Raw genomic sequence first — 68,505 nt, 5'->3', positions numbered from 1 at the left:
TCTCTGATCCGGAAGACACTTAACAATGGCCCTGGTACGAGTGGAGGTAGTGGATGTTACACACCATCTCCTGTTCCTGAACCAATTGTCGAGTGGAATGCAGATTTTGAGGGGTCAACCAGGCAAAAGGCCTCCAAGTTTCTTCCTCGTCGATCCTTTCAGACACCCCAATGCTGGAGAATGGATAATGACATGTCCATTCCACATCCTCGCCTTGATCGGCGGTTCAGTGTTTGTGACCGTGTAATTTTTGGCCACAGGGCTAGTGACTTCGATCCTAATGCTAGATGGGGTCATCGACCCAGTGATTGTTCATCTAGTCAGAGGCCAAGTGACTATTCTTCTGGCTACAGGCCGAGTGACTATTCTTCTGGCTACAGGCCGAGTGATTATTCCGCCGGGTGCAGGCCCAGTGACTATTCCTCTGGCCGCAGGCCGAGTGACTATTCTTGGGGTCAGAGGCCTAGTGACTTTTCTAGGTGGGGTTCATCTGATGATGATTATGGCGCTGGCGATTCACCTAGTACTGTGCTGTTTTCACCAATGTCGTGCAGTGGATATGCACCAACGGAAGATGGATATGGAATGCCAGCGCATTCAAGGTACTGTTTAGTTTCAAGCAAGCAGATGGTGGGGCTTTTTCTTACTGTCTGGGTGCGCAGTGAGTTAAGGGAATCCGTTCGTAACTTGAAGGTATCCTGTGTGGGTAGAGGATTGATGGGCTATCTCGGGAATAAGGTACTCTTTCAAACTTGATGATTCTAAATGTTTAGTTTCATTTTGACTAGAATCAATAAACTAAGGAAGAAGGAAATTTTTTCATGCTTGGTTTTGCAGGGATCCATTTCAGTCAGCATGTTGTTGCATCAGACAAGCTTTTGTTTTGTATGCAGTCATTTGACCTCAGGGCAGAAGGAGGGTGATGAATTGCGACGCAATTCTGATGTGATGGAGATCCTTAAGAAGACTAGGTTTCCACGGGTTCAAGGCATAGGAGATGAGAAGTCTCCAGAAACAATTCTCGGACATGAGTGAGTCGCTTTTCAAAATAGCCCACAAATGGCTTGCACATCACCTCTCTCCCTTATTCTCCTCCCCCAAGTAAAAATGGAATGGTGATACTCGAATTAGTCTTAGGAAAAGAGTAACTCAACGTGGTTAGTGGCGAATATAAATGATTCCATTGTTCCTGCTGCAAAAATGAATCATAACTGGATTCTCCCTTCTTGTCATATTCATTGCTTGGTTTTGTATCTTTCCTCATTTGCCTTGTACTGTAGTAGTTAATATACCTTTTTATCAATTTACCCATGTCATCTGTTGTCTATATTCTGATCCTTTTGCTTTTGATCCAGTCGGGTTGTCTGGCTTGGGGATCTCAATTACCGAGTGGCCCTTTCATATCGGACTGTTAAAGCTCTTGTAGAAATGCAAAACTGGAGAGCATTGTTAGAAAATGACCAGGTATTGTACTTATATCTTCATTTACTGAACTATCATCAACTTTACATTTTTTTGTAATTAGATTATTATCAGCTAAATGTTTGGTGATTATCTTGGCAGTTGCGGATAGAACAGAGACGTGGTCGTGTGTTTGACGGCTGGAAAGAAGGGAAGATATATTTTCCACCAACATACAAGTATTCACATAATTCAGACAGATATGCAGGAGATGACTTGCACCCGAAGGAGAAAAGACGAACACCAGCGTGGTATGAACCTATTCTTATTTGTTAAGAAAATTGAGCATAGGTCCTATTTGATTACAATTACAACAGATTAAAAGAGGACAAATTTTAAGCGTTCTTTACTCAGAGTTCCTGCTGATGGTAAAGAGGGAGTCACTATATTTCAACCTTATTAAGCAAAAGAACTGATCTATGCACTTTCTCGTCTGAAGGTGTGATCGCATTCTATGGTATGGAAGGGGTCTTCAGCAATTATCATATGTCCGTGGTGAATCCAGATTTTCAGATCATAGACCAGTGTCAAGCGTATTTTGGGCTGAAGTTGAGTCAGTACCTAATAGATTAAGGAAAAGCATGAGTTGTTCAAGCTCCAAGATACAGGTGGAGGAATTGTTGCCATACTCGCATGGCTACACGGAACTCTGCTTTTTTTAATGACAGAGGAGATTGTAAATAGTAGGATTTGGTACTCTCTCTCTCTCTCTCTATGGATGAGTGCGTTTTTTTTGTCTGCATTACCGGTTCTTTCCCTGCAACCGTCCTTTTCATTGCTTCTCATTTTCACACTAGTCCTCATTGAAGTAGCTAAAACAAGTGGCAAAATGATCAGATTAGCAGCCATTTCCAAAATTCCAATGTGCCTAAGCTTCCAGAAGGAAAAACCTGTCTTTTTGGCAAGCATCTGTTAACAGCAAACTATCCTCTAACATGTTATTTACTCTGAACTCTGTTGCTAAAATGATACATCCACTTGGCAAGTTTACTTTTATGGTGATTTGCTCCTGATTGTCTTCTGAGAGTTCTTCTAACCAAACATATCAATTTGGCCTCCATTTGCAGGCGGGAATTGCTTTCAACATACTCAAAACCTGAAGGGTGATGGGGACCTTCCTTCCCACTAACCAAAAAAGGTAACACATGCTCTTTCTTTATTACACTTTTCTTGGTTTTGCTGCAGTTTTTGATCCTATTCTATAATTTTTCTTCATTGTTTCTTTCATCAGGTGTAGATACGTTGATTCTAACTGCATACAACCCGAGCTTGATGTTCCTCTAACCACCATTTGTTCAAAGCAAATAACATTAAACCATATTGAAGCACAGTTTCAATTAACAGATTGATAAAATCCCACTTCGGAGGTGTCTTGAAATCTCCAGAGCAGCATCTGTTATCCTGCCTTTTGATCAGGTATCAATCACTTTTAGTTTTATGATCAGGTATCTATTATCCCGTGTTATAATCATGCAAGAACTAACCAATCCTCCATTCTTTCAGAGATCGACAATTGAAGACTGCCTGCCAAGTGGGAAAATGATGATTGCTATTTTCATTGAAGATTCTTTATTTGTTGGGTTAGAGATTCGATGTCTGCAAGAGAATGATGCATGGTCAAAATAATCATTTGGGCTTTTTTTGCCTTTTTGTTTTAAATGAAGAGAGGAAGTAAAGATCTGACGTATACTCATTGCTAACGTGATAGAAGAGAAAAGGACTAATGAGTTTCTTGTAGGCATTTTGGTCACTGTTGATGCCAATGATTTTACTGAAAAGTGGTTTTCTTGGTTATCTCCTCCTGCCTTGTTCTCTATTGTCTACTTTTCTTTACCCTGCAAAAGCTAACCAGAAGCCACAAAAGTAGAAGACAAGTTTACAGATATGGCAGGTGAATTGGTAGAGAGAAGGCATGATTCAGAACTTCTCTCCCTTCAAAGTCATGGAGTAATAAAGAGATGCCATTCACATTTGTCTTTACTGTTTATGCCTGTGTGAATTATTCTTCTTCGCATGACACTTGGCCTCTTGGAAGTCCCCAAATTATTGGGTTGTGTTTCCTTTCCTGAACTTTCCGCGAGACCTATGAACCTAGAAGAACATGAGAATATTACAAGCCTTCTTTTTTTGGTAATAATCTAGCTAGCCTTCACGAACTCACACATTTAAATCGAAGCAAAATGCAGCATGGCTGCAATCCCTGAACAAACATCTAGAGGATCCTTTTATCTTCATTTTTTCCTTTTCTAACTCATATTGCAATTGATGACTAGCATTCTCGCTAGTTCTAAGTATTTTCTTGATGATTTTTAGAAGAATTCGAGCAGGGGCATATACTAAAAGCTGACTAATTTAACATTTCTCTCTATTTGACCCTTTTTCGGGTGAAATTGGGAATGTGTTTGTCCTTGTCAATGAACCAGGCCCACAGGGTTTATTTAGATCACAAACTAAGCTTAGCAGAAAATCCCATGCTTATAGTGGAACATGATTTAGTCCCCCATGCTTCCATGCACGCACGCTGAAATTAAAATGTCAGAAGCGCCGCAGCCATTGGAAGGCTTAACCTGCAAAACAAGAGGAATAATCAAATAATTGGAAGAAACAAGAGGAATATTCACAGATTTGTAATCGATTATAATTTACCTCGGTAGCATTCAAACTGGAAAAGATTGGAAGAAACAAGAGGAATAATCAAATAATTGGAAGAAACAAGAGGAATATTCACAGATTTGTAATCGATTATAATTTACCTCGGTAGCATTCAAACTGGAAAAGATTATACCTTTCAAAATGGTCCCGTTTTGATGCCCCCTTGACCAAAAAGATTTGCGAAAACGAATGAAAGAAACCAAAACATGAAGAAACCTGCTCAGACACCCTATGGTGTCTATTCTTTGTGGTGGGACACTGTGGACATTAAAGACTCTGCGCATGTTACAGGAAAAACTGTTTTGAGTTGCTGATGATCTAAATCTTTCGTGTAATTCTGCTATTTGAAAAAATTGTAAAATGACTATTAACAAAATGACACATTAAAATCTTCCAACTTAATTTGTTACAGGCTCATGGACTTAACGTCTTCCGTGGAGTTTATAAATCACAAAGGAAATGCAGAATGAAAAGATAGAATTGAGGATGGATTCAGGAGGGCCAAAGCCAAAATGCATATGCCAGTACATATCTAGATTCTTGACCTGTTCTGGTCCCAAACTCAGTTGGAAGGAAGAAGTTGACCTCCAAATGTATGCCATTAAATCAGCTTCTGTCCTTGTTATGAAAAGGAGGGATCCGACATTAGTGGCCTTCAAAGATGATGGTTCATTTCTTTATAAAGAACATGATGGTTTCCTTCTCGATCGCACTATTGTCTGATTTGTCTTCATGACATTACAAAGTGAAGAAGATTGAATCCTCTTTAAACTGAAAAAAGATGGCCGTTGAATCATGCATCCGCATAAATCTGCAAAATCTGCATGTTGTCCTTTTCCTTTTTGTACAAACTGTATACCACGCACACTCGAGGATTAATATAGAGGCAGTGAGATCATGATCAAAGAACAACTTTTGACAGTAGCCGAGTAGCTAGCAGCAAACTGCGACATAGAAAAAGAAATACTAGCAGATTTTTATCGTAAGCTTTAGAGTATGGTCATGCATGCTAGGACCCATGGATCGGTATAGTTTGGAAGGAGGAAAGGCAGAGGATGTAGGAAGTTTTACGTAAATTGGTGACCCAATCGTCCATTCAACCTTTGCAGATTGTTGAGTTTCCTGCTCGGGAGCCTTCTAAGCTGAACACTTTCGTGAAATGTTTCAGCCATTATTCCCTCCTCCTAAGCCCATGCAGCTATACGTGATACTCAAACAGCGTTTATAAAGTTTACGAATCGTTAGCCAGATCATCGACTGCTTGATGATGAACAGCACAATATCATTTTTTTTAATTGTTATTTATTATTCACTAAACAAAATTACTTCAACAACAGAAAAATATTTTATCTGGGGCTGAACTTTTCCAGACTAAAACCTAAAACTTAGAAAAGAGTTATGTAGGTTGATGGTACAGATGCATGTATTCTCCATTTACAGCTAATGAAGCATAATTAAGGTTGAAAAAACTATACATAGAGCAATTCGTAAAAGTACAACAGACTCTAAGTAAACTTTTGGTATCCTATTCAGTCTTGTTCGTCAATCAACAGCGTCTACACTATTCTATTCTAGAGATGAGGGGAACCCAACTGGGTTGTATCAGGGGCTAAAAAGAATAGAGGTCTATCTTGACGACGAAACGGGTGCTCTGAAACACTCTTTGAATTTTTTTTTAATTGTAGGATGTGAGATTTAAACCTCTTCAAAGAGGGTATTGATTGTGATTCTCTGATGCAATTTTTGGTACTCTTCATATGCATCAAAGTTTTGTTCCCCTAAACACTTTTACCATAATTGTACTAATTCTCTCCCTGTATTAAAATTTCAACCCTGCCACTGCAACTTTTGGTCATATGTATCTGTAAGTTCAATAATTTATATAACATCACTGATCACTCCACCTTTTCATATTATTTTTCTTCCAATACTTCAATTAATAAAAGAATAATCCAAAAAAAAAATTCTCTCCCTAATGAGAATGTGAACCTCCAAACGCCATTAAAACAGCTTCAGTTCTGTTCTTGTCATAAAAAGCAGAGATCCAACATAAGTGGCCTTAAAACATACTGATGGTTTATTCTTTAGAAGGACAAATATGGTATCCCACTTCCCCTATTGTCTGATTTGCATTCATGAAATTACAAGGCGAGGAAGGTACATGAGAAAAAAAAAAAAAAGAGTTAGTTAGATCATGGCATTCCCATAAATCTGCAAAAACTGCACACATATCGTCCTTTATTCCTTTGATATACAGTCTGCTTCGCATATCAAAAGAAGAAGCAGTGAGATCATCAAGGAGACAGCTTTTGCCAGTATTACAATTACCAGCAAACAGTGGCATAGAATGGGGAAAAAAAAAGAAGAGAAAATAGTAGCCCAGGCAATAATTCATCAAAATTAATAAGCTAGAATAAATATACACTTAATCTGCCAATGCATCTAAATGTCCCAAAAGATTGATTTTGCCAACTGTTTCTGCTGTAAACGCTGGTTGTACCACTGATTTACTATTCCTGGTTCCTTTGCGTCTCGGCAGCAGGAGGCTTTAGATTTCTCGTCTAGATCAATCTGTTTATTTCGGCACTCATCGGAGCAATATGCTTGAAGGTAACTGCATCAGGCACATATGTTTTGGTCAGCTGTTAGCACATGAATTTAGCACTTTTGACCATATATTATATGATTTAGCAATCTGAAATTACCAGCAACTAGGTACCATATAACCAACCAGAAAAAAGGGCGACTCAATACGTACCCATACATGTAAGCGTCATGTTTGCCTGCAATAATGTCCTTCTTGCAGTCAGGCCAAGCGCAGATCTCTGTATAGTTTTTGCCTGAATTGCAGTCGGACAAAGTATTTTCTTCTCGAATTGGTGAGCCGAAGATAAATACAACCTTTTCAGATTGTTCAGGTCTTGCTGAAGGCCGTTTGACTTTGGCGTCTATAATAGCAGCCACCTTATTTGGTATCTTCTTGTTCGTTAAATTATGTCCTACGTTTGAGCTCTTTTCTTGAACCCGTTCAGCCATTGCATGCTTCTTTACAGCTACGTGGGACTGAACGGGCTTAAAGTTTTCAAATAAACCAAATCCTTGCGTGCTTGATTTGACGATGCTTTGTTTTCTCATCGAAATTTATGCAGGAGCTAAGTTTTTTTCTGTATAAATTTGTCAGCAAAGTTTTTACGCACAATCTTCTTGAAGAATATGCTATTGGTTTCTTCTATTCTAGGATTAAAATCTATTGGACAACGCACTACTTAGGATGGATTGGGTGGTTCGTGGGAGGGAGTGTAAATGACTAGGGTGGGCTAAGCACTACCCAAACATGTTAATGTTTATTTATTCATCAAATCCTAAATCCTAGTTGAACAAGGGGTGTTTCCATATTCGCTATGTATTAGGATTCTTGAAATTCTATATTAACCAGACTTAGGAATATTTTGCGAAATTCTATTATTTAACTGGTTTACCTTTTGCTGTAGGATTTCCACATTGCATATACTTTTAACACAGCAGTAAAATTACATGTAAAAAAATGACTTTCATTACCAAAATTATTTTAAATATTATTTTGCTGGCATCATAAATAATTTTTTAATTATTTTTTTATATTCTCAACTACCTTTTATCTCACATATATTACAATACAAAAAAATGAGGGAGTAATCATTTTAAATAATATTTTTATTAATATTCTGTCCAAACACAATCACCAATATCTTGAAATTTTAACACATCAATTACTTTATTCAAAAACATGCAAACCAGACTCAATAGAGATCAAATTACGGTCATTTTTGCTGTTATAATTTTATATTTTAAGTGAATAAAAATGTTACAGGAAGCTGTCATGAAATTTGAGAGATTATACTAGACTTGGAAAAAAGGGGGAAAAATATTTCCTCATCATCCATTTGATACCAGTAAAAAAGTTGGGCTTGGGAGTAGGGAGCTAGGAGAAACCGGGCCACCGACCAAATTCCGGCCTCTTTGCATCAGAGCAGGAGACAAGTCCAATGATATGGCTGTTGGGTCACAGGCTGAGAGACAAATCTTTTCCGGATAGAACCAAAATCAGATGATTAGCTGTTTTTTGGGCTGTTTTTGTAAAAATTTTACTGTAGTAGAGTTTTTAGATTATATTTTAAAATATTTTCAGAAAATATTTTGGGATATTTAAGAGTAGAAGAGTTTCTAGAATATATTTTGAGATATTTTTTAAAATTTAAAAAAAATTTAAACTAATTTTTAGATTACCTTTTAGAGTACTTTTTAAAAATTTTTATTGTATTTGAAAAACACTCCCATCCAAACAGAGTCAAGGCTCAATTGATAATTCAAAACTGTTTTCTCAATAAAAATTGTATATTTAAATTTTACTATCGAAGTGAAAATTGTATTGATAGATAATTTGTAAGAATTCTATAAACGATTTATAATCTCGATAGCATGTCCTGTCCAGTGATCGAAACAGAATTCATCCGAATTTTATATTTTATATATTTTTAAAAAAGTTGAATAGGGACAAAACATTTGAAAAAGTGAGGAAACACTAGAAATTTGGCTCCTCACCACATATGGTGGAATTGTGGTTGAGCTCCTGGTTTATCTTTTTAGCTGTTGTGTTTCTCACTTCTCAGGTGACAAAAGTGTGTCCAATGTAAATCAATCACAAAAATAGAACCTATACACAATTTCAATATTCATGATGCTAAACAATAGTTTGAGTACCTTCTTGAAGTATGCAACCAATTGGGGGTGCAGTATTGTTGCTTTGCTCATCTGAAATATAGGGAACACATGAGATTAACTTCTTTTAAATCTTGAGTCATTGTATGCAATATTTAAGTGTAGAGGTCCCTTCAAGTGTAATGAAATTATTAAGTCCAACATAACAACATCCCTTCTCTTGGATGATTTCAATCATGAATGAAAGTATTTGATCGTTTTTTATATATATAAAAAAAATCATATATTCAACAGATTATTTTAATTTATGTTGGACCATAGGATAAATTTGAGTCTCGATCATACAAATTCACCATTGAAAGTATATTTTCTTTTGAGAAATTTAAACAAAGTATGTAGATTGATTTAATCTTTTAAATTGTAGAGAAATCAAATGGTGGAAATGGAGTGATGACAGGTTTTGTGAGCACAAACAAACGACTACCAATATATAATTCAAATAATTATTTTCTTATTTTTAATAAATTCTCGTATTGCTCGTTTGTTTTTAGGTTGTAATTGGATGGCATTATCTGATTTTCGTTCAATCCGGAAAAGATTAGACTTGTGTTTGGATTAGAGATCCCAATAGTATTCTAACTAAAAAAAGAGAAAAAAAAATGTAGTGTTCATGTGACAACACGCCTCGTAATTTGTTGCTATTGAAGACGCGAATATGAATATACATAGTACGAAAGGAACAGTACTTGTCTGCTCGATCGCCGCAGATTTCCATATCCAGCTACGTCTACATCTGTAAAATTGTTCCTATTCAATTGAAGATATCCATGGCCTGTTCACCTGATATCACACCTGGTTTGTTCTACACGTAACCTTCAACTCACTCAAGTATTCAAAACACTTGTCAACTTGCATGTCAAACCATGCAAATTCAAAAGCCACCATGCAATGTTTCCTTGCACTATAAATTCACCTGAATTTTTTATGGAAAGTACCATCTTGTAAATCCTTTCTGTTCATCAACAATGGCTAGTAAAACCAAGTTTTTCCTGCTGCTTTTCCTAACTTCTTCTCTGCTTTTTCTTGCCTCCCACTGTTACCAATATGATGAAAATCCACAGATAGATCCCAGGAAGCAATTCGAGTGGTGCCAGAGAGAATGTGATCTCTATAAAGAAAAGGGTCAGAAGGAGCTGAAGATATATTGCCAAGATCAGTATAGAGAGAGGTATGAAGAGCAAAAGGAACAGCAAGAACCCAGGGAGCAAAGGGAGGAAGCGGCATCATTGGTGCTGTGGAAAATTACATCTATCTTGATCAGGATCCCGAGCAAAAGTATAGGCAGTGTCAACAAAATTGTAAGTTTAGAAAGGGAAGGGGAGGAGATGGAGCGTTGTAAACAAGAGTACAGCGAGAAACGAGGGAGAGAAGGTCGTGGACATGGAGGGGAATCAGGGGAGGAAGAAAGTCAACAGGGGAGGAGGGGAAGAACAGCAGGGAGAAAATAATCCATATTTCTTTGGGGGGCAGAGGTTTAAGTCAAAGTATGGGGCTGAAGCAGGGGAGTTTAAGGTTCTTGAGAGGTTTTCGAAAAGGTCCGAGCTTCTCAAAGGAATTGAGAATTATCGTTTAGCTATCCTTGAGGCTGATCCCAATACTTTCCTTCTTCCTCATCACTCCGATGCTGAAGCCGTTCTTTTTGTCACTAGAGGTGAGCTAAATTTTGCATTCAAATACTCGGGGTTAAAAAAAACTCAATTTTTTCAATTTGAAGTTTGTCAAGGCAAATTCTTTCTTCCTGACTTTACAGGAGAAGGAACTATTAGCTTTGTGCATGAAGAAAGGAGGGAATCTTTCAATTTGGAGAGGGGAGATGCAATCAGGGTTCCAGCTGGATCAACTGTGTACTTGATAAATCGACACAACAGTTTTCAATTTTTGGCCTGACCAACTGATTTCTCAAACTTTTTTGTTTGATGGATTCTAATGTGGCAAAAAGACCCCAGCGGACAGGCTAGAAAGGGTCTTTGGACAGCAGAGGAAGGGAATAGTAATCAGAGCAAGAGCCGGGCAAATTAGAGCATTGAGCCAACATGCTGAAGGTTCCACTAGGCGGTTTAAAGGCCAATCCAGGGGTCCCTTCAATTTACTCAATCAGCGACCTTCTTTCTGCAACAACCATGGACAATTTTTTGAGGCTACTCCACATGACAATGAGCAATTGAAGGACATGGATGTCTCAGTTGCTGTCATGAACATTAATCAAGTAAGCATCCACTGTGTTAATCTGTTCTCTGAGTGGGCTTTGTAAGTTGTAACTAAATAAAACAAAAAAGGGAGGCAAAAAGTGTTGTTACCGGTCCCTTTTTCCTTAGTAGTAGCTCACGGCAAGCTAATCGAGAATGGATCTTTGAGCCCTTTCTCCATCCATTTTCTCTTTTGTGTGACGACACTTTTTAACTACAATGAATCTGAGTATGTATTCTATTTTCCGATGTTGTATCTTTTGGGACTTGGGAGCATGATTTCAGCCCAATAATCAGTTCAGTGTGATTTTGCAACCATAAAAGCAAAATTAAGATGAAAACGTTCATATTTCACCATTTAATCGGGATCAAGGATGCATGTGAACCTATCCCGGCCCTCTGAATTTCAAGAACCATTTTTACTCCTAGCTATTTGCTCGTAAAATCTTGCAAAGATCCTTCACTCGTAGGCCTTATTAATGTCTTTCTGTAAATTTTTTCCACTCTTAATTATGATGGAACTGTTGAAGTAATTACCTAATCTCTAATTAGGAAACAAATATTTTTCTCTGTCTTCAAGTTCATTAACCTCCATGCAACTATGTGATGTTTAGGTTCAGATAACGTAATTTGATCTGCAATTTCTATTCAGTCCACTTTCTTCTTGTAATTTGGTTCTAATAGTGGCGATTAATTTTTGAGTTGAATTTTAAAGGAGAAGGAAGCAAATTTTCTTAAAATGGACGAAAATCAAAGATGTACCTCATCAAGTGAAATAAATGCTAGAGACAGAAAATCCGCTGTTAGGTAAGTTGCTGGCTCAAGAGTAAATACTATGAAAACAAAAATAAATGCGCAAACAGAATAAAAGATTAATTACCACCAGGGGAGGACATAATTAATGCATTCATATTTTCCAGGCTAAATCAGAATTAAAATCACAAAACCATGAAAGAGAAAAAAAAAAATTGTCATTACAATTATCATCCTATATAAAAGCTCTACTACATTTGATACTCCCCATTTCTTTGCACCAGCCGCGAAGTTTTAAAATGGCCAAGGCTGCATTTGTTCTCGTTTTCCTTGTGGCTACTTTAGGTCAGTCTACTTCTTTCTTCACTTCCTTTCTTTTCGTGTTGTTTTATTACCTTATTTTCTTCGAAGAAGAACTGCTAAAATTTTCTCTAACAACAAATAAGAAGGTTGTTCAAGTAAAAGGTGTTTAGCATAAAAAAATTTAGACAACATGAAGAGATCAGACAAGATCATCTCAAATCTTTTCTCCCTTTGATTTTATAGACAACCGAACCAGAGACAAAAAAAAAACACACACACACACACAAATTTCATCCAATCTCATTTTCTTTTTCTCACGAAATTCGAGTTCAAGAAAACCATCTTGGTATTATTTCTATTGCTCAATTTAACTTCATCAAGCTGCATGCAGTTTAATGATCATGTTCAGAACTTGGATAAGAACTAGTGCAGGTAAATTCTTGGATGAAAAAGTGGAAGCTTGCTACTTGGAAACCATAGGAGGAGGTTGCCCTGATGTAAACGCATGCATGGAAACCTGTAGGCCGTGCTACCGAGGCATCGGCGTTGTTCTCCCCTATTGTGTAGCTCCTGGCGGAGGAATTAACTACTGGAGGTGCCGCTGCGATTTCCGAAAGGGAGCACCTTGTCCACCTCCAGGGCCACCAACTTGTCCGGCACCGCCACCACCCCCCGCCCGTGAATCCCACCACCGCAAGATTGGCGGTCAAGTACTGGACCGACAAAACCGGCCGATTTTCAACCATCATGACCAAAATGTTACTGAAAATGTGATATATCACCAATGTTGAGAAAATAATTAAGGATGGTGAATCTATACTTGGTTCCATCCACATGAAGTTGATGAATGGATTATATAATTTTCCTATATTTATTTCTGAGTTGTTGTTTGGTATTATTAAGGAAATTGTTAAGTACCCTTTTGTTATAATACTTTGCAAATTGGAGATATTTTCTTTGGTTAAATTGGAAAACATCAATTTACAAAACTAAAATCGTTGGTTGAATAAGTGTTATAGTACCAGAAACAATGCTAGCATCAATGAACAACTAATAAATCACGAAAATATCAACTTAATTTGTTTGTGTTAAAAATTAATGTGATGATTTTTATTTTGGCTTTTGCTGTCCATATCATCATCCTTTTAGATTTACGAAAGGGAAAGGGGATATCTTGTGCCCAAAATGGAGTCTTTGACCCTTGTCAATTTTTTTTTTTTCAGAGAATTTGTTTTCAATCTTGTTCTTCTAGACATATTTTGTAACCACACCAAGTAACAAATAGTTAAAATAAGAAAAAAAAAACTTTTGTAAGTTTCAACTCTTTCAATAAAATTATTTTTTTCCTAAGCCCCTTTAGACCTCAAAAAATCCATACCATTTCTTGTTTTTGAGACTCACTTTCATAGTAAACTTTCATTCTCCATTTTTGTTGATATACTTATCTCCCACAAGACAATTTTTCTGTTTGTACCTTTTTGTTTAAATTTTTTTTTATTTTTGACCTTTGTTGGCTAATCTTGTCATAGTGGACTGATCCACTCATTTGGCCCAAAACATTGTCCACTGAAATCCACTCATTAGGCCCATGTAGCCAGGTCTTCAGGAAGGAGACGACTTTCGTGTATATAACAGTTCGATAGCACGAGATTTACCTACTCAGACGAGTATAATTTGAAAGTCGTGTCAGCATCATAAGAGCTCCGGATCCAAGTCGGACTCTCCGGGGTCCTAGTCCAAATCAGGCCGGGTCTTCTTGTTCCCCAAGACGCCTTCTCTAATCTAAACCTTTCACTCTCCTCAAGCAAACTTCAGTCCAAGAAAAATCAAAAAGCCCCCTCGGAGGAAATTGAAAGAAAAGACATCCAGAAAAACCAAATCAAATAGATCCGGTACATATAAAAGGATAATTTAATCTTACAAAATAGCAGTAGAGAAAGATGGAGTGCGTATTTGGACTAGTTGGGAAGGGTTTTGCTCTGGTGGTCTCGGATACATCGGCAGTTCACAGCATCTTAGTTCACAAATCTGATGAAGATAAAATCATGAAGCTTGATGATTATAAGCTCATGGGAGCTAGCGGCGAAGCCGGTGACAGGTATTAATTTGTTTGCCTATTTGAATTTGGACGCTTTTACTGGGATAAAGTTAAGGTTTCATTCTTTTAAATAAACTAGGGATCATTCAGGATATTTATTTTATGCTGTTGGGTTCTGGGTTTTTTGTTTTTTTGTTGAATTTGGAATGTGGGTTTTGATTTTAATTCCTTGGTAATTGTTGACAATTTCATTTTTGTACTGGGGTTTATATTTAGAATTTTCTTGTGAAATTGGGATTTTTTAGGGTTCATAATGATATGGGGGTGTGGGTTTTTGCCATTTTTTCCTTTGCTATTATGGATTTTGAGTTTTATTGCTATGTTATTTCTTTGCCTGTTAAATTTTATTGAAATCAGTAGATATTTCTGAAATTGGAACTTCATTCGTTGTTTGATGATATGGCTGACTGCAGTGGTTTTTATTAGTTTGACAGTTCAATAGTACCACATGTTTTGATATATTTTTTGCTTAAGATATTGTAAAATTGTATTTTATATGGTTTTATATAGTTGGTAAAAATTTGAGGTTAACGACTGGTATTTAATGTGTTATATGGCAATTGTTCTATTATTCTTGTGACGAAGTTGTGTGATTTTTGTGTTCTGTGCATTTGTTTGATGATTTCCAGGGTCCAGTTTACTGAATACATACAGAAGAATGTGGCATTGTACCAGTACCGTAATGGCATTCCTTTAACCACGGCAGCTGCTGCTAATTTCACAAGGGGAGAGCTTGCTACTGCCTTGCGCAAGGTAAGAATTTTCCAGGTTTTATACACTCTGCTTGGCTTAAGAGGCTTTGGAATATTGCGAAATATGAAAATTTGAAGTGACAGTTCTTTTGAGGAAATATTAGGTTTTATTGTACAAGAAGATAAAATGGAAAATCAGGTTTAAAATTGGATTGTTAGTGTAATTCAAGTCAATGTTACGACCTTCCTGACCTCCCATGGGGAGTGATGCTATCACATATGACTGTAGTTTTAGATAGGCTTTCATCCAGGATACTATTAGTCCTCTGGGGGACTTCTAACTGGTTTTGCGGAAACTCAAGAATATAGTATAACTTTCTGGAGCTAGAATGCAGTGTAACAGAATTAGTAACGCTGCTCTACTACATCATGTGATGTCTTGAAGATTGTTGGACCCATCCAATATGGTATGTCATATGTTTGCCTGAGATGAGTTGGCTAGAGTTCTAATCTATTTGTTCGCATTGATTAGAGGATCCGCAATTTACTTACATCTAATCTCTAATAGATAATAAGATTGGTAAGATCCTTTTCAGGGTACATCTCTTTGCTCAAGGTAATTTTCTGGCATTGTTTATTTGGCAATGCTTAATTCTGTCCGGTTCGATGTCAAGTGAGTGCTTTCATTTTGTTTCCATTGGCAAGGCACAAAGAGAATAAGATGGTATGTTTGTGACACTCATGCTGAAGTTAGATTTAGGCATAGATAATGGCATATCAAGATGATAGTCACAAACATAGTGAACAGTATTCAATTACTCATTTACAGTAGCATGAGTGAATTCTTATTGGACTGAGTTTTATTGAAAGAGTGACATGTTGAGCGTTTTTGTTTTGTGTGGTCATTTGACACGTAGTGTTGATGGATGCTGACGAGTGAGGAAGATAGGATGGTGAACTTGCTATGTAATGCTAAGGAAGGTGGGGAAGGTATTATGTTGTCAGACAACACTTCCAGCTTGAATGTGCTTAAGTTTTCATTGAAGGGAATGAAGTTCAGTTTTCAGACCCCTTCCCTAAGTGCGATAGAGTTCTCTCTGACATGCTAATTACAAGTCAAAAAGTCAATCCCTGTTGTAGGGATATATGTCATGGTCCCAGCACTATGAGTTGACTTCTTTTATTTGCCTTGATTTGTCTTGCCAAAATAGATTTACCATGTTGTACTTGGACACTGAGTCTCATACTTATATGTCAAAGTCTTGCCCAGGTTTGGGACAAATCAGGGTCTACTGTACACACTATTATCTTGTATATATACTTTGCATTCCTAACCAAGCATTAATATGTTTTCAGATGGACATTAGGGTAAAGTACAATATGACTTGACTCACTGTCTGCAAAAGGTTATAGGCTGGTATTATTTCCTTCACAAAAAGAGTATGTTATGGCCAAAGAAGTCAAGAGATGTGCTTCTTTTGGTTTTCTTATGTTTGTTTTGCTATTATTTCTTGCGTGGGAGCCTGGAATCTATGGTAGTGTTTGTGTTAGAGACGCAAATGTGACAAGCAATGACACAATTAAGCTGTTCTTAGGTTCCCAAACTTGCTTGAACTTCCAGTTTTGTGAAGTTGACTAAAGTCCTAAATTATCAGCATGAATATTTTTTGGAGAAAAGTTTATTCTTGTTCATGCATGGTTGTGTGTGTGTGGGTGTCTTATCTTTTCATAAATCATAAGTACACATGCAAGGATAGGTGGAAGTGGTCTGTCTTAAGGTCAGTCAGCTTAAAAGTGCTGAAATTTTGTACTTTGTCCAGTTGAAGAGTAAACAATGTAAGAAAGATCATACCATACTGTCTCCTATATACAAAAATGGAACATAAAATGATATTGGGTATTTCAACTGCATCCAAAAAGAAAGAAACTCATTCTCAGCAGGAGAAGCGTTCCTCTGGCATAAGTTTCAGTTTTCCATCTAGTCAGTGGGTCAAGTTCCAGTTTACCATCTTGTTAGTGGGTGCATCCTTTTTATCTTTATTTTTTCTTTGTCCTTTTTCCCTGCCAGTTTACTGGAGACTCTGGCCTTTTGGGACAAGTGAAAGAAAGGGAAAGAAAATTTTAGTTTCCAATTGTATTATGTGTTAGAAATTAAGTATTGCTTATGTGTCTTTGCTGAGATCTGGTATTTGTTTCTTCAGAACCCTTACACTGTCAATATCCTTCTGGCTGGTTATGACAAGGAGACTGGTCCATCCTTGTACTACATTGACTATATTGCTAGTCTTCACAAGGTTGACAAGGCAGCATTTGGTTATGGGTCCTATTTTTCACTTGCCATGATGGATAGGCACTACCACAGGGATATGACATTGGAGGAAGCCGTTGAATTGGTTGACAAGTGCATAATAGAGATTCGGTCAAGACTGGTTGTGGCCCCACCAAACTTCGTAATTAAGATTGTCGACGAGGGAGGAGCAAGGGAGTTACATAGGCGTTACTCTATCGGGGATGCCCCTCTAGCTGCTGAATGAGCTTTTCTTTAGAGGCATTATTGTGACTCGCTTTACTTCAACTTCAAAATCTTATGTGTTCTGTTGAAGACTAACAGATGATTGTCAAGATTATGAAATTCTGGGATTCTTTTTCTTCAATTAGTGATACTTCAGACTTATGTATGTCTATTTGGTAATTCTACATTTCAAAGTTGGAACCTCCGTAAGATATGTTTGGAAGATGAATTTTTTCATCAAATGGCCTTAATCTTTCCAAGTCTACATATCCTTGTTAAGTTTTTGTTCCACTTTCTGGGGAATAGCACACTTGTTGAATATACATCTTTGGCTGTCGTAGGTTCATGGAAAGTGTCTAGCGGGTAGAAGGGACGGGTTGTAGGGTTTTTTTTTTTTTTTTTTCGTTTTTTTTGTTTTGGGGTGCTGAAGTTGGTGATCCAAACAGAGTTGTTCTTCCATTTCCACGCACAGGTTATCTCCATTACGTAGCATGTTCTCCAGGTCTTCTGCAATACTTTTTGAGAGGCCTTTCCATGTTGTGGTACCTCTTATGTCACTCTCTTGTTTAGGATACTGGAGGAAGGCTCTTAAGCTGTGTGATCGAGTAAATGTGGCTCAGTCTATCTGTTTTTTGTTGTATATGAAAACATGCCTGTCAATTTCTTCCCTTTCGACTATAAGGTTTTCCAAATTTCAAGTTCGAAAAAAGAGAAGATAGATTGGTCTTAGAGGTGGAAAATTTTAGCCTTGCTTAAACTTTCTAGGATAGGCTTGAAAGTTTTACAAATTTTTTAGTTTGTTTCATAATTGCCCTCCCTCAAGTTTAGAGAGCACCTTTTTTCCTTTTCACGTTGTCCCCCCTGATATTTGAAAGAAGTTCTCATCACTCATTTCATTATTATCATTTCTGAACACTAATTTCATTCAAACTCTCTCTTATGATACACCTTTTTCACTGCTATAAAATATGAAATTGATAAGATTAAAGCAAAAGAAAAAAAGAAAAACCAAGTACACCATACATAATCCTAAAGATTAAAGCCAAAAAAAAAAGAAGAAGTGCATCATACATAATCATTGTTTGGATTGTAAGTTTTCAAAGAAAAATTGCTATGTTTTTCGTGGATTTATTTTTCAATCATTTTTTTACTTTATATATATTAAATCGATATAGTAATTTTTTTATAAAAAGTTCAGATAAATACAATCCAAACAAGGCTAATTTCTCTTCGTATAGTAACGGCCTTGTATAATCTTTGCGTCCATTAGCCGCAGATCCCGACTCCATTGCTGCTTTTGCATGACCATGACCTTCATTACTATGGGAAACCGTAACATTGTACGAGTTCTCAAGTGGAGACCCGTAAAGTCAACCGTATGAGTTCTTGAATTGGAGAACTGTTTTGCAGATTATTTAAAATAATTATTGTAATATTTTTTATATGAAATATAATGAATATAAAATAAAAAATTATTAAGAAGATAAAAAGATACGTTAAACATGTGTTGTGATATAGATAAATAATAATTTTTTTGACAAATAAGTCCTGTCCAAGCACACCCGTACAACCCCTTTTGATTGAACTCTTAGCTGACAGAAAATGCAGGGTCACTTTATAGGCTGGTCACGAAGACCCATATAATCTCGTTTCTCAATGGATAATCATTAAAGCTCCTTCGTAAACTCCTTTGGCCATGCATCTTAAGGTTACACCCTGCGCATTTTAAGGTTACATTTCTCACTGAAGAAAAGGTACACTTGATGCATTTTGGGCTATAAGAGGACAAAAAATTGGATGAGGTTGAAGTTATTTCTTTCTTCTTTTTTGTGTTGGTTAGTTGATTGTGATTGTGCATTTCATTTTTACATTTTGTTTTTTGTTTTGGTACTGATCAATTGAGTAGTTTTCAACACGGAAATACCGATTTTATGTGATGATATGGCATTCAAGTTCTACTTTTTCTGACATTTTCTTACGAAAGCAAGAAATTTGTTAGATAAACCTAAGTTCCGAGAATACCTTCAAAAGCCGGTAACTTTTGAAGGCTCTCAGGAGACTTATCTATTCAAACCCCAACCCCCCAGTACCGATGTGGGATAGAAACCCCGACAAGGGCCAGCATTCAAGTTCTACTCAGCCAGATTAGATTGTAGAATACACAGGACCTCTTGCTTATGTTTAACATTTGTCAATTTCTTGTCGCTCTCAACATCATCATGTCTCGTATTCCATTTTGTCATGTAAACACAGTCTCTTTTTATTTTATTTTATGTAAGTGAAAAGTCTGGAATTCAAAATTTCTCACTTACAATTCTTCTCATCTTACCTTAACATTCAATCCATTCTGTAAATACTCAATAGTGATATAATGCGTCTAATGGCATATGTCTACTTCTAGAAACATAGCAGTGAACAAGGACTAGAGAGACTACCATGTAAATCCAAAGTGTAGAAAATCTCTCAAACTTATTTTTGAGGAGCTTTTGGAAAAAAAAAAAAAAATTCGTTATAGCACTTTTTAAAGATGTAATGTATGTGAGGTAAAAAAGTGATTGAAAAATATATGAAAGAAATATTCGTGAGGAAGGACGAAAAAATTTCTCAAAAAAGTAGCAATCGAAACAAGGCTATTTACATGTGAAAAGGTAAATTACATAGCAGGTTAGGTATAAATAATGTGTTACCATAATCAATAAGATGAGGATTTTTCTAACGGAAGCACCCATTAACACACCTAAATTTCGCTCAACTTATCATGTATATATATATATATATATACATATATATACACACATACACACACTAACAATTCTTGTCCTCTATTCCATTTATACACTTGTTTTTTCAAAATCTAATATCTGAAGTACATCATAACGGGTGCCATTATGCACTTGTTCGACGGACCTATGAGACAATGATCCACCAATGCAAACACAAAATTTGTGTTATAGGGGCACAATATTATGTTTTAGTTTTGAATTCTTGTTGGCAAAGCACAAGTTCATACGTGTAATTGTTTGCATGACTTGTAGGGGAAGTTTCTATATATCCCGTCAAAAGCAACTAAAACACAGCATGCATTTATATATTCAACTGGAAATTGTTGCCACTGTTCACATAATCTAATCATATTCATAAGACCGCAACCTTATGCTGGTTACTATCACAGAAAAGGGTTAATTGTAAATTGCAACGTAACCATTTTTATCTCAAGCACCCAAAAAAAAAAAAAAAAAAAAAATTCTTACCGAATGGTTTTGGATACTTCGCAACACTTCGGTGATACTTTATCTTTTTCATTGATGGTGTATCATGGGCTCTTACTATTTTTTTTTTATCTATCGTATAATTTTAGTAACTAGTAAATGAGGAGACACATGTCATGCATGTATTTAAAAAAGAGCATCTAAAATTTGGAAAGAATATGAGATGTATTTCGTGCATTACACTTCAATACTAGCACTAAAACCAACCATGTATGACAAATTAATCATATTAGGCCACACCTAAAACTAATAGCTGATGTTTTTCTAATTGAATATCTGTTAATACACCTTACCATATTATGTCTTTAATTAATTTTATTTTTCAAAAAATTTAACATTTTGACGTGCACTTGGGTACTCGTTAGTCAGATCTATTATAGATAATGGCAGCGGACGATACCTTATGTAATTTTGTATATGCCCGCCATAATTATTTAGTGTTTGGCAAATGCTTAAGTAGGATTGATTTTCAAATAGACTCGTAGACCAAGCGTCCCTCAGTATTTTTTTGGTGTATTTTCAGGAATCTCAGGACCTACAAAATATCCTTTGTTCACATATTTCATTTTATATTTTTCTTTTGTCACATGTATTCAACACACTTTCAACATCCACATACATAAAACTCTCGTCAAAAAGGCCAATAAACTTTTTTCTCTTCGAAATTGACTGAGCAGCAGTAGTGGCAAAAACCAAAAACCTTCGCCTCTAAAGCAACAATGCCAACGTAACCCGAAATCATGACGTTCGGTTCTTCGAACCCTTGTCATGTTTTCGTACCCTTCTCCGCACATCACTCCTCACTTTTCACTAAAATTCTGGCAGTAGCTGTTGCACTTTGTTTTACGTCCCATCCTAATCCTGCTAGCCGAAATGCTCTTCCGGATTATTGAGTTTTGTAACTCCTCCAATTTCGCTTTTTAATCTTGTTTATCCATTTTCCGTTGAACCCTCTCTTTATTTTGAGAATCCCATCATCTCAAAGGTGAGTCTCTTTTCAGTTTTCTCTGTTAAAGTTCATACCTGTTTTCGTTTTCATTCTTTTCTTGATGAAATTTTGTCTTACGCGTACCAAATTTGGGTCCTGATGCGTGCTGAGTACTTGGATGTCTATCAAATTAAGTACATTCGTTGGGATGCTTAATCTATTGATTAATGTGGTGGGATTAAAATTATTGACTTGATTATTTTATCTTGTTGCTCAATCATCAGTTCTGTTTTTCATGCGGGTCTTTGAAAACAAGAAACATATATATGGTGAGTTTGGATGTCTTTGTTGATAACAATGCATGCATCTTATTAGACTATGAATCATGTGGGAAGTTTCTTTTTCTCTTTTTTTTTAAACTATGAATCATATATGTTATTCTTTGGTAATAGGATACGAGGAGTCGGACAATTTGGGGGTGTAAAAGAACTGTGGTCGTTGACAGTCTCTCCACATAATAAGTGTTGGAAGTTAAATCACATGACTGCTCATTCGTAGGTTATTTGGATGGGGTGTGGCCATTTCAATGGTTGAGTTGAGATCAATAAACTAAAATGCCTCTGGGGAAAGATTTTGATTTTTAAGTTTCTGCTGTCTTCGGCTTTCCCCTTGTCATTGGGAGAAATATTTGGACTTATGGTCAAACTGATTCTATCTAGTAAATTACAGTTTTGCATCCACGCCCTGTTTTATACGCTCTACAGAATTCATACTTGTTAACTATTATGTTTAGAGCTTGTGTATTCTTCAGGTTGCAGTATACTTAGTGACACTCCGATATCCCATGAGGCGTTTGTAGCGTAAATGTGCTTTAAGCTAGTGATAGGTATGTTGAATAACAAGTATGAATTCTGTGCCTACGTTAAAGTTCTTCCTTCTAATAGTAGATTCGGTGCCTCATTATGTCTTCCCATAATTTGTCTTCATTCGTGCTCCAAATACATTTGGAAGAACTTCTTATATACAGACAAACTGTTTGAATTTCTCATCATAAAACTTTAGCGTGGCAATGCACATGCATCTGTCAACATTGAAAAGCCTGCTTCTAAGTTCTAATCTCTGTTACTCCATTTTCTTCACAACAAGTATCAATTAAGTAGCTGATCAAGTTGCCATTCTCGAATCATAAGTCAAAGTTTCTAAAATATACATTCGATGGCTGAAATGGTTCAAAGCAAACAGTTAATGGAACCCCTGTAGCGAGGCATTTCATCTCGTTGTGAGAATCCAATGGTCCCTAGTTATATTTCCTTTAGATTTGACTGTAAATATCGCAACCTTTGGATTTGACTGTATTTATCGCAATGTCTCATCTATTGATCATCACTTCTTCCTGCTAGCAACACAATGGCATGGGAAGTTTATTGAGGCTGTTCATGTCTCTTACAGGTGAGGATGATATCAAGTAATACTTATATGCCCTGTTTGTTGGCAACAAATCTTTCTTGGAAAATGGATCTATTTTACCATCTTGATTATGTATATTATAAGTTTTTTTTTTTTTGGTAAAGTGGGGGTTATTAAGATTACATTATGGTATTCAAAGTCATAATTCCTAGATTTTAGTTTTAAAGTTGGTGAAAAGACTGGTATGACCTGTAATTTCAGTTATCTCACCCTCACATTCTCTTCCCTCTTTAGTTGTCACATTAAACCTTGCTAACACACACTACCAAATGTTTTTACTTTCACTATTCTCTCTCTAGTTTTATCTGTTATGCCCTTCTCATGTACCTGACTTCAAATATCTTGTTTACATTAATGACAATAAGTATTTGAAATTGATGGTTATAAGCAACACAGACGCAATATACATATTGATTGCATTCATTTTACTTTATATAATTAATGTTGGTCCCTTGGTTGCTTGATAAATTGTAGTTGTGTTTGGTGATTTATTTAATATGAGGATATCTAGTGCATTTCTAGATATTGTTCAATAAACGTGTATTCCATAAAAGTTATAATCGCACATACAATGTCCATATTTTAAATGTGCATGTTACTTATGTGTCTTATACTCAGACTCATGACAAAGAAGGAATTTGATAACCTCATAGAGGGTTTCTTTCAGTTGCTACTCGGAAAGAGATTTCCAAGAGTAACTGTGGCTTTGAAATCTTACCAGGATTTAATTTTGCAGATTTTATGTGCAGTTATTCTCCAAATCATTGGGTACTCTTATAAATTGGAGTCAGATTTTTTTGCTTTTGGACTTTTACTTAAGTCTCCTCAGAAACCAAACAGTGTTGAAAAGGTAAGTAACATGGCTTACGTTTTATGTCCTCTTGTAAGCGTATAGACATCATTAACTCTATATCTACTTTATGTCTTTGCAAAGCAGCATATCTCTAAGTTCTAAAAGGTTAAACCTGGTTCCAAATAATAAAATGCCAGAATGTCTCTTCTTTTCAGTGATCTATCACTTCGTCAAGTCTTCATGCTCTTTTTCCCCCAAGATAATAAATTTTTTGGTGCCATGAATTTGGTATCAACTATTATTTTAAAAGGCCTATTCCTGAGGTGCAGCAAGTCACAAGTACCTTGAAGTGTTTGGGATAGGCAAACAGTGCAGATGTCTCTGGGTGATAGGCATGAGATTGCCTTGAACTGTGAGGCACACCTCTGCTTATGCCCCAAACACCTGGAACAGAATGAGAAACCAAAGAGAAGGGGGCTTGTCAGGGAGGAGCAGATGAAATATACACAATAAAGGAAAATCAAAAGACATGCTCATCTTCTATAACTGCTGAATTAACTAATCTGATTTCATTCTAATTTAATGTTACTAGTTTCCTTGAGTCCAGCAGGGTGAAGAGGTGTGGTGTGGCGTGGAGGTGAGTAGGGAAGAGTGTTGCTGTTGAGAGAGAGATGAGGCCGAGTGGTTGAAAGGGGGTTAATGTGCCACATAGCATATTGGTGGGATACAGAGATGAGGTTTGAAATGGGAAGCTTTTCACAACCAAAGCCTTACTTTCTGTTTGACTTTTAAGGTCTCACCGATATTTAATTTACTTTTTGTTAGTTTATCTTTTCTTAGTTCCATCTAAGGTGAAGAAAATTTTATGTTCCTTTTATGCTTCATCATACAGTTCTTTGCCTATATTGCATCTTAGATCTATAATTCTTTCTTATAATGTTTCTTAGCATGCCAATTTTTCTTCACTGTTAAATAAAACAAAAAATTTTACAGTGTCGTGGGACCTACATCCATGTCTGTGCCTTTAACGTCACTGTGCCTCATGGAATATGCCTCAGACAGACACAGTGCCTCTGCCTTCAAAACACTGTTTCAACTAGCAAATCGCCACATTTCAGCTATGAGCATATGGCCATCCTACTTGAACATTTTCTCTCTTGCAATTTAGAAAAGCTTTATGGAATGATTTATCTTCATCAAAATGAGAAATTACATCAATGTGCGATTTTGTTCAGAATTTGCAGATTTTCTTGGCATACACATCAAGGTATTAATGGATTCAGTCGGTCATAAATCAGATGATGAGTATTCTGTAATTTGGGACAAAGGAGACATCGGTTTTATCGACTTGGACAACTGTAAATCTGTTTGTAGCTATAACCCTGCTGAAGAAAGTGATCTAGTTACTATTTCTGTTCCATTCCCATTAGTCGAAGGGAAGCCTCAATCAGGATTGGTAGGAGAGACTATTGTTGATTCGATCACAATTGAAAACAAAACTAGTGCCCCTGTTGATCTCTGGTCGGTGAAGATTTATGATTCAAAACCTGAGGACTCATTTACTATTTCGTTAATGAAACCTCCAGCTGCAACGTCAGATGCACAATATGTCCAAGAATTTCTGGAGTCATTCTCCTTGGAAGACAGAGTATTACAGCCAGGTCAGACCCTAACAATTTGGTTGTCTTGCAAGCCTAAAGGTATTGGCTTGCACACATCAGCTGTGCACTTCAGTGTTGGGGATGACACAATTGAGCGACTTGTTTTTGTCATGGCTGAAGATAAGGTATCCCAATTTTTGGCTTCTAGCAGGCCATTTAACAGAATCAGGAAGAAAAAGCACTCAGTCACCAAAGTGTTTTCTGCTGAACCATTTATTGGGGGCTCGCGTCCTATAAGGTCTCCAAACCGAGGGTTCAGATACAGGCTCCACGCATATCCAGTTCCACAGCACATTAGGAACTCGATTGAGCAGCAGCAAATCCCTGATGCTCTAGGAGATGGTCTGACAAAAGAGAATTATTTTGCATACTTTCAGACCTTGCTAGCCCTAGAAGAGATCAAAATGGAGGTCTGAATCCAAATATTTTATGCTAATAAATTGTTTTTTTTTCTTCAACAAACGCTAATAAATTGTTCATGTGGTTGGTGTTGATGCATTTTCTTTATTTTCTTCAGGAGGACATGAGGGACTTTGACATGGAGAGTGTTACTATGACAAGTAAGGGATTCCAATTTTTATGCCTCAGTGTCCCAGGACTAGCAGAGAGAAGGCCTTCGCTTGTTTATGGAGACTGTGTATTTGCTAGACCTTCCTCAGTTCATGCAACCAATACCCCCCCTTATCAAGTATGCTGAATTTTCACATGATTATTTACTATGCTGGATTTACTTGACGATTATATTTTCAAGTATTTTTTAAAGGATATTGCGGTACCTAGGATTTAATGCTCAAAAATTATTAAGAATTTTTGGAGATGATCCAGCTCATTTAAATTGCCTTCAGACCAGAGACAAATATGTGTTGGAGATTTTGTAAATTTAGCAACTACTTGAAAATTCTCATAGCCTGTCTTGATTAGAGTTATCACTTAGAGACATAGAGTGTGTTGATTGGCGTTAAAAAATTTGTTATGTTTGTGACACCGCAGATAGTGGTGGCTTCTCAGTCTCCAATATGTGAACACATGCAACATCTGGTACTTTCTGTGTTTGATTAAATGCTCCGAACTTGCATCCAGATAGCTCAAACTTTGAATGGTTATTTGAACAGGGTTATATTTACCGTGTTGAGGCTGAAGAGGTTTATCTGAGGTTTCGGGATGATTTCCACTCAGATCATAGGCCTGGAAATCTTTATGATGTGCAGTTCACGTACAACCGCACTCGTGTGAGAATGTTATATCAAGCCATCAAAGCTGCAGAAACTTTGGAGATGGAACTTCTCTTCCCGTCTGTATCCCATCAAGCAAGACTAATTCAACCAACTTCACTGGTGCCTATATCCTGTATGCTTAATCCAGAGCAAAGTAGCACCATTGAGATGATCCTTGGCTGCAGGGGAGGGTCTCCTTACGTAATTCATGGACCTCCAGGTACTGGTAAAACAATGACTCTAATAGAAGCCATCCTCCAACTTTATGCTAAGCGCAAACATACTCGAATTCTAGTCTGTGCACCTTCAAACAGTGCTGCGGACTATATTCTTGAGAAACTTATAACTGAGGAGGCAGTCCAAATTCTGAAAAATGATATCTTCAGGCTGAATGCAACTACACGTCTTATAGAGGATGTTGATCAAAACTACAAAGACTTTTGCTGTATTGAAGATGCTGTTTTCAGGTGTCCCATATTGAGTAGGCTCAGGCAATATAGGATTATTGTATCAACATATACAAGTGCGTCACTCCTATATGCAGAAGGCATCAAGCGAGGCCACTTCTCTCACATATTTTTAGATGAAGCAGGCCAAGCTTCAGAACCTGAGACGATGGTTCCTGTTGCCCACCTTTATCAAAAGAAAACAGTAGTTGTACTTGCCGGGGACCCAAAGCAGCTTGGTCCTGTAATCTACTCGAAAATTGCTGAGAGTTATGGATTGGGAAGATCATACTTGGAAAGGCTGTTCGAATGTCAGTTATATAATGATGGGAATAGAAGCTATATTACCAAATTGGTTCGAAACTATCGGTCTCATCCAAAAATTCTGTACCTTCCATCAACCTTGTTTTAAGGGGGCGATTTGATCTCATGCAAAGAAAATGATGGAAACTTTATACTGCCATTATTGGACCTACTACCTGACCAGAACTTCCCTTTGCTTTTCTTTGGTATCCAGGGTTGTGATGAGAGGGAAGGGAGTAATCCGTCATGGTTTAACAGAATTGAGGCCAGCAAGGTAGTTGATATCATTATTCATTTGATTGATGATAAAGGGCTTCATGAGGAAGACATCGGGGTTATAACTCCTTACAGGCAGCAAGTTCTCAAAATAAGAAACGCACTTGAAAGCTTTAATAAAACCAAAATCAAGATTGGTAGTGTTGAACAATTCCAAGGGCAAGAGAGGCAAGTGATCATTGTGTCTACTGTCCGATCCACAATTAAACACAATGAGTTTGACAAGATCCACTATCTGGGATTTTTAAGCAGTCCTAGAAGGTTCAATGTGGCTATTACCCGAGCAAGATCTTTGCTTATATTGGTTGGGAATCCACATATCCTTTGCAAGGTACTCTTTAAGCATTTTTAATTTGTATATCATTCTGATTTCAGATAAGCACAAGAAGTATGCTGTTAAAAGTAATGTGCATTACCACTTTCCTGGTTTGCTTGTTTTCCTTCTGTTTGCCTATTGTACAAATGGTTAGTCTGCCTGCTTCCAACCACCCAAAGGTTCATGTATGAATACCCAAAGCAAATGTCCCCTTGAACTATGTACACACTCGAGGAGTCTTAGGTGATGAATGATCATTTCAGTTTTGCCAAGGCAGTTTTCCCTGGGTTTATGTATTCACATGTTTGAGGTATTGACAGGATGGTCATTGGAACAAGCTTTTATGGTACTGCTCAGACAACGATTCCTACAAAGGTTGCTTCTTACCAGGCAAGGAGGAAGATGTCAAAGAGCAAACTGTCCCAGTGAATTATGATGGAGAATACAGTGCCTTCCAGCCGTCTGGGGATGTGGAATGGGGTGAGATTGTCCAACCATCTGGGGATGTGGAAGGGGAGCAACCTGGGGAAGTGGGTTGCTCTGGCAACTTACAGCCGTCTGGGGCGGTGGAATGGGGTCACAATTACTTCAATACAGAAGAGATCCCAAAGCCTGTAACAGATGAAGCTGAATGGTCTGATGGCTGGAAATAACTGGATGCCTGACAAGAGTTGAGCATGTATAGCAGATGACCACAAGCTGGTACAATATGGATTAAGTGACTTCTGAATTTTATTTTATTTTTTATACATGTGCTTGGCTTGAAGTCTCGAAGAAAAAACTACCCAAGATGAATGTAATTTGTAGTAGTTGTTTCTGGAATTTTTGGATACACTTGCCAAATATATTCTGACTGGAAAAATTTTGTTGAATCTGCTCATCAAACTTCAAAATTTTGGAGATGCCTTGCACAGAACAAAATGTTAGGAGGCATTAGCAACAATTTCTTGGGGAAATATTTTTGTGCAGCATTTTGCTTTATTTTGATAAGCACACATTTGCTAGCACTCGATAAAAGCAATAGCATCTAAGCCAGTGGGGTCTTTTCCTAAGGGTAACATGAAATAAGAAGCGTTATGGCAAGTACAACAGTCATGTATCCTGCTCTGAAAATGCCCCTCCATTTTCAAATTCGTCTCTGAGTTTTTTATTTGCCTTTTGTTTAATCAAATTGGTTAGCAGATTAACTGTAGCTGCAACTTTAAATGGAAACTCTGGAATTAAATTGGCCCACCAAACCATAGAGAACAATTGAAAGTTTAAAGTGTAACATCATTGGAAATCCATATAGGCAAAGATTGATTTCATTTCAGGTGATCGCCTTATTCATGCTTTCTCAAGTTGCTAATACTCAGAAAATCAATCGAAGTTTGTCAAACATACAGAAGTCAGAATTTGCCTGCCATACAATTCACCTTAGCTGTGCAATTGTTGCTATACTCACCTTGTGGAACTATTCTATACAATCAAGATATTAATCAAGATGAGAGCTACGTCTATCAAGTCAATGTAGGAACAACAACGTCCGCAACAACCATGATGAGAGCGAGCAACCAGCCAGACTCGCTATTGGTACCACTAGTGGAAAAAGGTCTCCATGAGGGTAGACGTGGTGCTAACCTTGGTTCTGGATGCGATCCATCAGGAGCGGCTGGAGTGTCTGAATCGGCAGGTACGGAAGTGTCTGAATAGGAAGGTGCTGGACTATCTGAATCAGCAGTCGACTCCTCTGAGCCTTGTGTGAAGTTGATTGCAGGAGGTGTTGGACGGTTCACAGGACCTGCAAATTTATACAGAGAAAAAGCAATATTTCATGTTCTTGTAGACTCTGCTGATTTAATATTCTTTGATATTTTGAGTTTCAAATAAGAAACCCAGATTCTGCTTATGAAATGACTGGTCCATAGCCATCTGCGTCTGTTTGTAAAGCAGTAATTATCGTCACAGCCTATCATGTCAAAGTCTCTTTTGTATCTCCATAGAAGTCCTAAGTTCTCTTCATTAGGCTTATACTGCTATTGAAACCGATTACTTTCGTGATTTACCAATCATGCATAACTAATTTCGGATTGATTGGTCCTATGCACGGTGTATAAAGAACATATATGAGCATAGAACTCTAGTCTTTGGAAAGAAAACTCCTAGCAAGACAAGTACTAAGCTTGCTTTGATGGAACTAAATACAAGCGTTTTTAAAACTCTTTGTAAGTACAAAAATCAATAAAGCAGACAAAGAAAGCAATGCAAAGATGAGTCGATCTATAAGGTATCATCATTTCACAAATTACCAGAAAAGCTTGGCGGCGAGTTTTCAGGACCAGCATCAAAAAGTGGCAGTTAAAAGTTTCAAGTAGCAAATTAATAGGCACCAAAAAAAAAAAAAAACTGAGCAGAATGTAAAGAAAACAGATAGCAAAAGGAACGGTTTTTACCAGCAAATGAATAGACACAAATTAATACACTAGTAAGCAATGCAAAAATCGAGTCGATTTATAGGGTATAATCATTTCACAAATTACCAGATAAGCGTGGTGATGAGTGATCGGGACCTGCAGCAAAAAAGTGACAGTCAAAGCTTTTAGTAGCAAATTAATAGACGCAATATAAAAAAAGAACGTAAAGAAACAGGAGCAGGGGAAGGGGGATTTTACTTGTAATGCTCTTTAAAGGAGGCAGAGTACGTGTTCCTGATCAAAACAGTTCAAGAAGGGGAAAACATCATTAGCGTTAAAGCAAAGTAAATAATAATACATAATTTAACGATAGCCCCAGTACTAAATTTCAATAACTTAGATTTGATGGGATTGAAAACTATACAACATGCACGAAAATGAACGGTCACCATTAGTACGTTGGATAGACAGGTGCTCCACCTTCTATTAACTACTGGAAATGTAGATCTAAGCCAATCATACTTAAGAATTGACTTATCAAATCTTGTTCTAGTTTACAGTTGCATGCTTTTATTGATAATGGACATTTTCCTCCGAAGTTGAGAATAATGTATCTACGCAGAATTCAACCATCCAAAAATTACAGGAAATTGGTAAACTAGCATTAATTAATTACTGTAATTACTAAACTATTATGGAGTACTTTTATTGAAAATTATTAGCATTATCAACAATTATCAGAAATATTCCAAAAACACAAAAAAGAGATAATGCTTACCGGAACATAGAGAAGTAAGGGAGAAGTTAGTCTTGGTTCCATGATCTCTCGTCGGACAAAGAGAGGTAAGAGAGAGGACTTTGGTGGAGTTGAGAGGGAACCCGAGGAGGTTAGGCTTTTGAATGAGATAGCAGAAGCAGACGGCGCCGCCGGTGGTAAATGCGGAAATGACGTCATTGCAGCACTGACGAGAAGGTGAATTGGAGGTGTTGTTCGGAGATGAAGAAGTGTACGGCAGGCACTTTGAGAAGGAGACCAGTTCGTCAGTACAGTTCGCCGGAGCTGCTGGTGGTGGTGGTGCAGGAGGTGATCGTGGCGGAGAACGTGCTGCTTTTCTAGAATGCGGAGGAGGTGGAGACGAAGATGGAGGTGAAGGTGACAGTTTTGTTGTTGTGGCGCCGGAGGAGGTGAGAAGGAGGGCGGAGGTGAGGAGGAGGAAGAGGAGGAGGCCGGTGGTCATCTGTGAAGTTGGGGGACTTGGCATGTGCGTGTTTTGTGGTGTGCAAGTGTGTGACAGAGGTGGAAGGAAAGGCGGTTGGTTATTCTGTTTAGCGGGCCGTTCTGTATTTATAATTTTATATGCAGGTTATATTTTTGGCGGGAATGGGAGGTTGCTGGTTTTCCAAAAATACCCTCGCTTCTAATATTCCGCATACGCCTTGTCAATTTTTCATTTGCGTTCTATCACTAAAATTATTATTGTTGTTTTAAGTAAATCAAATACTGTCACAAATTGTCTTCTCGTCCGTGGGTGTGGAACAGGGAATTTTGCTGGACTAATTGTCAAAATTCAAAATTTAATTTCACAGCTCTTTTTTTTTTAAAAAAAAAACTAAAATTATTGTTGTTTTAAGTAAATCAAATACTATCACAAATCGTCTTGAAAGACGTAACATTATTATGTTTCTTGTGGCAACAAAATTTTGAGTATGGTAATATCACTTGCAATGCATATCACAGTCTCGAGAGACAGTTGGTTGGGTAATAAGATGGAAGAAAAGAAGTAGAAAGTCTTCAATCCAAGATCTCCTATTTATTGTCACTTCTATCTAACCACCCAACCCAATCACTTATACATGCGTGTGCGTGTGTATATATTTGTATGTATGTATGTATGTGTTGCTTTACATTCAATCCTGAGATTCAAATCAATTTTGCGCTTATGTTAGCCAAAACGTTGTAATGATTAAATTCATGAGAATTTTGGAAAAAAAAAATCTTGTAGTCAAATGATACTTAATAGTATTTGTATTCCATCTCTCATTCTACAATGAAAATTTGTATCAATGAGTCTCAACTTACGTTTTGTAGGTACTTATTTATTACTCTGTCTCTGTAATTGCAATTTCCGAATCTTTGTGTGAAACTTCATATTTTCTCGAATTGTCTATGTACAAGGGCTTTCTTCAGTGGGTGATAAGAAACAGGACAAGGAAGGATTACACATTCTAGGACATAAGCGTCCTGAATCCGAAGTCTATTACCCGCTCGACTTCCATCCAAATTTTGCTGACAGTTATACCGAGGAAGATAGCTCCATTTCCTATAGGATTTCTCTAGTGCAGATATCAAATTTACAACCTCCTTACAGGATGACAAACAAAGCAACAGGTAGCAAGAATCTTGGTCGTGGCAAAATATTGAATTTGTCTCCACCATGAGATTTCAAGTATCTTGGCTCAGGGATCAACAATATGGGATGAACATCGCTGCTAAGAATTGGTCGGCCTTCGGCCACTGATGAATTGTTGCCTGTAGAAGTTGGATTTCGTCGAATTTCATCCCTTTTTGGAGGTAACGGCACCGTGGTATCATCTGGAACAGAAGGTTGCATTAGGTCCTCTGGCCTTTCCGGTGGCAATTGCACCGGCACTGGTCTAGCCGGTGGAAAATTCAATGCAGGCTCTGGAGTATTTGGTGTGGGAAATACAGGCAATGACTCTGCACATATATAATCAAGAAAAGATGATAACTACAGAAGCATATCAAATATAGGAAGTCAAGCATCGTGCTGCTTTAACCTATTATCAAAGCTGAATTTGTGCAAGCAAAATCGCAGGTTGAGAATTTACTTTGACATTGAGTCAACGATGGGACTGATATGTAGCAGCTAGACAATTGAACTGATAGACTGATGCTTAGTAAAGGAGAAGATCTAAACAGCAAGCACAAGCAATAATAACCAGCTTGAACAGCATGGTTCAGGGTTTTGCAGCAAGGCTCCATTGAGGCTGTACTTCCATCTTGCTCCATGCATTTCTCAAAAAATCTACGCCAAGGAGAGAGCATCCCTGAATTTGGGCATTTGCAAATTGGCATGAAATACAAATCAGAATTGTTAAACCCCATATGAACCTTAAGGTATCCATTCAATTAGACAGTTCAATTTGGATTCCATCTCTTGGAAAGTATATAAGCATCTCCAAAGCTGCTCGTGAGGTGTGGCATCCATTCTGTGTGCAAGGTGCTGTGTGCATGCATCTGACCTACTCAGTACATCAGACTCACGCCTTGTGTGCTTTCAACAGTTGCAAGACAGCACGAATACGGTGAGATTGAATCTACGATGCCAAATCACCAAATTTGATTTTTATGGGAAATAGTTTTTGCTTGGCTAAGATCAAACCCGAGTAAAATTGAGTTCAGAAACTTAAGCGGTTGATTTGTCTAGGCGAACTTTCAGCATTGATTTAATTTGTGATTGAGCATATTCGATAATTGCAATAACAGATAAAATCTTTTTCTCGAACGACTTCCATTAGCATTTTCTTCGGTTGTTCTATAAAGTGGAGAGGGAATTTGCGGCAAATTGTACAATTTTATTAAACAGAAACAAGAATACAAGGACATGATCCAATAACTCCGGCGTGATATTACAAAAGAACAAAATGGACATCAAAGCCTTCTGATACAAATATATATTTTGATCTCAGGAATCTGGAATGATTCAAAAAATGTCTGTTTACAAAATTGAGGTTACCCCTCAAGAGTGGAATTTATCATCTGGGGAGTAGATACTTAGATGAACATCAAATTGGAATCCCCAACTACGAAAAATTTTAAGGAGCATCAACTGGCAAATGCAATCAGAAGTCAATCAGGAACATCCGAAAGCAATAGCTCCAACTAATGCTAGCAGAAGAAGGTGTGGAACTCTTTGAGAAGGCTGGGCTGTTGACAAATCAGGTCGGACTCCTGGCGGTGTCATAGCTGGATATCCACCACCCTCAGGTGTCGATCCTGGAGGCGTTAGTGTTCCATCACCTCCCGCTCCTGGTGTATCTCCGGGAGGAGTAATTGTTCCATCACCTCCCGCTCCTGGTGGAGTAAGAGTCGGTGTATTAGGTTCTGGCAGCCAGGAAGGTGACAGTGGTTGATCCTCTGTTGGACCTGCAAATAAGTAAAGAATGAACTGATATTTCTTTCCGTTGCAGGAAAGGTATTGAATGGTTTCTTAATTCTTGACCAGAGAGAAATTAAGTTTGAGTGCACCGAGTACGTCAATATAGCTATGACAATCACGATAAAGATGTCAAATTTAACCCTAAGTCCAACGTATATGTCATGCAAAATCAGGATACTCCATTAAGTTTGTTATAATAGAACCAAAATATCAGAAAAGCCTTTATGTATGGGACCTGGAGCTGGAATAGGTGCACCAGGCAAGCCTGCAAATCAAACAAAAAATATTTCTATCAGAGGAGAAAAAGCAAGATGAGAAATACAGAGAAAAATTCATCTTCTTGGAACCATTTGAACTTCCAGTTTCCTGAACCTTACCTTTGCATTCAATGGGCACACCATCTGAATTACAAGCACGCGGAAGAGAAGCTGCGAGAGTTTGATTAATTGGTACATGAAGAGGAACTCCCCCAGTGAACATAAGGCAGAGACAATCTCTGCCACTACTCATGAGGGACTTGAGTGACTGACAACAATCTGCAGTTGGTGAACCTCCAGATCCACCAGTAATGAAGTTCGTACAAGGGGCGAAGCTACGAAGCATCAAACCCGTGCATGACGTATTGGTTTGGCCGTGCACTGGAATAAATAGAAGCAAAAAAGCAATAGCTATAGCTGCATTCAAGTGTGGAGAAGTTTTTAATCTCTCCATTTGTGTTCTTTATTACTACAAGACGGTCGGAGCACTAGAGCTAGCTAAGTAGGATATATGCAGTTATTGGTATTGGCTAACAATTCGCTGTTGGCTATGGGGTGAATGGTGATGGAATTTATACATTGATTGAAAATTTGAGTGGAGTTCATGAGAAAAGGAGGCAAGAACACGTAGAGTTGAGGTCGGTTCCAGACTCAACTACCTTAACTAACTTGGTAAAAAAATTGGGGTTTAGGTGACCTTGCTAAGTTTAAACCTAGTTGTCCCTTTTCCAAACTTCCCAAGAAAATAATTTAGAAAAACACAAAAGGCAAACTCCTCCTCGTTTGGAAATTAGTTAACGTCCTATTTGTTAACTCAATATAGCACTTAAACTTAATATATTCAGTTGCATTTGATAACAAAAAATAGAACATCTCAATTAATTAAGTGACATTGAATTTTTTAGACAAAATTTGGTCCCAAAAATAAGTGATAAGTGAATAACTTATCACTTAATGTGATATACACTCAAATATATCAAATTTAATATTTTACTGTTTAATAATCTAATGAATTTAGATTTCAGATTTTAATTTTTAGTTTTCAAACTTTAGTTTTATCAAACGGATCCTAAAAAACTTGATAGAAACTTGCCTTCCCTGCTATAGGTGCCTCGTTTTGCCTTCTCATTCCATTGGTGGAAAAATAATAGGAGGCCAAATGTTTTTTTAGTTCAACTAGATTTTGGTAGGAAAGGGTAGTCCACACAGCATTAGTCCTCAAATCATGGCCACTAAATTAAGTCAAAGTTTACCCAAGTTATTAGTATTATAATTGTACAATATACCATAATAGAATACGTGGCAATTCAGAGAATGAATTTAAACTACCCTGCATTCTTAGTTTAATTATTCTTCAAATATACTTATGAACATTTATTCTTTAGTTCTCCATGATAACAAAATATTCCAGAAGTTGTTTTGTAGAAATTTCAACAACTAGAGCATTTCTTTTTCCCTGGAGAGCTTAATCCTTAAATACAAAACCTACAATTTATGTTCATACAAGTTAGTCCTATGAGAATACAATCCAAGAAATTAGAATTTAAGTTCATATAGAGAATTATAATTAAAAAAAAATTAGTACTATCAATGGGGCGGGGCCAACCTGAGCTCGGCTCGTTTGGCTCGGAAAAAAGTCTGATGAGTCCAACTTTTTAGTGAACTGGTCTGAGTTTGGCCCTAAAAATAGATCCGAATTAAATATAAGCTAAACTTGGGTCTCATTAGGCTCAAATCCGATATAGGTCTGACCTTTTAATTATCTATATATATAATGATATATATATAATATTTATATTTTGATATTATATATAATTGTATATTCAAATATATTATTACTAAATACTAAATATATACAAATTACAAAACACAAAAATGCATCTGAAGATTCCTCTATTAGTTTTCTTGAGAGCCAATATTGGTAATACATAACTAAAACTCTAACTTTTCTTATTGGTTGAGTAAATTTTTATGTTGGCTTAATATTGGTTGATTTCTTTTTGGTATAGAAACACAAATCATCAAGTATATTTGGATTTAAGTTACAAAGTTATGAAGAAGTTCCAACCTTTGAAGATGTATTGGCTTATGATCACATGTTTCATTACTATTTTTCATGTATTTTGAACAAATTAGATATAAATATTGTTGAAAATTTTTTATTTATGTAATTTTTTAGAACTATCACTTGTTTATGTTTAATTTTAATGTTGTAATCTTGTGAATGTTAAATTAATTTTACAACTTAATAGTTATAGTAATTATATTAAGAAAATTGATGAGTAATAAATGAGTTTGGGTTAAACTCGAATAAGGCTCAAAATCCTAATATTTTGTGAGTTGAGTATGATTTTCACATTTATTAACCCGAATTTCATGGCTCGAAATCTGAAAGTATTACAAATTAAATGAGCTATCCATGAACTTATGATAGCCCGACTCATATGGTCCGATTAACATGCCTACGAAAAACAAATTGAAATAGAAAGTCCATATGATGTTTACTAATTGTGTTTGCCAATGGATTGAAAATTCAAAGAATTTAAATACACCTTACAAGAAAGAATTAACAAGAGGGCTAAGGGTGGCCATCATGGCTATTTGGATTGTAAGCCTGGGTTTTCGGAGTGCTTGTGCTTCTGGCTTTGTAGAAAATGTCGAATATATGTAACGTTTATTTGCGAAGGCGGTGATTCTTTTTGTTCAAGTATTGCGCCTTTGACCTCGCAACCGGCGGAGGCATGTGAATTCCTGTTGTTAAAGGATGGAATTAAACCCACGCCTTAGCATGCTGGGCTGATGAAAGCGTCAACAACTCACACCACGCCTTCAGATGTTAGGCCTCATGAAGTCTCGAAGACTTTTACAGTTTTAAAGAGCCATCTTCTTAATTTACAGTTTTTTTCAGTCAATGGTGATGCAAGAAGTAAGCTCTTTCCTTTATTTTCCTAAGTTAACTGTGTTCAAACAAAAACTCCTTTGGTTTTGGGGAAAGGAAACAGAGATATCTGTAGTTATATTCAACTCATATATTTGGTGGTTCTGATTTTGAGGTGTTTGACTTGGAAAAGATGGACCAAAACTGCAATGGCGCTTTTGGATGTATAATTAGGGACGCATCAAATTTGAGGCTAGGACTGATATAGCTGTCTTTGAACCATTATGGCATTGTGGCTAATGCATAAGCAATGACAAGGATCATTTCTTTCTTATATTTGTGAACTTTCCAAAGGAGAGGAAAAAAAGAAGGCAATAGAAAAAAGAAAAAGGAACTTTGAGCTCGTACATCCGCTGGCAAAAAAGATGGACAGAAGGATCTGATATTTTCTCACAATGAATAGCGAACCTTCAACTCCACAACTATAATAATTATACAAATCTAAGGCAATAATCTATAATACAAAGAATAACAAGTGCTCAATCGACTTGACAAATCAAAATACTAGGTATCAAACAATCCTCTAGATAAAAAAACTGATACATAACGTGGCTGAGATAAAATGTGCTAGCATCAGATCAATAATTCCTCAGGGCAATTGCTCCGATCACAGCTAGCAGAAGCAATGGTGAAAAACTCAGTGTTGAGGCAGCTGATGGGGTCACAGACTGTCGGTTGCCTGAATTCCCTGCTGGAGATCCTGAATTTGTAGTTGAAGATGGTGGAGTCAAAGCCGGATTTGTTTCTGCCTCTGGTGCCAATGTTGGAGAGCCAGCCTGGGGAACCACAGAGCCTGAAAATCAAGAAATTAAACATATTTCAGCAGGGCATTTGTGGGGAAAAAAAACAATTTAAGCAAGGCATTTTGTATTTTGAATTTTCTACTCCTAATAGTTGGAATGTAATTACAGATTATACTACAAATTAGCAGCACTTAGTACCTGTAGGAGGAGCAGCTGCAGGTGACATGGTACCTGTAGGAGGATTAGCTGCAGGTGACACTGCAGGTCCACCAGCTAGAGGTCCTGTTAATCGAAAAACATCTCAGTAACCCCAAAGAATGGGGAAAAGAATTTAAAAAAAAAAGGGGGGGAAAACATTAACATAAATTCAAGAACTGTAGGTTACCTGGAGCAGGAATAGGTGCTACAGAGGCTGAAAATAAATATTGTGAACATATTCATTAGTAAATCGTGCAAATTCAATTGAAAAAATGGTACTGGCATGGAATTAGACGTGAGGTTGTGTTACCTTTGCACTGAAGGGGTACACCAGGCTGGTTACAGGTGCGGGGGAGGGAGAGGACGAGAGTTCGATTGATGGGAAGGTTGAAGGGAACGCCTCCAGTTGCAACAAGGCAGAGACAGCCTGTGCTGTTGGCCATGAATGCCTTAATTACATTGCAGCAATCTGCAGTAGGCGAATTCCCATTGGTGCTGCTATTGGTAATGAAATTCAGGCAAGGAGTGAAGCTGGTGAGCATCGAAGTTGTACAAGGTGAATTGATCTGGCCATAAACAGGCAAAGATAGAAGCACCAAGGCAATGGATAAAGCTGGAAATAACTGCTGGAGAGCCATGATTAGTTGCACTAGTATCTTATTGTGTCCTATTAATTGCACTGTTGGAAGAATGATTAGAATTGCTGATTTTGGCTGAGAAACTTGCTGTTAAAACTTGAGAAAGAGATCCATCAAAGAGGGGAATTTATAGGTGAGGATGAATGTTTTGAATAAAAAAAAAAGTGGGTTTTGAGTGGTTTTGGAGCTCAACTACCTTAACTAATCCTGTGAGAAGAAGACTAGATTAGGTGGAATTTGCTTGCTTGTCTGTTGCATGTTCCTCGTACCTTTAAACCTGTTTATGACGCGTCAGATAACATTTTCATGTCCTGTTCTGGGTTCTGATTGCCAGCGCATTGATGAATTTTGGCCTAAGCCCCCATTGATGGATATCATGCAGCAATATTAGGATATCGTAAAGAGTTGGCAATCATTTTTTCAGTCAGATAGGTCCGTCGCCTATCCCGCTTCTTTTTCATTCTTGGTGGTAGAAAGTAGAATCTAGAGAGAGATGCTTTGCGTGCCAAAACTGTTCAAATGTTTGAGATGTAATCAAGTCTTAGTGGCTTAATTAAACATCCTTCATTTCCTTCTTTTCTTGTACTTCCCTTTTTTTTTCTCAGAAAAAAAAAAGCCGACTTATTATATAGATCACACATTTATTTATATTTCTTTCATCTGTATATTTAAATGCTAACTCAAATTAATACATTCTTATAAAACAAATTAATATTTGAATTTCCTCCTAACCAGTGTGATGCACCCGTGAGCTAAACCCTTATAGTATAACTAGGGAGGGACAGCCCGTGCGACGCGCGGGAATTTGGTGCTTGTGATTCAAGATAATTAATAATTATTGTTTAATATTTTGTAGTATAAGAACTGAAGTATGATGATTTTATCATGTGATTTTAATAGAAAAATCATAAGTTACATAGTGAGTCAATAAAAATAATGTGCAATGAGACATCCTTATCGTTATACTATATAAGAATCCATTGTGATCAAAGGTTATGTTTGAATTTCAACTGCAAAGATAAGGATAGTTTGAAAATGTAAAAATGTTTGAAGTGCAATTGAAAAGTATCCAAAGTCTCTTCTAAAACTTATCCAAGATGATAAAACATTTTAAAGTATCAATTGGACCCTTCATCTCTCGAATCTATATATGTTCGTGAAAGATCTCTCAAGCAATGCTTCTGATTTCTCCCTCGACTTAAGCTCAACCTGAATTATCAAGTCAAGTTTATCCATCAATCACTTTGCATCCAATCTAATCTAAAATAATTTTATTTTTGACTAACTATTTATATAATTTGGTGGGCATAATACGACTTAATCAGATATTTCTTACAAAGATAATAATGCCCATAAATGATAGATAGATAAGAAACTTAAGTGGTCTTTTTCAAAATTTTGTAGAAACTATTCAAATTTGGTGTTTTTTGCTAAGGGCATTTCTTTATAATCTCATAAATAAGTTCAAATCTGCATAATTGTTAAAGATCTGAATTGAAACTATCTTGATTATAAAAAATTGGTGCAAATAATATTTTCTAAATTTGAAATTGTAGAAAATGGTAACTAAAATCAGAAGAAATTCCTCATATGAATTCGAATTACAAACTATAGGTAGAAACTGCTTAATGATATTTTTCAATATTTACTTGTATAAGTATCCAATATAACATCTCTACTTAATTGACTCGTTTGAACTATGGATAATAGTTGCTTTAATCAAATCAAGAAACATTATTTATCATTATACAACATACAATTATGAGTAAATGAATTAATACAATGCAATCAAAATGGTGCTGTAGCTAAAGCATTTAAACTCATCAAGATTCACTACAAATTCTTTTAGATAGCATAAAAAAGCAAATTTTTTGTATTTGAAACTATATAAATAGTATAATACAAGAACGAGATCATAACATGAAAAGCAAATGGAGTGCAAATGACATCTTAGTACTATGTAGCATGATTAATTTTCTTTTTTAGTTTCAATGAAGTACAAAATTCTAAGTTAATAAATTTTACAATAATAAAATTTTCAATTAAAATAAACACAAGTTGAATTCCAAATCATATTACATGAAAAAATAACTACTTGAACCATAACTGCTGGAATGTAGTCAACAGATCCATGGAGTCAAGAACAATAGGAGAAAGTTCATGAGAAATAAGGTTTTTTGACTTAAATAAAGAGATAATACCTTGGCCGAGGAGGAGAAAATGATAAAATTGCTTTTCTGATTATTTTAAAAAGTGACAACATTATCTCAAATTGTACTTTGACCAGAGACAGAATCTCTGAGATCTACTAAGGAAACAATACAATTAGTCAGTTTTTGGAATTAGAAGTATCAAAAGGCAAACTATATGGAGTTCTTGAATAAACCAATCATCAGAAAAAAAAAAAAACTACAATTGAAGAAGACAAACCCAAAGAACTCACCTCAATTTAAAGGAAAAACTATGCATTCCACCAAATATTTAATAGCCATAATAAAACCAAAGAGGTGAAACCGAAAAAGAAGAAAGGGTATCGGCTAAACATGGGGACATAAATATGATAATGATTGTTTAGATAATAATTAAGTTAATTAATTGTAATTAAAATCCAATTATGTAAACATCCAATTAATTTCTTAACGGATGAGAAAGGTTTCAGGAAATTGGAAGGCTTGGATGTTAGTATAATAAATGATTAAAAGGACTTTTATGTAATTCTATCAAAATACAAGCTTTATTTAGTTGTACTTGATACTCAATTTGGCACCAAACATTGTAACATACCAAACCTGCCCCTAACCTTAAATGTCCGAAGGGTTATATAAGTAATTATAGTGAAATTAAAGTTATAATGACTTGTACTCAATGTTCCAATTACTCTTCAAACACTCTCACATTCCCAAAATAACCTCACCCCTGCGGTTGAAATTTAGTCCTAAACTCGTTCTTGTATAGTATAAGGAAACACAAGACAATCTTGGACGTTCTCTAGATAATTATTAGAGAACCTTCAGGCTCAAGTTCATCCGAACACATACAACACTTGCAATTGGCGCTCATCAACTTGTGAACAGGGGCAAAGTCACCTTGATGTGTGAGGGTGGCCAATTGCCCTGCCCTTCTCAACTTTATAAAAATCACAAAATAAGCTTGAAAATTTTTAGGTATCTTCACAATTGTACCCCCACCCCCCACCCCCCACCTCCCCCTTTCCAATTTATATATAAAAAATATGTATAACCCTTATCTCTTGACATTGCCACCTTGTAATTTAGAAAATAGTCATCTCTAAACAACCAATTTCTTTGTTTTAAGTATCTCTTTTATGGTCCAATTGTTTCAAAGCTATTAATTGAGACACATTTAATTACTAATTGAATGAGAAAATTTATATGAAGTAGAACAAAAATAAAAAAATTATTTCATTTATGTGTACAATCTTGTTTCCACTAAGGGTGTGTTTAATAAAACTGAAGTCTAAAAACTAAAATCTGAAATCTGAATCGATTAAGTTATTGAATTATTAAGTACTAAATCTAATATATTTGAGTGTATATCACATTAAATAATAAGTTATTCACTTATCATTTATTTTTTATAGCAAGTTTTGCTCGTGAAATTCAGTGTCACTTAATGAATTCAAATGTTCAATTTTTTTATTATCAAACGCGTCTAAACAGTTAAAATTTGAATCAATTAATTTTAAATGCTAAATTGAATTATCAAATGAGGTCTAAATCTAGGCCGTGACTCCGCCCTAAAGTATAAAGTTTTTTTTTTAATCTTTTCTTTGTTGATTGCCCATTGAAGAGCCAAGGGGACTATTACTACCCACTGACCAAATAAAAATAAATAAACTGAGGAAGGGAGCCGAGTGAGTGGCAGAACATGAATAAGCAGGAAAAAAATAAAGGACCGGAGAAAATCAAACGTTTACCATCCTGTAGATGTAATTAGCCATGCCCGCCGCATTTTGCATGCATTGACTGCTTCTTTTGTTTTTGTCCACTTGGTTCTTTTCCTCTTTTATTAGTATTTCGTTTAAAAGCTGGTCGGAGCATAGCCGCAAGAAGTTGAAGGTATTGATGCTACTCCTACCCAAAGTTGGGTCGAGGAGTAGTTTACCGGTCAATTTTGCTGGCTTTATTATTGGTCATCTTCTCCTTTGCATAATAAGTCCTACATTTCTTTATATTTGGTAAGATAATTTAGACGTCAGAGAGGCTTTGATTGATGTTTGTAGGACATGACACACGTATACCCTTCTAAGGTAAACGGGTAATACTACTTTTAAGTAAGCTAATTAGCTTCTGGATTGATGCTCCTACCTTCACGTCATCATCCCTTATTCTAAATTTTCCCCGTTGAAAAAAGAACTTCCATATGAATTATCGAAGTCATAGGATGACAGAAGTACTACTTCTTTTCTCGTTTGGTTATCAATATAGGGATATTACCCCTTAAGAGTCAAAATTTCACCAGAGATTTTCTAGACCTGGTAATGGTAGGTGCAAGTAAATGAGAAAAATACTATTACACTTTACTCCCTGCAATTTATCAAAATTTCAGTTTTTCTGTTGTTCTGGCCTTATCTTTTAATATGGCCTTAGAAGGTTGGGGAATATGAATATCTTCAAGAGACTACTGTTTCGTTTATGATCAGCCCGGAAATACACATAATTAAGTATAATCAGGAGCCCCAAAAAGGGCAGCATATATATATATATAGATATGTATGGATATGTGGTCAACAAGAAAAATTGAAGGATGAGCCAAATAGAATTGGAAAAAATAAATTAAAGTTACATTATGAGTAAACATGTTATTGTCTACATTGGCATGTAGATGTTCGATTTTTACAAGTGTGATTCTAAGGAACTAGAGTAGAAATCTGTGCAACTACGACAAACCTATATCTTGCTAATGTTTACTCCAATTGAATTAGGACGCTCTCCTATAGTTTACAGGATTCATCTGTCGGCTTAGACTCAATATTGTGTCAACAATGACACGTACTGTAGCTGGTTTGATTTAACAATCTTAGATCTTACATCATATGCAGCCTTCTTGTTTACCAAATTACTGTTCCCAGCCAAAATTGACGGTGAAGAAAAGACAAAAAAAAAAAAAAAAAAAAAAAAGGGCACAAAGCTAGCCCTGAAGCAATCAACCATCCATGCATGTATATAAAAAGCTCTTCATCTTCACAGAACTTGACCACAGAAAACACATAGTTTTGAACCAGAAATTCAAGTCCTTGATCACATCCATTGTACTACATATTCGATTAATAACTTTATACAACATCAAATGGCACCAAAAGGGATTGTAGCAATTAGCCTAGTCTTAGCCACGGTGACCATATTTTCAGCAGGAGGAGCCGTGGCTCAATCCAATTGCAACAATGTGATTATCACCATGTCTTCATGCCTTAACTATGTCACCGGACAATCCCCAACACCACCGCCTTCATGCTGCTCTGCACTTGCTAACGTTGTTCAAACCAATCCTCGATGCCTTTGCGCCGTGATCGGTGGTGGCTCTCGATTTGGATTTACCATTAATTCCACACTTGCTCTTTCACTTCCTGATGCCTGCAAAGTGCAAACTCCCCCTGTAAGCAGATGCAATGGTAAGTTTACTAGCTGGGGTTGTTGTTCAAGGTTGATGTTGCATGTGGAATTGGTCTGCGTTTTTGAATTCTTCATGCATGTGTGTAACTGTTAAATGCATGGTATAGCTGCTAATGGACCGGCCATGTCTCCCGTGGGTTCTCCAGAGACTTCACCAGGACCAGCTGGATCTGCCGATGGAACACCAGATTCCACAACCGACCCGTCTGTCACAGGTAAACTCTTAAGATTATAGCAGCACGAATTTTACGGATTTTTTTTTTATTTTTTTGTGGTAAAAGGATCAAGACAATTTAAGTACTCATGAAACAATTTGTATTCTACTCTTCTACATAGAAATACCTCAAAATCTACATAACTATGCAACGGGTTTTTACGGATTTAAAACTTTTGTGTTGAAATACAAATCTCCTTTGTCAGTTTTGTTAACTTGTCTCTTGTATTTGTTCATTATGGGCCTGTGACGGAAACTAGTTATGCTGCTAAAGTTTGTATAAACTTCAAAACATTTCCTCCACGTCCTAATGCATTTTATAATATCTAAAGAAAAATATTCGTCATTTATATATGATTATATACTACATACAACCAAGAAACGAAACATTTTTAAAAACCTACTTCTGTAAATGCTAGGATGTACTTGATTGGATTTCCTGTGTAAATTTCTGTCCTCTATCTTAATAAAAGCTGTTAATTCTTTCCAAGATAAAAAAAAAAAAAAAAGGAGTTTTCCTTTTAATCATGGATAATACTATAACTAATTAACAAATTCTCATGTTATATATGGCTAGACTCATATATGTCTGCATATATGCAACTATAATTTTGCAGGATCTAAAGCAACACCAGGCAGTTCTTCCAGTGGAAGCGTTGCACAGATGCACCTTCAACTCGTTGGCTTCCTCCTGCTCTTGGTTTCATCATATGTTTCCAAATTTAGCTGCTTCTAATGAAGTCTGATTACAAGTAAAATTAAAGATGGGGAGTGATACTTATATAAGATGCCTAGCTAAATAAATCCAGCCATTTTGTAGTTTATACTCGAGATGGTTATTGCGTGTAATTGTGTAACATCGATAGATAGAGTGCCTGTTTGTTCTGTTTACCATTTCCACTATAATTTTGTGTTGGGTTGAAACTAATTACTACACTATATTTAAACAACAGTGCTGTATTAATCCGTCTTTAAGCCCACCTTGCATGGATTACATTACATATTTACATTACATATATATATATATCTCTCTCTCTCTGAGGGCTAGCTATCGATCCTCGCTACGACAAAAAGAAAAAAAATCATATTTTAGATGGACATATTTTACATGAAATGTGTTGCACATTATAGTCAATCTTTTTTCTTTAATTTTTTTTTTCTACCAGAAGAGGAATAGAACTTAAAAAGTCAGAAAATGAGTAAAGAAATTTGAACCTACCTATAAGGCGGAGTAGGAGTAGAGAAATTTGAATCCAGAAGTTCTAATTTTTGAAATCTCAATTTTAACCATACCGTCAATCAATTATAAAGATCAACGAAAAAAATCAATTATAACATTGATAATTTACTCATACTTTAAGTCCTTGTCTATTTGATTTTTTTCCCCCGGGACTATTTATCCGTTCGGGGAGTTGATACATTCGTTGGCATTGTGGTTCATGGACTATTGAGCGAGTGTGAAGATGTTGTTTAATTTACGATATTTAATCTCTTGATTCGTTGTGGATCTCGAAATTTCCAAGCTATGTTAATAGATTAGTGCAAAAGGAAGACGAAAAAAACTACAATGAAGATTTATGAGAAAGCAATTAGAAGGGACTCTATCGTGATAAGATAGTAGAAGGATTGTGACAGAAATGATTCCATTTCATTCTGATAAATATTTCTTTATTATCTTTTTGGCTTAAAATAGGTTTAAACTGATTAATGTGATCCTGGCACCCAAATATATTAGCAACCCCTAAAATTTTAGAATCTGATAATTCATGTGAAAATAAAATTGGATGAACAGAAATTTTTTCTTGAAGGTTTCAAGTTTAAATTTGCGTTTTGATAAACAAATCCTGGTTAGAACTTAGAAATAGGCAATTTGTTTTGGGCAAACAAGAAGCGAAAAATAAAGACTAAGGTATAAGAAGTAACCTTATAAAAGTTTCTAATGAACACTCACCTAAGGTTTGTCAAATATGCATAATTCAGAAACTCACATTCTGATCTTATCGATCGTTTGGGAAATCAAAGTCCTATTACCCATTCAATTACCCAAAGGCAAAAGGAGCGGAAATTGCATTTAGATTTGATCTACCATACGCCAAAGATCTGACAGACAATGAATGAGGGCGTTCGTTATATACAACTATTTTTTCTAGAAAATGAGGGGTAAAATTTAAGAAGCGGAAAGCCGGGAATGAGACAGAGAGATTAAAACCCATAACATCTATGTTTTGGAGTCTCAACACTAGACCAAAATTTCGAGAGCAGATCCTCTGTCCAATTTTTTGTGTCCAATTTCCTGTCCAATGTGAAACTACGTAGTTTCACTTATTACATCTGCTGGTGTGGCAACTAAAAATAGGTGGCTGTTTGGCTGCCTTATACTTCTTTTTCTTTCTTCTTTTTTGAGTTTCCTTTGTTTACACAACTTTGTTACAATTCCCAAAATCCTATTGCTACTGTTATAATTCCCAAAACCTGTTGCCACCATTTTCCGCCTAGAAGACGAAGGAAGTTCTTCAACAAAGCAATTTTTAACAAGGAAGAAATGGAATGCATTAGGACATTGAAACACTCACGGTGAGAATTTTTAGATGCACTCAACGTTCATCCCCCATCATACACTAAAGATTGATGTTAGTCGAACAAACTTCGCTTTCATGTAGTGGTGACGTTGGCAACAAGAAATATGTAGTGGTTTTGCTTTGGAGGAATTCACGGTGAATGGAAATTATTTGACAGGGCCGTTAGAAAGAAAAAGAAGTATAAGGCAGCCAAACAGCCACCTATTTTTAGTTGCCACACCAGCAGATGTAATAAGTGAAACTACGTAGTTTCACATTGGACAGGAAATTGGACACAAAAAATTGGACAGAGGATCTGCTCTCCAAAATTTCCTCGACGTTGGTCAACTATCTGTTGAATAAAACTGTTAAAAAAACAAAAAAGAAAGAAAAGAGAGTTATAAGATCTACCCTCAAATGTTAGGACTTTACTTCCCATTCTAGCTATTAACCCATCAAAAGAGAAAAAACCGGATAGAACCCATGATAGACCATGGTTGGATGCTCTTTCAGTGCTGCAAGGAATTGAGATCATGGATAATTGGCTTCTCAGTGACAAAACATGTAAAAATCAAGAAAAGTAGAAGGAAAAGGACCAAAAGTAAAAATGGTAAATTGATATACTTTATACACGTTGCATGATATGCCAGACTTGGCAGCCGTAATTGAAGAGCTTTGTCTATGATTTTTGTCTGATAAGCCATCCTTTTCCAGTACAAAGCTGTATGCGTGTTTGGAATGCAAAACCCAACAAAAAGGTGAGATCGGAGATGCCTCTTTAGGGACTTTTGGATCTGTCCATTTAGCTCTCTCCATCTAAACGATTAAAACTTAGGACATAAGCAAAAACATGCAAACTAGTTTTATCTCTTTACACAAATCACTACTATATCCAACAAAAAAGATCATTATACCGAACCAACAGTTTTTCGTGCTTGGGAAATTCACTGTTCAATTTGCATGCCATTTAAAGCTTCTTAATCAAAAAGTGAATGCATGTTTGTTAATTCAAAGTTTACCTACAAAACCTTTGGCTCGTTTATGAAAAAAGAAAGTCGTAGGCTTCGAAGCTTTAACTGCTTGAGGTTTAGGTTACTACTAACTACAATAAAAAGAGTAGTTTACGGCATGCTTTGGTGACCAGCATAACTAACCAATTGTTCTAATCTTACACACAACAAACACTATGGAGTACGTGTCCCAATCTGAATCCAAGGGTAGATGACTAAACAAATGAATTCGGACAGAACTGCAATCGGAGAGTAGGAGAAGTTGGTTAACAACACAAACCGCCTCTTTCCTTAATTTGACTCTTGGTTCGGATCCCAAGTCCCAGCCACCTTTATAAACCCCGTACGTTGATCCCTTCCTTCATCAGATCATTCTTTCACCGATTAAAAGATCACTTCTCATTCCTCTGCTTTTTCTAGCATCCGCTCATCACTGAACACCCTTTCAATATCCAATGGCGTATCAAAGAGCTGGAATGGCCCTGGCCTTGGCCCTGTTTCTGTTTGGCATGATCTGGACAAGCGCCACCGCCCAATCAACTGACTGTACCAATGTGATAATCAGCATGTCTCCTTGCCTCAACTACATCCAAGGCAACTCCTCAACCCCTTCTTCTGGGTGTTGCACGCAGCTGAGCAGCGTCGTTCGTTCACAGCCGCAGTGCTTGTGTCAGGTCCTCAATGGAGGTGGCTCCTCCCTCGGGCTCAACATCAACCAAACTCAGGCCCTCGAACTACCCAAAGCTTGCAAAGTCCAGACTCCACCCACCAGCCAATGCAATGGTAAATTTCCCATGGACCCAACCCCCATTAGAATGAACATTCAACGGCTTCCTGATGCATGAGAGATTACGTGTATTTAACTTCCGACTAACTTCTCGTCGTGTCTGCAGCTGCTTCTCCTGCTCAATCTCCTGCTACTGAGACCCCTGGCAATCCTAGCTCAGAACCTGCAGGTACACGGCCATCTTTGACTGCATCTGATGAAAATAAAACAGAATTCATAGGATATGAAAAACAAATTGCAGCTTTCTTATTTCTTGCAGTGATTATTTTGAATGGTATTGTATAATCTTCATATTAATTTAACCTTGTGCAGGACGTGGATCTAACTCTGTACCATCAACAAACAGCGGCTCCTCTGATGCAACTTCGACCAAGTTGGCTGCCCCTCTACTGTTCTTCCTTCTGTTCGTTGCATCATATGCTTCAACCTTCACCTTGTCGGCCTGAGTTCTCCAGCAATCATCAGCCTGCCACTGGCCATCTCCGAAATCCATTCTGGGTTAGGGTCAGGGGCCCAGTTTGGCGAGATTAGGTTGATATTAACTGCGCTTGCGCTTTTCCGTTTTCTAGTCCATTATAAGTTATTCTTTCTCCGACCTGTTTTATGGGTCACCATGATTTTGTATTTAGATTCCGTATCTGTACGAATACATGAATAAAACAGGATGATTTTTGGCTTTTAACTCTTAAGTTGGCATACATATTGCCCAATTCACCACGAAGCAGGGCTCAGACAACAAACCAAACCTGCTGTACAACTATATCAAAACACGAACATGATTTGAGACTAAATTTCATATGTCAATGTCTTCGTCCAGCCTTCAGAAGGTAGAATCGTTACATATTCTATCCACTTTCGCCATCTGCTCCATGGCATCACAAAGTAGCACACGATATTTTATCTGTGCAGCTGCTCGCTTTGTTTAAATCCAAACGAACAAGGACTCTGCGAACCAAAATAGACAGGACTTCCAACTCCCAATTTGCAGAAAGAAGGTTATTACTAAAAGAAAGAAAAAGCAAAAAAATTTCGTTCGCTGACTGGGCCTATAGAGTGAACCAAATTGTAGAACACACACAACCTTTCTTCCTCACTCTCATTCAAACACCAAGCAGGAACGAAAACATCCATAAGGGAACTTAATAATGTTAACTCTTACTAAATGTTATTGTACAAAAATTCTCTGTTTCCACTAAACAAGGAATGGGAGAAGTTCTTGACGCCACTGAGATGCAGTAATGTTGGCAGTAACGAGCAAGACAAATCATTTAACATCGGACGCCTCATCGTGAACGAGACCGCATAAATTCTTCTAGTCTGTCCCACACCTCCAGGGCAGCAGCTCTGTCCTGGTGCCGCTTATTCTTGCTTATCTGCAAGTCAAAATTTTAGGTTCATAAATTTGTCATGCCATTGTCAGATGATCAATCATCTCTAAAATCTCCACCGCGGAATAGTGCACCTTTACATGAACTAGTTATACAAGTAATATGCAGCACATCCAGGAATTGTACATTTAATTGGACTGCATAGAAGAAGTTTTCCATAACATAATGGCAACATGCTGGTGAATAAAATGCTCACCGAGATAATTTTGACATTCCACTGTTTGACATGCTTTGCAGACTCCACGCTGTCATCCTCAAATCGCAAGTAAAAACCCAGAACTGGCAGAATCAAAAGTTGGTACTGATAATTAGCCATGCTCATCCGAGAAACGTAACATAACCAAAGCCCCAATGTCACATCATTTACATTGAACTCAAACAGTCATTAGTACTAAGTTGATCTAGCACATAAATATGGCCAAGTCCACCCTACGCTTTACCGCCAGCATAGGGCTGCATGTCATTAGTACTAAGTTGATCTCAAACGATCAGAACCAGAACAACAAGAAAGCAATCACATTTCACTAACTACACAAATTTCCTGCAAATCAGCAATCAGTTCAATAACTCACATTCAAAATTCAACTCAACAAAGGAATCAAAACCCAATTCACCTTTATTAAAGATCTCGACATGATCCTTATAAGGCCAATCCTTGAACTGCCACTCCTTGCCCAACACAAAAACCGCCACCACACGATCCCAATCCTCACTCTTCAATGTTGAAGGCTTATCCCTCACCTCATAAGCCGTCACAACCCTATCCCTACTAAACTTCTTCTGCACCGTCACGCAATCCGGTTTCACCCCCTTCATCTGGTTCACCTTCACATCAGTAGGAATAAACACCCCATCCTCCAAAAACTCCTTCACATTATAAATAGTAATCAGCGTCGAAAATGCACTGGGCACCAATATAATCGGCACACCTTCCCCAATTTTACTACCTTTCAAATGCAACTTGGCCTTCTGACCTCCGTCAAGCCCTAACCCTAATTCCTCCCCACCTCTCTCTATCCTACTCTTGGCCACCAAATTATCCTTTCTCTGCAAGGCGTCCTGCCTCTGCCTCTCCTCATCCCTCCGCGTCGCCGCGGTCAGAAAACTGTAAAAGTCGCGATTTTTACAGCACAGAATCTGCTCCCGATCTTTCAACGGCCGCTCCATCGTCTTTATCCATTTAATAGGGTTGGTAATCAGGTCGTCCTCGTCGGCCGTTTGGTCAATTTTATCTCCGGCATCGGCTTCGGCGGCGGTAGGGATGACGATCATGGTGAAGTCAATGGAGTCAGAGGAGGAGATCTTTCCCGTGAGGTAGTCCTGGAGGGCTTTGCGGTCGGGCAAGGTGACCGGCGGGATGCGATTGGCGCTGGCATTCTGGACGTATTCCGAGTGTTTGAGGTGCTGATTGGTGATGAAGTGATGTAGGGTTTCTAAAGTGTAGTGCGTGGACTTCACGTGCTTGCTGCGGTAGGCGGTTTCGATGGTGGCTGGAAAAGTGTATTCTTTGCCGAAGTGGAAATCGTCGCCGACGCGGCTGATTTTGTCGAGGTGGTTTCGGATGGTGTAGTCTCGGAGAGCCGTTAGCGGGTCCATGCGGTGAATTGAATCTTTCTTCAACCCAAGTAGTGTACTGTAGTGTGTGATTTTTGGTGGAGCGTTTTTTAGTTTCAGCACTGTCGGAAAATGGTTTTGGATTTGCCGAGACGGCAGCGTTTCAAGGACTCGAATCGAATGCAATAAACTAAGGCCTTTGTGGAATCTAGTCTAACCGACTTTTGAACTGAATCTACTAGTTACCAGTCAGTATGAGTTATGACATTTAAGATCGAACTCGGGTTTGGATTAACTGTTTTTTTGGAGGTTTTTTTGAAATTTTGCTATACAAGAATTTTTATATTATATTTTGAAATATTTAAAAGTAGAAGAGTTTCTAAAATATTTTTTAAAATATTTTTAAAATTTTAAAAAAATTTAAACTAATTTTTAGATTTCCTTTTAGAGTACTTTTAAAAATTGGAATTGTATTTGAAAAACTAATTTTTGAAAAACACTCCCATCCAAACAGATATTTCTAATTTTAATTTTAATAGATTAAGTTAGAATTTATCATGTTAATTCAAATCATAATATATTTAATAATTATGAAGTTTAAAACTCGAGTTCGATCTCAAATTCTAATTTTGATAGATTAAATTAGGACTTATCAGGTTAGAAGTCGGCAATGCATGCTCTAATTTTGATAAATTAAGTTAGGATTTGTCGTGTTAATCCAAATTATAGTGTACTTCGAAGTCGGGAATGCAACTTGTACAAGACAGGTATCAATTTGGTTTTTAAGAGATGATAATTACTCCTACAAACAAACCACATTCATTATTCTGGCTTGGCAAAAATCCCGTGTTATTGCAGCTTGCTTCTTTAGTAATTTAAGTATCTTTTTTTTTTGGGCCCAAACGATCAAGTATCCGAGCACACTCACTTATCTTAGAAAATCCGTACTACAAAAAATGGTGACCTTGGGAATCAGTAGAGAGAAGGCTAAACATAACCATGTCTCTTGGTTTCCCCTTGAGAAGGCAGTACTTTCTCAGAACGCCTTCTTTGCTAAAACCAACCTTCTCCAATACCCTTTGCGACCCTACATTTGCAACATCCACTAGAGCCTCGAGCCTTTCAAGATGTGGCCACTCAACAAAGATGGTGGAAGCTACCAATTTTACTGCTTTAGTGGCAATTCCTTTACCCCAATACTTGGATGCCAATACATACCCAATTTCACCCCTGCATTGTGCATTGCCCTGGAACGGAGTCACAGAAATGGAACCAACCGGCTTATCCTTCAGGCATATGGCCCTGAGCCATGGATGAGGAATAATTACATTGGCAACATAGTTCACGGCAGCCTCTTTGGAGGGAAAGTAATCCCAGGAGCAGAATTTACTAACCTTTTCATCCATAACCCACTCCACTAAATCATCAATATCGGATAAATCAATCAGCCGGAGTCTGATATCCGAACAATCATCTTCCACTTCCATAGCCTCTGAACTCAACTGCAGGTCCTCCATCTCCATTTCTACCTGCTCCATAATTTGGTGGTTAATTGAATTCGTTAAAAACTATGGAGCTCCTCTCCAATGAACTGCTTTTTTATGTACGCTTGACTTCTGAAGTCTGAACTTGCTCCAATTTTGTACTGGCAGTATCTGGGAAGCAGCCTGGAACATCAGAGAGAGAGAGAGAGAGAGATAAAAGAACTCCTTTTTCCTTCCTACTTCCCATCAGAGAAGTGTCAAACTCAGGGAAACAAATGTTTGATGCTTTTCGACAAACAATTGGAATGCATAAAAATACAACAGATTCCTAAACGCTGGCTGCATATTTAGGACAAAGAATCTGTCGAAGGAAACATTAGTATATTTAAAAGAGAAAGAGAAAATCCACCTCAAGTTGGTCGACTAAATCGAGATGGCTTCCGTCGAAGTTCTAAGCCTAGACAACGTTCAATCAAATATTTATGACTGCAAAATGGGATAATAGACTTTTCTTTTAATAGGCCCCTTGGAGGATTTCTTACTTCCTAGAATGCCAAAATCTGATTGAATTATTTTGTTAATGAAGCCTAATTTTGATTTCAAGTAGTTCTAGATTCAATTCATGTTACGTTAACCACGAACAAAAGCGTGAACGAACTTTCAAAGTATAAGAATACTACTATTATCAAAAGAACAAATAAAGAAAGTTAGGTCACCATTAAATTATACATATTTTTCATACACTGATAATCAAACTACATTATCTATGAACAATTGCCTCCCGTCCTGATTCACTTGGATGCCTAATTCAATCATACATAAAATAATTGACTTGGGGATCAGTAGACAGAAGACTAAACATAACCATGTCCCTCGGTTTGCCCTTGAGAAGACAATACTTCCTCAGAACACCTTCTCTGCTGAATCCAACCTTTTCCATCACCTTCTGGGATCCCATATTTTCAACGTCCACAAGAGCTTCGAGCCTTTCCAGATGCGGCCACTCGACAAATATCGTGGAAGCCACCATTTTCACCGCCTTAGTAGCAATTCCTTTGCCCCAATACTTGGATGCCAATACATACCCAATTTCACCCCTGCATATTTCGTCACCGCGGAATGGAGCCACAGAAATTGAACCAATAGGCTTATCTTTCAGGCATATTACTCTGTACCATGGATGGGGAATAGCTTCGTTGGCAAGATAATCCATGGCAGCTTCTTTGGATGTGTAACAGTCCCAAGAGCAGAATTTGCTCACTCTTTCATCTGTAAGCCACTCCATGAAATCATCAGCATCTGCTAAGTCCGGCAGCCTAAGTCTGATGTCTGAATAATCATCTTCAACTTCCGTAGTACTTTCTGAACTTAACCGAACATCTTCTTCCATTTTTTGGTGTACCTGCTCCATAAATTTGGTTGATGATGATGGAAGAATTGAAGACAAATGAATTTTCCTTTTTTTTTTTAAATCTTAGTAATAGTTTTTGGGTAGGATTGACTGGGAAATCTTGAACCCGTTCTGCATTTTATACTCTGCCAGTATCTGGGAAGCATCCTGGAATTTGGCCATGCTGTCATAATTGAGTCAGCCAGCAGTCATAGTCCTTGGACGTTAAGTAATTGGTAGACCAGGGAAAGATTCCAGGACATTGCAGCAGGACTTCAATAGCCGCGTTTGTGGATTTCCTAGTAGGCTGCAAGCCCACAACTGTTGCTAATTATTGATAGGGTGCGTAATTGATATAAAATTTGTGTATATTTTCCCCTTGATATTTGTCAAATATTTCATTATTGGATGGATTTTATTTATATTTAATTAATGGTGATAATTGTAGGGATGTGGAGCAAAAAGTAATAGAAGGGATGATTTTTCATGAATTGCTATCAAGATTTGAAGATTCGGAGTTATATCCTTGGTTAGAGTTTGTTTATCCTTGAGTTGAATTTAATTTGCTTTAGTTTAATTATTTTTAGTCACATTGATTATTTACTTTAGTTTTAATTCTCCAAACACCCCCCCCCCCCAAAAATTGATTTTGCTTGGAAAAAAATAGATTTTTCCCTTAATCTCTGTGGGGATGACCCTACTTACTATTAAATTCGTTTATATCTTGTCTTGAGTAGGAATTTATTATTGCACAAATTCGACACCTGTCACTTACAAATATTGCTACATTGAATTTATGATAATGACTGAATTAATAATTTGTTACAACCTTGCGGTAACTAATTGGGCAATTCTCTAATTTATGACTCTTCGAGGACTTGAAACCACCTGGAATTTACTGTCGAGTCAATTACTGTTTTAAAGTACTCGGTCGGCAAGAAAATGACACAAAAAGAAAAGCAAATAAGCAACGGGTCAGATGCTTTGGAATTCATTGTCAAACTTTCTCAGCCTCCTTGGTGAATTTCCTAGAAGGTCAAAAAAATACTAGTTGATTTTCAATCAACCTTTATAGAGCTTATTAGGCAACAGGGAACTCGTTTTTTGCTTAGAAGTCAAGTGAAACAGGAGTGCAATATGAAAATCAATAATGAACATGTGCCCTTGACTAGTATTACAGTGGAAAATTCAACGTGTTGAAGAACTGCTTTTTCAAAGTACCCACTTATCTAAATCTTGCATCTTAAGTCTGAAGTCAAAGAAGCATCAACTATGAATATGCATCATTAATTCATTTGGCAACTACTATGGTCCAGTTCAATGAACACGGAACGCTCAACTAAAACAGCCCTTTTCAGATTAACAAATTAACTCCGCTGTACAAGGATTTGGCAGAACGGTTTCTTTGGACCTCCATCTTCAGATGGAAAAATCAAGAATCTCAGTCAGACCCTTCAAACTTTCTGATGCAGAGGACTTCTTGACCTGGGCAAGTGATGATCAGGTAACACAGTATCTGAGATGGAACACAATTTACACCATCGAAGAAGCCTTGAAGTATATTCAGGAGGTTGCAATACCTCATCCATGGCGCCGGTCCATTTGCCTGGATGACCGTTCGATCGGATACATTTCAATCAAGCCAGAATCAGGCAGTGATAGACACAGAGCTCATGTTGGATATGCAATTAGCAGTGAGTACTGGGGACAAGGAATAGTCACTGTAGCATTGAAAATTGCCATTTCTAGCGCGTTCAAAGCGTTCCCCTTTTTGGTAAGGCTTGAAGCATTGGTGGAGGAAGAAAATAAAGGGTCACAAAGGGTGCTAGAAAAGGTTGGTTTTCTGAAAGAAGGTTTTTTAAGGAAGTATGGATACAATAAAGGTAAAATAAGAGATATGATAATATATAGTTTCTTGGTTACGGATAATATTTGGTTGCCTGAGGATTCAGATCAAGATAGCTAGCCCTGCTGAAGATGTGTTTGCATTCTCTGGGAGAAAATGGAAGAGCTTCAAGAATGAGATATGGATGTTGTACAGCATTTGAAAAACATTCAAAATTCCGTTAGATTACGATTGGTTTCTGTCTAGTTAATAAAGTAGGACCTTCAAGTTATCTCTGACATGACATCTAAACTACTTAAAGCCGCGAAGCCTGATGAATAGTTGATTGTGCCGGTTTTGCTGTGGTTTCGCGGCTCATTTTGTCCTTTTTGGTCCTTTCGCAGCTCCCCTACAGCCGTTTTGGCTGCTGCTGCCTTTTTGCTCATTTCTGCTTTTGTTTTCTTCTTCCAATTCTGCCCTTCTCTTGGTTTCTTTGTAATTTTGTGTTCAATTTTGTCCTTTTGTTTGCTGCCCATCCTTTGTTGGTTCAATTGTTATCCGAGGCTTTTGTTTGCTGTTCATCTTTCGTTCCTGCAATTGTTATCTGGCACTATTGACAAAAATTTGCCGCTCCAACTGTTATCTGATCGTTTTGTTTCCTGTGCATCGTTCGTTGCTCCAATCTTTGTCGGGCACTATTCACAAAAATTACAGATACTAATTTATGAATTTTATTAATTAACTTCCTTCAACATATATAATTTCTTTCTTTAACTTTGTATTAATCTGTGACAGCCCCACCTTCCCCTAAGGCGAACCAAAGGAGTTAGCGGACTGCCTGCCCAGCTCTCGCCAGGACTACGGCACAGTTTACGTCGATCTATAACGTTCCGGAACATACCATAGCATGCAAACAAGTCAAAAGAGTCAAAATAAAAAAAACGAAAATTTGCGCCGAAGATGAATAGTGCAGGCCACGTCAGAGTCCGGCCAGAATCTGGCCGGATTTCCGGGCGGATACAAGGCAGAGAGCAATCCGAAATTTTTTTCAAAACCCTTCACAATCCGGCCGACAATCCGGCCAGTTTCTGGCCGGATTCCTGGCCGGATTCAGTCCAGTGCCTTTTCGTTCAAAATTTTTCTTTTGCCGTTTGAAAGCCGAATCGTTCCGAAGTTCATCCAAACATCAATTTAACATATACACATTGAAATCCAACATTGTCAAGCCAAAATGGCATACCAAAATAGCTATTTAGTTCATACATAAACAAGTAGCCATTTACACACCAAACATTGGTGAATCAAAACACTTAGGGTTTTCACCCTCAAGGAGCTAAGCAAAATACATATACATGAGCTCAACTTGTCATAACCGTTTCCAATTCCTGTAAGGAAAACAAATAACACAGAATGAGCTAAATCCCAGTGGTACACTACTACATAAGCAACCAAAGTCACATAAGGATGAACTTTTATTTAAAGTGCACAAATAAGCAGTAAAGCAAAACGGTAAAAGGATACGGTCGGCTCTCAAAAGCCCAATTCCACGCTTGCCATCTTGATCCAATCTCATTGACCCTCCGTCAATGTTAAGAGTACCAAACCGTAGACCTCACTATACTTCCATTCCTTCCACCCAACATACCCCAACCGGGCCCGCACTCCAATTCAGTAGTTTTTGGTAATACTCGAGTTTACCGGAACCAAGGGTCTCATTACCACAAGGTTCCCCAGTACAGTCCCCGTGGCAATTCAATCTTCACGACCAAGCCCTCGCCGGCTCGATCCAATTGACTACCAAACGGGGTTGAGCTCAGTAATACAGTAAGGTCGTTGGACATCGTCCAAACAACACCAAATCAGTTTCCATAAAATGGAATTCACCAACCAATATATCAAGTTCAGTAATGCAGTAAAACGGTAGCCAATCAGTGACAATATCAAAAAAGGTGAGGGCGGTCAAGTACACCCTCACCTTAATCAATTTCAATATCCAAGTAAGCCTTCAAGGCATCACTACACATAGCACAAAGCCACATTATAACAAGTAAGTGAGTAGTATACTCACCAAGCAAGAAAGTGGTGTTTCATACACCGTGGTCACCAAGACGTCGTGAGCTACCGTCACGTCCTAACACATGTAACACATTCAATGAGACTCGATTCCGAGCCATATAGCAATGCCAATCATAACCCTAATAGGGTTTTACAACCATATACAAGCATGATAGCAAACCAGAAATTAAGAAAGGCTTTAATGTAGGCCTTGATAAGAAAACCGGTTTTTACGTCATAATGCGGTAATGGCACAACTCTCACTACAATTATCGGTTGGGGGTGTAAAACCCACCGTTTCGAAGCTATGAAACAGGGCTACAACAATGTAGAAGGCCACTCAGTCCAGATCCTAGCACCACTAGGTCAAATACGCCAAATACTAAACCAGCATTACCAAAACAGGTTTGCAAAACACACAAAACTGTAATGAACACAACTCAGGCTATACATGTCCAAATGCCGAAATTCCAAAGGCATAAGCTAGCTAAGATATCCAGCTACATTTCATCAGAAGACACCAACTTCAAAATCCAAACCAAATCCTGTCAAAACAGGCAATTACTATCGCAGTTCGGACATTCTGTTCACCAAAAACAGCAACAGTAAAAACGGCATAACTCTCTCTATACTACTCCAAATTCCCTGAAATTTTGCAGGCATATCAAACTCATCAATACCTACAACTTTCATGTTTTAAGTAAAGTCCAATTCGGCCTCTATCTATGACCTAAAATTTCGGACAGATTAGGGGTTCATGAACCCTAACTTCTCACATTTCATTCCAAATCCAAAATTGATTGCATTTCACAACAATTCACACCTACTAGAGCCAAAGCCCCTTATTACCAACCATCATACTAGTCCACAACATCAAAATCATATGAAACCAGAAAATTCCTCATAAAATGGAAAACTTCACCAAATCAAGCCAAACCAAGAAATAAATCATATATTCCAACACTCAAGCCACTTCTAAGCATAATATAACCATCATTAGGTGTAGTAGAGGTTCAAGCATCACTTACCAAGTATCAAGAGATGTAGAGAGGTGTTGGCCACCTTAGAGCTTCAAACAAACTTCACTAATACACTTACTATCACTAGAAGGAAAGATTGTATGGAGTAAAAACTAAGTTAAACACTTGATTTGGTGGATTGGACAAGTTGGAAGCTTGAAATGTTGAAGAACTTTCTTCCTCCTTGCAAGAGAGAGGTTCGTCCACAATGAGAAGAAAAATGGTGAATTTTGTGAATTTTTTGGAGATATTAACTAATTTTGGTCAAAAGTCAAAAATGTGAATAGTGTTTCTTAAAGTCCAACCAATGAGAAGATGACACTTGTCACCTCATTAAATGCATTCTTATCATTCTTTTATCTCTCACATCAATCACTTCACACACACTACTTATCTCTTAACACCCGATAAATTTTTCACAGTATCCGAAACTTAACCTTATTGGCCGAATTTTCCCGAACTTATCGCACTCGTGGGTCCCACGTCCAATATATATTCTTAATTTTCTAAAAATTCACCAATACTAGAAAAATCATCTTAAAACTATAATTGCTCATAAAATCCACCAAGAAAATATTGCTAGGCCAGAAAATGCAGAAAACATGAAATTTAAGGGAAAAAACCCTAGAAAAAATTAGGGTAAATCTGGGTTCTCACATAATCTTTCCTTTTTCAAAATATAATTTCTTTTGCTCTTTTATATACTAAGAAAGATATTAATTTTCAAAAAATTATCCAAATCAATAAAAATTCTATATCCACCTAATATATACACAACAGTATAACTTTTATGTATTACATTATTTATTTGTTGGCTTTTACTAAGATATTGATTAATCGATAAATAAATTACTTCATCATCAAATAAGTATTTATTCATATATGCTATTCAATGAAACATTATTAATTCTTGATATCAATGACAAAACCGGCTCTCCAAAATTGTGTTATCTTTAAATTTTATAATCTTATTAATTGCCAAAAGATTAATGCAAGTATTATCTTTTCCAAGAACATTTACTTACAAATCAATCGATCTAATACTCATTGAATATATATCCACATATATAAATCGATTATGGTGTTTTGTATTAATGCAAATCAATGAAAATCATATATGTTTAGCATGCATCTAATATATATAAATTAATAATACTACTTTGTATTAACATATAATAAGTGTTATTTATGTGAAATAATTATAATTTCGACACTATTTCTATGTTTATAATTTTCCATCCATCTTTATATTTATCCGCTTATTTATTAACTTACTTATTTATTAACTTTGTCAAAAGTGTGTGTATTGAAAAAAAATATTAAATATCAAAAAATTATGCAGGTTACTAAAAATCCTATGTATATCTAATACATACTAACGAATAAAAATTCTATATGTATCTAATTAATATATATAAATCGATTATGCTGTTTTGTATTAATGCAGATCAATGAAAATTATGTGCTTAACCTATATCTAATATATATATATTAATAATACTGCCTTGTATTAACATATAATAAGTGTTATTTATATCAAATAATTATAATTTTGAGACTATTTGTATATTTATAATTTTCTCTCCTTCTTTATATTTATCCGCTTATTTATTAATTTTGTCGAAAGTGTGTGTATTGACAAAAATATTAACTATTAAAAAAATACGTAAATCACTAAAAATGCTATGCACGTCTAATACATAAAATAGCCTTCTTTTTATGCTTATTCGCTTATTTATTAATTTTCCCCACAATATATATATTAGCAAAAATATTAAATATGAAAAAAAAATACAAATTCCTAAAAATCCTACGTACATCTAATATATGCAAATGAATAAAAATTCTAGGTGTATCCAATCAGTATATATAAATCAATTATACTGTTTCGTATTAATACAAACCAATGAAAATCGTATGTACTTAATATGTATCTAATGTATATAAATTTAATTAATTTTCTCCAAAATGTATATATTAGCAAAAATATTAAATATGAAAAAAATATGCAAATCGCTAAAAATCCTACGTGCATCTCTAAAATGTGTATATTAACAAACATATTAAATATCAAAAAACATGCACGTTGCTATATACACAAACATATTAATCAATATATATCAATATATATAAATCGATTATGGTGTTTTGTATTAATGCAGATCAATGAAAATCATATATGTTTAGCATGCGTCTAATATATATAAATTAATAATACTACTTTGTATTAACATAAAATAAGTGTTATTTATGTGAAATAATTATAATTTCGACACTATTTCTATATTTATAATATTCTCTCCTTCTTTATATTTATCCGCTTATTTATTAATTTTGTCGAAAGTGTGTATATTGACAAAAATATTAACTATTAACAAAATATGCAAATCACTAAAAATGGTATACATGTCTAATACATAAAATAGCCTTCATTTTATGTTTATTCGCTTATTTATTAATTTTCCCCAAAATATATATATTAGCAAAAATATTAAATATGAAAAAAATGCAAATTCCTAAAATTCCTACGTACACCTAATATATGCAAATGAATAAAAATTCTAGGTGTATCCAATCAGTATATATAAATCAATTATACTATTTCGTATTAATACAAATCAATGAAAATTGTATGTACTTAATATGTATCTAATGTATATTAATTTTATTAATTTTATTAATTTTCTCCAAAATGTATATATTAGCAAAAATATTAAATATGAAAAAAATATGCAAATCGCTAAAAATCCTATGTGCATCTCTAAAATGTGTATATTAACAAACATATTAAATATCAAAAAAACATGCAGGTTGCTATATACACAAACATATTAATCAATATATATCAATATATATAAATTGATTATGGTGTTTTGTATTAATGCAGATCAATGAAAATCATATATGTTTAGCATGCATCTAATATATATAAATTAATAATAGTACTTTGTATTAACATATAATAAGTGTTATTTATGTGAAATAATTATAATTTTGACACTATTTCTATGTTTATAATTTTCCATCCTTCTTTATATTTACCCGCTTATTTATTAACTCACTTATTTATTAACTTTGTCAAAAGTGTGTGTATTGAAAAAAATATTAACTATCAAAAAATTACGCAGGTCACTAAAAATCCTATGTATATCTAATACATACTAACGAATAAAAATTCTATATGTATCTAATCAATATATATAAATCGATTATGCTGTTTTGTATTAATGCATATCAATGAAAATTATATGTGTTTAACGCATATCTAATATATATAAATTAATAATAGTACCTTGTATTAATGTATAATAAGTGTTATTTATATCAAATAATTATAATTTTGAGACTATTTGTATATTTATAATTTTCCTTCCTTCTTTGTATTTATCCGCTTATTTATTAACACGCTTATTTATTAATTTTGTCGAAAGTGTGTATATTGACAAAAATATTAACAGTTAAAAAAATGCGCAAATCACTAAAAATGCTATGCACATCTAATACATAAAATAGCCTTCTTTTTATATTTATTCACTTATTTATTAATTTTCTCCAAAATATATATATTAGAAAAACTATTAAATATGAAAAAATATGCAAATTCCTAAAAATCCTACGTACATCTAATATATGCAGATGAATAAAAATTTTATGTGTATCCAATCAGTATATATAAATTAATTATACTGTTTCGTATTAATACAAATCAATGAAAATCATATGTACTTAACATGTATCTAATATATATAAATTTAATTAATTTTCTCCAAAATGTATATATTAGCAAAAATATTAAATATGAAAAAATATGCAAATCGCTAAAAATCCTACGTGCATCTAATATATGCAAATGAATACAAATTCTATGTGTATGCAGTCAATATATATAAATTGATTATACTATTTCATATTAATACAAATGAATGAAAATCATATGTACTTGACATGTATCTAATATATATAAACTTAAAATTAAATCAATCCAATATTTATTGATTCAAAAAACAATTATTCGATCAATAAATACAAATATATGATTCTAAATTTATAATTTCAAATTGTTAAAAATCATTAATTTGTATATATTATATTTATGAATTTATATTCTTCACTATATTTCTTTTCTTTTAGTTTTTCAATACTAAACTCTTCCACTATCTAACACACGATCTTGAATCTTTGGTGAGTTTCATACAAATTACATTCCAATCAATATAATTCATGCACTACATTGCTACTCTCATTTCATAATACAACTACGTTTTTTCCCTATTTTCTATCTCAGGTACTCATTGGTGATATACCCTCGCATATACAAACAAACAACATAGGAGTTATCAATTGCTATCATGCTAAAACTCGATGGATCTTTCAGCTAGAAGGAATAGAAATAACAGAAGGTTGGCCAATATTCGCACAAAAACACTTCTTACATGAAGGAAGTGTCATCCTGTTCACTCTACTCAATGAAAACAATTATCATCTGCAGCTCTTCAGCAGAGACTTTATCCAACAATCATAATTAAACGTGTCCACTATAACTTCTTGCACATAGCAATTATCTATTCCCTAAATTTTCTTTATTCTACTTCTACTTATATTTAACAATATAAAAATAAACATATCGAAATTATTTCGAATTATTAATTTATCTCAACTATTAAAAAATGATTTACATTCCATTAATTTAAATAATATTTACATCATGTTACTCTTAAAAAATTAAATACAAATCACAACAATATTACTATATCTATTTATAAATATATTAATCCAATATATTGTTCCTCTATTTATTATTCCAACTCTACTATCATATAAAACACTCTAAACATTAATTATTAAATAAATCTTACATTATCCTTAAACAATCAATAATGGGCACCCCGCGAAACTCGCGGGGCACAATGCCTAGTCTAAACTACTTAAAGCCGCGAAGCCTGATGAATAGTTGATTGTGCCGGTTTTGCTGTGGTTTCGCGGCTCATTTTGTCCTTTTTGGTCCTTTCGCAGCTCCCCTACAGCCGTTTTGGCTGCTGCTGCCTTTTTGCTCATTTCTGCTTTTGTTTTCTTCTTCCAATTCTGCCCTTCTCTTGGTTTCTTTGTAATTTTGTGTTCAATTTTGTCCTTTTGTTTGCTGCCCATCCTTTGTTGGTTCAATTGTTATCCGAGGCTTTTGTTTGCTGTTCATCTTTCGTTCCTGCAATTGTTATCTGGCACTATTGACAAAAATTTGCCGCTCCAACTGTTATCTGATCGTTTTGTTTCCTGTGCATCGTTCGTTGCTCCAATCTTTGTCGGGCTCTATTCACAAAAATTACAGATACTAATTTATGAATTTTATTAATTAACTTCCTTCAACATATATAATTTCTTTCTTTAACTTTGTATTAATCTTTCCTTTTTCAAAATATAATTTCTTTTGCTCTTTTATATACTAAGAAAGATATTAATTTTCAAAAAATTATGCAAATCAATAAAAATTCTATATCCACCTAATATATACACAACAGTATAACTTTTATGTATTACATTATTTATTTGTTGGCTTTTACTAAGATATTGATTAATCGATAAATAAATTACTTTGTCATCAAATAAGTATTTATTCATATATGCTATTCAATGAAACATTATTAATTCTTGATATCAATGACAAAACCGGCTCTCCAAAATTGTGTTATCTTTAAATTTTATGATCTTATTAATTGCCAAAAGATTAATGCAAGTATTATCTTTTCCAAGAACATTTACTTACAAATCAATCGATCTAATACTCATTGAATATATATCCATATATATAAATCGATTATGGTGTTTTGTATTAATGCAGATCAATGAAAATCATATATGTTTAGCATGCATCTAATATATATAAATTAATAATACTACTTTGTATTAACATATAATAAGTGTTATTTATGTGAAATAATTATAATTTCGACACTATTTCTATGTTTATAATTTTCCATCCTTCTTTATATTTATCCGCTTATTTATTAACTTACTTATTTATTAACTTTGTCAAAAGTGTGTGTATTGAAAAAAAATATTAAATATCAAAAAATTATGCAGGTTACTAAAAATCCTATGTATATCTAATACATACTAACGAATAAAAATTCTATATGTATCTAATTAATATATATAAATCGATTATGCTGTTTTGTATTAATGCAGATCAATGAAAATTATGTGCTTAACCTATATCTAATATATATATATTAATAATACTGCCTTGTATTAACATATAATAAGTGTTATTTATATCAAATAATTATAATTTTGAGACTATTTGTATATTTATAATTTTCTCTCCTTCTTTATATTTATCCGCTTATTTATTAATTTTGTCGAAAGTGTGTGTATTGACAAAAATATTAACTATTAAAAAAATACGTAAATCACTAAAAATGCTATGCACGTCTAATACATAAAATAGCCTTCTTTTTATGCTTATTCGCTTATTTATTAATTTTCCCCAAAATATATATATTAGCAAAAATATTAAATATGAAAAAAAAATGCAAATTCCTAAAAATCCTACGTACATCTAATATATGCAAATGAATAAAAATTCTAGGTGTATCGAATCAGTATATATAAATCAATTATACTGTTTCGTATTAATACAAACCAATGAAAATCGTATGTACTTAATATGTATCTAATGTATATAAATTTAATTAATTTTCTCCAAAATGTATATATTAGCAAAAATATTAAATATGAAAAAAATATGCAAATCGCTAAAAATCCTACGTGCATCTCTAAAATATGTATATTAACAAACATATTAAATATCAAAAAACATGCACGTTGCTATATACACAAACATATTAATCAATATATATCAATATATATAAATCGATTATGGTGTTTTGTATTAATGCAGATCAATGAAAATCATATATGTTTAGCATGCGTCTATTATATATAAATTAATAATACTACTTTGTATGAACACAAAATAAGTGTTATTTATGTGAAATAATTATAATTTCAACACTATTTCTATATTTATAATATTCTCTCCTTCTTTATATTTATCCGCTTATTTATTAATTTTGTCGAAAGTGTGTATATTGACAAAAATATTAACTATTAAAAAAATATGCAAATCACTACAAATGGTATACATGTCTAATACATAAAATAGCTTTCATTTTATGTTTATTCGCTTATTTATTAATTTTCCCCAAAATATATATATTAGCAAAAATATTAAATATGAAAAAAATGCAAATTCCTAAAATTCCTACGTACACCTAATATATGCAAATGAATAAAAATTCTAGGTGTATCCAATCAGTATATATAAATCAATTATACTATTTCGTATTAATACAAATCAATGAAAATTGTATGTACTTAATATGTATCTAATGTATATAAATTTTATTAATTTTCTCCAAAATGTATATATTAGCAAAACTATTAAATATGAAAAAAATATGCAAATCGCTAAAAATCCTATGTGCATCTCTAAAATGTGTATATTAACAAACATATTAAATATCAAAAAAACATGCAGGTTGCTATATACACAAACATATTAATCAATATATACCAATATATATAAATCGATTATGGTGTTTTGTATTAATGCAGATCAATGAAAATCATATATGTTTAGCATGCATCTAATATATATAAATTAATAATAGTACTTTGTATTAACATATAATAAGTGTTATTTATGTGAAATAATTATAATTTTGACACTATTTCTATGTTTATAATTTTCCATCCTTCTTTATATTTACCCGCTTATTTATTAACTCACTTATTTATTAACTTTGTCAAAAGTGTGTGTATTGAAAAAAATATTAACTATCAAAAAATTACGCAGGTCACTAAAAATCCTATGTATATCTAATACATACTAACGAATAAAAATTCTATATGTATCTAATCAATATATATAAATCGATTATGCTGTTTTGTATTAATGCATATCAATGAAAATTATATGTGTTTAACGCATATCTAATATATATAAATTAATAATAGTACCTTGTATTAATGTATAATAAGTGTTATTTATATCAAATAATTATAATTTTGAGACTATTTGTATATTTATAATTTTCCTTCCTTCTTTGTATTTATCCGCTTATTTATTAACACGCTTATTTATTAATTTTGTCGA

At 35.6% G+C, this 68,505-nt stretch overlaps 12 protein-coding genes, 1 long non-coding RNA gene and 1 pseudogene across 14 annotated transcripts in view; 7 read left to right on the top strand and 7 right to left on the bottom strand.

The window, feature by feature from the left end:
• LOC113734154 (type IV inositol polyphosphate 5-phosphatase 7) overlaps positions 1-3,433 on the top strand; it is a 5,480-nt gene extending 2,047 nt beyond the window's left edge. The window contains exons 6-13 of the mRNA XM_027260517.2: positions 1-738; positions 838-1,031; positions 1,356-1,464; positions 1,564-1,712; positions 1,901-2,154; positions 2,529-2,599; positions 2,693-2,877; positions 2,965-3,433. The exon at positions 1-738 is cut by the window's left edge and continues 76 nt beyond it. Coding sequence (XP_027116318.2) covers positions 1-738; positions 838-1,031; positions 1,356-1,464; positions 1,564-1,712; positions 1,901-2,123 — 1,413 coding nt within the window. The 3' untranslated portion in view covers positions 2,124-2,154; positions 2,529-2,599; positions 2,693-2,877; positions 2,965-3,433. The remainder of the gene's footprint in view (positions 739-837; positions 1,032-1,355; positions 1,465-1,563; positions 1,713-1,900; positions 2,155-2,528; positions 2,600-2,692; positions 2,878-2,964) is intronic.
• Positions 3,434-10,251: 6,818 nt separating this feature from the next.
• LOC140038765 (vicilin Cor a 11.0101) lies at positions 10,252-11,230 on the top strand. The gene is given in 3 exon segments (XM_072084031.1): positions 10,252-10,522; positions 10,622-10,784; positions 10,786-11,230. Coding segments are annotated over 3 exon segments (771 nt in total). The 3' UTR covers positions 11,123-11,230.
• Positions 11,231-13,770: 2,540 nt separating this feature from the next.
• LOC140038851 (proteasome subunit beta type-2-B-like) lies at positions 13,771-17,557 on the top strand. Its single transcript, XM_072084355.1, has 3 exons — positions 13,771-14,211; positions 14,841-14,964; positions 17,105-17,557. Exons 1-3 carry the CDS (start codon positions 14,054-14,056, stop codon positions 17,435-17,437), a joined length of 615 nt encoding a protein of 204 aa, XP_071940456.1. The 5' UTR covers positions 13,771-14,053; the 3' UTR covers positions 17,438-17,557.
• Positions 17,558-21,110: 3,553 nt separating this feature from the next.
• LOC113736842 (probable RNA helicase SDE3) lies at positions 21,111-28,960 on the top strand (annotated as a pseudogene).
• A 424-nt stretch (positions 28,961-29,384) lies between these two features.
• On the bottom strand, positions 29,385-31,768 carry LOC113736843 (uncharacterized). Its single transcript, XM_027264017.2, has 4 exons — positions 31,260-31,768; positions 30,740-30,775; positions 30,608-30,637; positions 29,385-29,868 (listed from the first exon to the last, which is right to left on the bottom strand). Exons 1-4 carry the CDS (start codon positions 31,741-31,743, stop codon positions 29,588-29,590), a joined length of 831 nt encoding a protein of 276 aa, XP_027119818.1. The 5' UTR covers positions 31,744-31,768; the 3' UTR covers positions 29,385-29,587.
• An 830-nt stretch (positions 31,769-32,598) lies between these two features.
• On the bottom strand, positions 32,599-33,591 carry LOC113737913 (uncharacterized). Its single transcript, XR_011842179.1, has 2 exons — positions 33,332-33,591; positions 32,599-33,200 (listed from the first exon to the last, which is right to left on the bottom strand). It is a non-coding gene; the product is annotated as an uncharacterized lncRNA (long non-coding RNA).
• Positions 33,592-34,091: 500 nt separating this feature from the next.
• Positions 34,092-35,443, bottom strand: LOC113737912 (uncharacterized). The gene is made up of 3 exons (XM_072083983.1): positions 35,040-35,443; positions 34,898-34,927; positions 34,092-34,649 (listed from the first exon to the last, which is right to left on the bottom strand). Exons 1-3 carry the CDS (start codon positions 35,371-35,373, stop codon positions 34,357-34,359), a joined length of 657 nt encoding a protein of 218 aa, XP_071940084.1. The 5' UTR covers positions 35,374-35,443; the 3' UTR covers positions 34,092-34,356.
• Positions 35,444-38,202: 2,759 nt separating this feature from the next.
• LOC113737181 (uncharacterized) lies at positions 38,203-39,634 on the bottom strand. Its single transcript, XM_027264445.2, has 4 exons — positions 39,109-39,634; positions 38,986-39,012; positions 38,799-38,882; positions 38,203-38,650 (listed from the first exon to the last, which is right to left on the bottom strand). The coding sequence occupies exons 1-4, from the start codon at positions 39,434-39,436 to the stop codon at positions 38,436-38,438; spliced, it is 654 nt and encodes a 217-aa protein (XP_027120246.1). The 5' UTR covers positions 39,437-39,634; the 3' UTR covers positions 38,203-38,435.
• A 5,041-nt stretch (positions 39,635-44,675) lies between these two features.
• Positions 44,676-46,233, top strand: LOC113736619 (non-specific lipid transfer protein GPI-anchored 15-like). 2 transcript variants are annotated; one of them, XM_027263677.2, is made up of 3 exons: positions 44,676-45,068; positions 45,216-45,284; positions 45,901-46,233. In XM_027263677.2, the coding sequence occupies exons 1-3, from the start codon at positions 44,747-44,749 to the stop codon at positions 46,017-46,019; spliced, it is 510 nt and encodes a 169-aa protein (XP_027119478.2). In that variant the 5' UTR covers positions 44,676-44,746; the 3' UTR covers positions 46,020-46,233. The 2 variants fall into 2 exon arrangements, with proteins under 2 accessions (XP_027119478.2, XP_027119477.2); XM_027263676.2 differs by having other exon boundaries at positions 45,177-45,284.
• Positions 46,234-49,174: 2,941 nt separating this feature from the next.
• Positions 49,175-50,320, top strand: LOC113738269 (non-specific lipid transfer protein GPI-anchored 26-like). The gene is made up of 3 exons (XM_027265516.2): positions 49,175-49,634; positions 49,745-49,807; positions 49,951-50,320. Exons 1-3 carry the CDS (start codon positions 49,307-49,309, stop codon positions 50,082-50,084), a joined length of 525 nt encoding a protein of 174 aa, XP_027121317.1. The 5' UTR covers positions 49,175-49,306; the 3' UTR covers positions 50,085-50,320.
• A 299-nt stretch (positions 50,321-50,619) lies between these two features.
• On the bottom strand, positions 50,620-52,778 carry LOC113738268 (protein CDC73 homolog). Its single transcript, XM_027265515.2, has 3 exons — positions 51,641-52,778; positions 51,223-51,305; positions 50,620-51,011 (listed from the first exon to the last, which is right to left on the bottom strand). The coding sequence occupies exons 1-3, from the start codon at positions 52,620-52,622 to the stop codon at positions 50,922-50,924; spliced, it is 1,155 nt and encodes a 384-aa protein (XP_027121316.1). The 5' UTR covers positions 52,623-52,778; the 3' UTR covers positions 50,620-50,921.
• Positions 52,779-53,444: 666 nt separating this feature from the next.
• On the bottom strand, positions 53,445-54,626 carry LOC113737911 (uncharacterized). The gene has a single exon (XM_027265049.2). The coding sequence runs from the start codon at positions 54,116-54,118 to the stop codon at positions 53,528-53,530; it is 591 nt and encodes a 196-aa protein (XP_027120850.1). The 5' UTR covers positions 54,119-54,626; the 3' UTR covers positions 53,445-53,527.
• A 136-nt stretch (positions 54,627-54,762) lies between these two features.
• Positions 54,763-55,641, bottom strand: LOC113737191 (uncharacterized). Its single transcript, XM_027264455.2, has one exon. The coding sequence runs from the start codon at positions 55,473-55,475 to the stop codon at positions 54,873-54,875; it is 603 nt and encodes a 200-aa protein (XP_027120256.1). The 5' UTR covers positions 55,476-55,641; the 3' UTR covers positions 54,763-54,872.
• Positions 55,642-56,608: 967 nt separating this feature from the next.
• On the top strand, positions 56,609-57,858 carry LOC113737805 (uncharacterized). The gene has a single exon (XM_027264976.2). It carries the CDS (start codon positions 56,878-56,880, stop codon positions 57,418-57,420), a length of 543 nt encoding a protein of 180 aa, XP_027120777.1. The 5' UTR covers positions 56,609-56,877; the 3' UTR covers positions 57,421-57,858.
• The last annotated feature ends 10,647 nt before the right edge of the window (positions 57,859-68,505 follow it).

This window comes from Coffea arabica, chromosome 3e (assembly GCF_036785885.1).
Source record: "Coffea arabica cultivar ET-39 chromosome 3e, Coffea Arabica ET-39 HiFi, whole genome shotgun sequence".
In the NCBI taxonomy this organism is placed as follows: domain Eukaryota; kingdom Viridiplantae; phylum Streptophyta; class Magnoliopsida; order Gentianales; family Rubiaceae; genus Coffea; species Coffea arabica.
Note: the sequence above shows the minus strand (reverse complement) of the source record. Positions and strands in the feature narration are given on the sequence as shown.

Excerpts from the sequence above, each read along its gene's own strand:
- LOC140038851 (XM_072084355.1), top strand. The coding sequence starts at position 14,054 with ATGGAGTGCGTATTTGGACTAGTTGGGAAGGGTTTTGCTCTGGTGGTC. Across the intron at positions 14,212-14,840 it reads AGCGGCGAAGCCGGTGACAG|GGTCCAGTTTACTGAATACA; the intron begins GTATTAATTTGT and ends GATGATTTCCAG. Across the intron at positions 14,965-17,104 it reads TTGCTACTGCCTTGCGCAAG|AACCCTTACACTGTCAATAT; the intron begins GTAAGAATTTTC and ends TTGTTTCTTCAG.
- LOC113736843 (XM_027264017.2), bottom strand. The coding sequence starts at position 31,743 with ATGCCAAGTCCCCCAACTTCACAGATGACCACCGGCCTCCTCCTCTTC. Across the intron at positions 30,776-31,259 it reads CCTTACTTCTCTATGTTCCG|GAACACGTACTCTGCCTCCT; the intron begins GTAAGCATTATC and ends TGTTTTGATCAG. Across the intron at positions 29,869-30,607 it reads CTCATCACCACGCTTATCTG|GTCCTGTGAACCGTCCAACA; the intron begins GTAATTTGTGAA and ends ATAAATTTGCAG.
- LOC113737912 (XM_072083983.1), bottom strand. The coding sequence starts at position 35,373 with ATGGAGAGATTAAAAACTTCTCCACACTTGAATGCAGCTATAGCTATT. Across the intron at positions 34,928-35,039 it reads TGTGCCCATTGAATGCAAAG|GCTTGCCTGGTGCACCTATT; the intron begins GTAAGGTTCAGG and ends TTTGATTTGCAG. Across the intron at positions 34,650-34,897 it reads TGCACCTATTCCAGCTCCAG|GTCCAACAGAGGATCAACCA; the intron begins GTCCCATACATA and ends ACTTATTTGCAG.
- LOC113737181 (XM_027264445.2), bottom strand. The coding sequence starts at position 39,436 with ATGGCTCTCCAGCAGTTATTTCCAGCTTTATCCATTGCCTTGGTGCTT. Across the intron at positions 39,013-39,108 it reads TGTACCCCTTCAGTGCAAAG|CCTCTGTAGCACCTATTCCT; the intron begins GTAACACAACCT and ends ATTTATTTTCAG. Across the intron at positions 38,651-38,798 it reads TGCAGCTGCTCCTCCTACAG|GCTCTGTGGTTCCCCAGGCT; the intron begins GTACTAAGTGCT and ends CTTGATTTTCAG.
- LOC113736619 (XM_027263676.2), top strand. The coding sequence starts at position 44,747 with ATGGCACCAAAAGGGATTGTAGCAATTAGCCTAGTCTTAGCCACGGTG. Across the intron at positions 45,069-45,176 it reads CCCTGTAAGCAGATGCAATG|CTGCTAATGGACCGGCCATG; the intron begins GTAAGTTTACTA and ends TGCATGGTATAG. Across the intron at positions 45,285-45,900 it reads AACCGACCCGTCTGTCACAG|GATCTAAAGCAACACCAGGC; the intron begins GTAAACTCTTAA and ends ATAATTTTGCAG.
- LOC113738269 (XM_027265516.2), top strand. The coding sequence starts at position 49,307 with ATGGCGTATCAAAGAGCTGGAATGGCCCTGGCCTTGGCCCTGTTTCTG. Across the intron at positions 49,635-49,744 it reads ACCCACCAGCCAATGCAATG|CTGCTTCTCCTGCTCAATCT; the intron begins GTAAATTTCCCA and ends TCGTGTCTGCAG. Across the intron at positions 49,808-49,950 it reads TCCTAGCTCAGAACCTGCAG|GACGTGGATCTAACTCTGTA; the intron begins GTACACGGCCAT and ends AACCTTGTGCAG.
- LOC113738268 (XM_027265515.2), bottom strand. The coding sequence starts at position 52,622 with ATGGACCCGCTAACGGCTCTCCGAGACTACACCATCCGAAACCACCTC. Across the intron at positions 51,306-51,640 it reads TGTCGAGATCTTTAATAAAG|TTCTGGGTTTTTACTTGCGA; the intron begins GTGAATTGGGTT and ends TGATTCTGCCAG. Across the intron at positions 51,012-51,222 it reads GGAATGTCAAAATTATCTCG|ATAAGCAAGAATAAGCGGCA; the intron begins GTGAGCATTTTA and ends TTTGACTTGCAG.
- LOC113737911 (XM_027265049.2), bottom strand. The coding sequence starts at position 54,118 with ATGGAGCAGGTAGAAATGGAGATGGAGGACCTGCAGTTGAGTTCAGAG.
- LOC113737191 (XM_027264455.2), bottom strand. The coding sequence starts at position 55,475 with ATGGAGCAGGTACACCAAAAAATGGAAGAAGATGTTCGGTTAAGTTCA.
- LOC113737805 (XM_027264976.2), top strand. The coding sequence starts at position 56,878 with ATGGAAAAATCAAGAATCTCAGTCAGACCCTTCAAACTTTCTGATGCA.